Source organism: Ipomoea nil, unplaced genomic scaffold (assembly GCF_001879475.1).
Source record: "Ipomoea nil cultivar Tokyo-kokei standard unplaced genomic scaffold, Asagao_1.1 scaffold0188, whole genome shotgun sequence".
Classification (NCBI taxonomy): Eukaryota; Viridiplantae; Streptophyta; class Magnoliopsida; order Solanales; family Convolvulaceae; genus Ipomoea; species Ipomoea nil.
Genome location: NW_017616616.1, coordinates 3,058,019 through 3,129,184, shown reverse-complemented (window position 1 = coordinate 3,129,184; position 71,166 = coordinate 3,058,019). Strand labels below are relative to the sequence as shown.

At 34.8% G+C, this 71,166-nt stretch overlaps 7 protein-coding genes across 13 annotated transcripts; 4 read left to right on the top strand and 3 right to left on the bottom strand.

Annotated features, from left to right (window-relative positions):
• The first annotated feature begins 10,890 nt into the window (after positions 1–10,890).
• Positions 10,891–13,624, top strand: LOC109183320 (F-box protein At5g51370-like). Its single transcript, XM_019333409.1, has 2 exons — positions 10,891–12,461; positions 12,936–13,624. The coding sequence occupies exons 1-2, from the start codon at positions 11,188–11,190 to the stop codon at positions 13,201–13,203; spliced, it is 1,542 nt and encodes a 513-aa protein (XP_019188954.1). The 5' UTR covers positions 10,891–11,187; the 3' UTR covers positions 13,204–13,624.
• Positions 13,625–15,190: 1,566 nt separating this feature from the next.
• LOC109183328 (protein transport protein Sec61 subunit beta-like) lies at positions 15,191–15,806 on the top strand. The gene has a single exon (XM_019333415.1). The coding sequence runs from the start codon at positions 15,193–15,195 to the stop codon at positions 15,448–15,450; it is 258 nt and encodes an 85-aa protein (XP_019188960.1). The 5' UTR covers positions 15,191–15,192; the 3' UTR covers positions 15,451–15,806.
• Positions 15,807–16,919: 1,113 nt separating this feature from the next.
• LOC109183311 (CCR4-NOT transcription complex subunit 1-like) lies at positions 16,920–36,168 on the bottom strand. The gene is made up of 51 exons (XM_019333402.1): positions 35,942–36,168; positions 34,789–35,086; positions 34,450–34,636; positions 34,014–34,356; positions 33,801–33,914; positions 33,540–33,668; positions 33,242–33,433; positions 32,959–33,153; positions 32,605–32,742; positions 32,380–32,499; positions 32,061–32,290; positions 31,276–31,379; positions 30,520–30,614; positions 30,192–30,431; positions 28,804–29,004; positions 28,636–28,714; positions 28,439–28,509; positions 28,141–28,286; positions 27,868–27,976; positions 27,639–27,785; positions 27,478–27,525; positions 27,272–27,400; positions 26,924–27,163; positions 26,683–26,820; positions 26,511–26,596; positions 26,321–26,429; positions 26,091–26,186; positions 25,843–25,995; positions 25,332–25,505; positions 25,016–25,251; positions 24,789–24,912; positions 24,554–24,679; positions 24,354–24,398; positions 24,115–24,192; positions 23,924–24,040; positions 23,507–23,633; positions 23,336–23,436; positions 23,108–23,245; positions 22,959–23,039; positions 20,088–20,234; positions 19,857–19,985; positions 19,688–19,735; positions 19,450–19,596; positions 19,317–19,378; positions 18,594–18,750; positions 18,314–18,505; positions 18,108–18,212; positions 17,837–17,971; positions 17,469–17,726; positions 17,264–17,365; positions 16,920–17,173 (listed from the first exon to the last, which is right to left on the bottom strand). Exons 1-51 carry the CDS (start codon positions 36,038–36,040, stop codon positions 17,060–17,062), a joined length of 7,179 nt encoding a protein of 2,392 aa, XP_019188947.1. The 5' UTR covers positions 36,041–36,168; the 3' UTR covers positions 16,920–17,059.
• A 2,243-nt stretch (positions 36,169–38,411) lies between these two features.
• LOC109183301 (GATA transcription factor 4-like) lies at positions 38,412–39,921 on the bottom strand. Its single transcript, XM_019333395.1, has 2 exons — positions 39,464–39,921; positions 38,412–39,133 (listed from the first exon to the last, which is right to left on the bottom strand). The coding sequence occupies exons 1-2, from the start codon at positions 39,677–39,679 to the stop codon at positions 38,603–38,605; spliced, it is 747 nt and encodes a 248-aa protein (XP_019188940.1). The 5' UTR covers positions 39,680–39,921; the 3' UTR covers positions 38,412–38,602.
• A 2,095-nt stretch (positions 39,922–42,016) lies between these two features.
• On the bottom strand, positions 42,017–47,798 carry LOC109183292 (T-complex protein 1 subunit alpha). Its single transcript, XM_019333390.1, has 17 exons — positions 47,549–47,798; positions 47,385–47,449; positions 46,956–47,045; positions 46,771–46,857; positions 46,617–46,676; positions 46,446–46,496; positions 46,002–46,097; positions 45,247–45,312; positions 44,905–45,122; positions 44,211–44,307; positions 43,948–44,034; positions 43,437–43,571; positions 43,214–43,318; positions 42,848–42,976; positions 42,656–42,759; positions 42,431–42,521; positions 42,017–42,342 (listed from the first exon to the last, which is right to left on the bottom strand). The coding sequence occupies exons 1-17, from the start codon at positions 47,619–47,621 to the stop codon at positions 42,259–42,261; spliced, it is 1,638 nt and encodes a 545-aa protein (XP_019188935.1). The 5' UTR covers positions 47,622–47,798; the 3' UTR covers positions 42,017–42,258.
• A 2,926-nt stretch (positions 47,799–50,724) lies between these two features.
• Positions 50,725–54,895, top strand: LOC109183231 (probable plastid-lipid-associated protein 11). 7 transcript variants are annotated; one of them, XR_002054507.1, is made up of 6 exons: positions 50,725–51,311; positions 52,289–52,354; positions 52,703–52,849; positions 53,379–53,440; positions 54,032–54,073; positions 54,548–54,895. XR_002054507.1 is itself a non-coding variant. In XM_019333386.1 (4 exons), exons 1-3 carry the CDS (start codon positions 50,839–50,841, stop codon positions 52,800–52,802), a joined length of 639 nt encoding a protein of 212 aa, XP_019188931.1. In that variant the 5' UTR covers positions 50,725–50,838; the 3' UTR covers positions 52,803–52,849; positions 54,548–54,803. The 7 variants fall into 7 exon arrangements, 4 of the variants coding, with proteins under 4 accessions (XP_019188931.1, XP_019188929.1, XP_019188928.1 ...); XR_002054508.1 differs by lacking the exon at positions 54,032–54,073; XM_019333386.1 differs by lacking the exons at positions 53,379–53,440; positions 54,032–54,073 and having other exon boundaries at positions 54,548–54,803.
• Positions 54,896–68,787: 13,892 nt separating this feature from the next.
• Positions 68,788–70,027, top strand: LOC109186822. The gene is made up of 2 exons (XM_019336980.1): positions 68,788–68,995; positions 69,604–70,027. The coding sequence occupies exons 1-2, from the start codon at positions 68,898–68,900 to the stop codon at positions 69,896–69,898; spliced, it is 393 nt and encodes a 130-aa protein (XP_019192525.1). The 5' UTR covers positions 68,788–68,897; the 3' UTR covers positions 69,899–70,027.
• Positions 70,028–71,166: the final 1,139 nt, after the last annotated feature.

Sequence of the window (71,166 nt, the reverse complement as noted above, 5' to 3'; positions counted from 1 at the left end):
GGTGAACTGGTGATTAGAAGCCCTTGTTCTCCCGGGATTATTTGGGAGAAATCAAGTAAATCGTAAACCCTAGTTTTATAATTTATATATCTTCATTTACAATGAGTCTGTGATGAATATTTGGTGATATATTCATATATTATGCTATTTGTTGGTGGAAGCCTTTTACAAACTGATTTTTAAGTGTTGATTTTGTGAAATCTGGATTTTATGCCATGCAAATTTGTAATCTAACAATCCGAGTTAAAGGCTAAAATGTGAAATCTCCAGTGTGGGAATTTCCATTTATTGGTGGAAGCCCTTAACTCAAATCCAGATAATGATGATCTGGACTGAGTTCCTGAATCTGGATTTGTTTGTATTATTGTATATGTTATTATGTCTATCAGTTTATGGATGTATGACCCTTAATTGGTAATTGTTAAATCTGGAAAAATGATGACACAAACTACTATGTCCATGTGTCTGATTCTGGATATCTTTGTATGTTTAATTGTTTATTATGTAATTTATGTGGTCTCAGTTCTCTCAGTTCTCTGTGACTATCTGAATATCTGATTTTGTTCAATATGTGGAAGTGTAATATGTAATACTTCTATGTATGATTGTATGGTGGAAGCTTTAATATGATTGTATGATTTGTAATCTCCCTAAAATGTGGATACTGATGCCCATCTTTATAGATGGAAAGCATCAGTGCAACTGGACACCCTCCAACCTCAACTGATGAGGAGCATGGAGTAGAAGCTCAAGGTACTGAGAGAAATCCTCAGACAAATCCTATGCCTTCTCCTCCTGTTGTTCCTACAAAGAAGAGGAAAGAGGTGGAGTCTAGATCTATAGTATGGGATCATTTTGAAAAGATCCGTGCTCCACCTGCTGAAGGTGAAACTGAGGGACCAGTAGTTGAGGGCAAATGCCTTTATTGTGCCAAAATTTATAAATGTGAAAGTAAAAAGCATGGCACTTCCTCTTTGAAAAACCATATGAAGGCCTGCCTAAAAAATCCTCATTGTAAGGACATAAGGCAGTCTCTTCTCACCTTTAATGCCTCTGGAACAGAAGCTTCTGAGGGGGTTTTGGGGACTTGGGTTTTCAACCAAGAGGCTATTAGGAGGGCATTGTGTGAGATGATCATTGTTGATGAACTTCCCTTTAGGATTGTTGAGGGAAATGGCTTTAGGAAATTCATTTTAGTTGCTTGTCCTAGGTTTCAAATCCCTTCTAGGTGGACCATTTCTAGAGACATTTATCAGATTTACCTAGATGAGATAATAACCCTAAAAGAGTTGTTTAAGGTGAGCACCCAAAGGGTCAGCTTGACCACTGATACATGGACCTCTGTCCAAAGGATCAATTACATGTGCATTACTGCACATTTCATTGATGATCAGTGGAAGCTAAACAAAAAAGATCATTTCCTTTGTCCCAATTTCTTCTCATAAGGGAGAGTACATAGCCAAAGCCCTTGAGAGTTGTCTTCTTGATTGGGGGATTAAAAATGTCTTCACTGTTACTGTTGATAATGCCTCTTCAAATGACACAGCTTTGGGGTTTTTCAAGAACAAACTTCTGTCTTGGGGTGGGTCTTCTGTTAGGGTTCAATATATGCACATGAGGTGCATAGCCCATGTGTTGAACTTAGTGGTCCAGGATGGGTTGAGATATGCAGGTCCTTCTGTTAAGAAAGTTAGAGATGTTGTGAGATGGGTGAGGAGTTCTCCTGCCAGACTTAAGAAGTTTAGAGAGATTGTTGTGCTTAATGGGGTGGAAGCCAAATGTACATTACAACTTGATGTTCCAACAAGATGGAACAGCACATACATGATGCTTAACACTGCCCTTCAATACCAGAGGGCCTTTGAAGCTTATGAGAATGATGCCTCATTGAATGCTGACTTATCTGATTCTATTCCAAATTTTATGGATTGGCTTTCTGTGCAAAGCTTAGTCCATTTCCTGAAAGGCTTCTATGAGATGACTGTGAGAATATCTGGTTCTCTCTATGTCACTTCAAATACTTTCTTTTCTGAGATTTCTGACTTAGGTTGCATGTTGGATGACATGGTTAACTCTGTTTCAACCTCTGAAAAGGTAAACACTAAACTGTTAACATTTTTCTGAATGTGTTTGTATGCATCTATTAATTTTTTCTGTGTTATGTCTGTTTTATAGGAAATGGGGTCCCATATGAAACAAAAATTTGAAAAATATTGGGGAGATCCTGAAAAAATGAACTTCTTGATATTCTATGCCAATATTTTGGATCCTAGGGATAAGATTGAGTACATGCCTGCCCAATTTGCCCAGTTGTATGGTGATGAAAAAGGAAAATCATGCTTTGAAAAGGTTCAATCTTCTATGGTTCTGCTGTTTAATGATTATACAGCCACCTACCATGTGCAGTCTGCATCCCCTACTGTGCAACCTACCAAATCTGAACCTGTCCATTCTCAAACTTCAATTGGAAAACCTCAGGCTAGAATGAAAAGCCAGCTTAAAAAACAGAGAATGGAGACTGGTGGAAGCAGTAAAGAAACTGAACTCCAGATTTATCTAAGTGAAAAATTAGTGGAAGATGAAGAAAATGTGGACTTTGATGTCCTAAGATGGTGGAAGGTTAACAGTGATAGATTTCCTATACTCTCTAGAATGGCAAGGGATGTGCTGGCTGTTCCCATTTCAACTGTTGCCTCTGAGAGTGCATTCAGTACTAGTGGTAGGGTATTAGATCCCTTTAGGAGTTCCTTAACTCCTAAAATTGTTGAAGCCCTAGTATGTGCACAAGATTGGTTGAGGGCACCCAATCATCCAATCTCTGTTGAGGAAAACTTGGATGATGTTGAAAGACTAGAGAAGGGTACATTTTCTAACTTTTTAGGTTTCAACTTTAGAAATTGTTAATTGTTACCTTTATTCTAAACTATTTTTTTGTTTATCCTTTTTTTTTGTGCAGAATTGTCCACTGGAGCTGCTGGTTCTTTACCAAGTGCTGTTGGAACACTCCCAACAATTGCTGTAATACTTTTATATAACATTGCTTTCTGACTTTCTGTATAGTTTGATTGATAAATGTGTGGACTCTTTGAGGCAACTCAGGTAAGATTCCAGAATTGCTAATTGCTAAGTGGCTTGGTAACTTTTTTATAAATGTTGCTGCCCTTAGGCCTTAGCCCCTTACTCAGTTACATCTCTGGAATTCTGGTATATCACTTCCCTTCCTCTCATATTCTCCTTTCTGTTTAGTTATTATGGCTATGATGATGCTTCCACCATTTGTCTGAATTAAAAGGACTTTGGGTGTTTGGTATGTTGCTCTGAGACAAAACTCATGAAGCAATTTCCCCCCAACTCTAAAATGATATGAAAAAAAGCAATCTGAGCCTATCTTATTAATTATTATTAGTTCTCTACTTCTCTGTCTTTATTGGCTTTAAAGTTTAAATCGTTTAATGGTTTTATAATTGAGCAGGAAGATGAGGAATGGATGAATGCTGATTGCTAAAGGCTGATTGGTGAATGCTGAATGCTGACTGCTGAGTACTTTAGTAATTAGTATTTAGTACTTAGTAGTTTAGTGTTGTTGATTTTCTCATTTTGTGAACTTCATTTTTACTTTTTGAACTGCAATATGTAATTATGTAATTATGTATGTAAATGTCTACATAACTTTGGTAATTTAGTTTAGGGTTATTACAATATTACTTATTAAGTTTCAACATTTTTAAAGTTTTTTTTTTTTTGGTATGTTTTATAATCCGACTACAAACCGAAATCCGAACCCCAACCCGACCGTATCCGAACAGGTGAAATCCAAGAGGATTTCCCTCTTAATTCGAACGGATTGGGGTAGTTTTCCCCAATCCGAAATCCGATCGGATGGACGGATTGGCCATCCGATCCGTTCGAACTCGACCGATGCTCAGGCCTAATTGTGGCGAGGACATTTTTGGTCCTCCGTCTATATTTCTGCTAGATAACCGTCTGAGAGAGGGGTAATTACGTCAATTTAGGCTATCTCCTTCTATCTATTATATCTATGAATGTTTTGTTTTCTTCACGGTCATAATTCGAAGGAGTCGGAGAGTCCAAGTTGCAGTTGTACGAAGAAATTGTCGAAAAATCGAAGCCGCCAAACAGGTTACTAATCAAATAGATAGAAGGAGAATCGAAGCCGCCAAACACACATAGATATAATAGATAGAAGGAGATAGCCTAAATTGACGTAAATGCCCCTCTCTCATACGGTTATCTAACAGAAATATAGACGGAGGACCAAAAATGTCCTCGCCACAATAACTCTGTCCATAAAATGACAAATTTTTTTTATAAAAGACTAAAATTGTCCAAGCCACTATAAGTGTAGGATCAAAAATGTCATTTACTCTATAATTAGAGACCAAACTTACATTTGGTCTATGACATACTCAAGAACAAAAAGTACAATTATCACTTTAAAATAATAATAATAATAATAATAATAATAATAATAATAATAATAATAATAATAATAATAAATAAAAGTAAGGACCAAATCACTAATAAATAGTTAAATACGGAGTGCCAATCGGTGTTGCATGCATGTATGCTTATTGATTTTACATTGCACTACAAATATTTTACTATTATTTTTATCAGACAAAATTATCTTACTACTATTATTAAATTTAGGGAAAATGGCACTTTTCCCCCTAAGTTATATATTTATAGCACTTTCTCCCCCTCAATTATTTATGTAAGCACATTAGCCCCCTCAATTATTTTAAAAGTGGTGGTTTTCCCCCTAATATATAAAAATGACATTTCTACCCTTAAAGTAAACATTTTATTTATTTTACTTCTCCAACTAATTATTGCGTATATGTAGCGATTACAACGTTCGGTTCGAACTGAACCAGACACTATAGCAATCGAATTAAAAGTTTTCGGTTATGATTCAGATCTAGAACCCAATATTTGGATTTCAATTTATTAAATTTAAGAATTTAAAAAAAAAAAAAAAAAAAAAAAAAAAAAAAATCTGGATCATGAACCATGAACCGGCAGTTCCGGATCCGATTCGCGATTTTGAACCGTCTTTATTTTAAAATTTTATTTTTTATTTTAAAATAGTCTAAATTCAACAATAAATGTATTTTATTTTTTCAGTTCGGAACATGAACCAGCCACTCCGGTTCGCGATTTTAATAAACTCTAAATATCGCGTTTTGATTATAAATTGTAATTGGAATATTTTGGTTTGGTTGCTATAGTATCTGTTTGGTTTGAACCAAATTATAGTAATAATTTGTTGGAGAAGAAAAATAAATGAATTATTTATTTTAAGGGTAAATATGTCCATTTAACATTTCATGGGGAAAAAAGAGCCACTTAAATAATTCAGGGAGAAAAAGTACTATAAGTATATAACTCAGGGGGAAAAAGTGTCATTTTCCCTTAAATTTATGTTAGTATATATTAAATGTTACCATAATTATATTTAATCATTTGTCATATCTAAAATTCTTACTTTAACAATTACTATCCAAATTATCAACTATATATACTTTTAATATAATATGAGTTCTACAATTATGCTTTTTAAAAAAAAAAAAAATACTATTATTATTTAAAAAATATTTTAATATAACTAAGATTTTAATATTTGAGATTTACTTTTGTGTATTGTGCATTACTAGTGTGTGTGTATCCACACTAGTCTTTTCTATACGCGATGCACAAAAACATATGCCTAATATTTATATTTTAAAAAATAACTAACAAATTTTTACTAATTAAATTTTATATGAAATCAAATTTATTTTTTATTATAATAATCCAATATATTTTTTAAAAAGCAAAAACGGTAATAGATTACTTGACAAAGTCAAGGGGGACAAAATCCCAATATAGAGAGATAGCTTAAGTATAAAAATTCAATATATAATTTCTACAAACATTATTATTATTATTAAAAATATTTTTAAAAAATGGTGAATGTATGTGCATGGTAACAATAATGCAAAAAATAACGGAAGTTATAACGGTAAGGATTTTTTGTCCAGAAAATTATATAGTACAACAATAAAAATAAAATGTACAAAATAATTAGGACTAAAAAACATGAATATAAAGTAGGGGTATAATTTTGATTGATATTTACCGAGTATTATGTTTTTAGATTATATATGCGCTGATGTAGACCACGTACCCACGGTCAATCTGGCAAGCTTCATAGGGCATTCATGGCTACATGTGCCTCACATATATATCTAGGATTATTCTCCTTCAGCCCAAGTTGCAAACTTATTGGAATTGAATATATATATATATATATATATATGCACTTTTAATAAAGAAAAAATGATACTTGCAAATATTATTTGCATCAAATTTTATCTTCACCAGCAATTAGTTAGATAGATGCTTATACACCACATACTATTCTTTAATTATGGTTTGATTGATTTGATCATAACATTACTAAGTTTGGCGTAATGTGATTTGACTTGGATGTGATTCATGCATGTATTATACGGAGTACTAAGCATTCTTCGACACAATAAATCTCAATTGAATTAATTAATTATCAACTTGAACAACTGCTGTATATATATACATGACTACATCCAAGCTAGATTATATATATATATATGTGTGTGTAGTTTTTTTGTTTGAGTACTACTGACTCTATTATTATTATTATTATTATTATTATTATTATTATTATTATTATTATTATTATAGGTTAAAATCAGCAGTTATATCATGGACTCGGTTCACCTTGCAAGGTGGATCCGGATTCAAAATACATAATTTACATACTAAATGCTCACAATTTGAATTGTAAACATTCAGTATGAAATTGTGAACATTTAGTATGTAAAATTATGAACACTTAGTATGTAAATTGTAAACATTTAGTAGATAAATTGTGTATTTTTTATTTCCGAATCTTCCTTGCAAGGTGGACCCCGGGTCCACTGAATAATTTGCCGGTTAAAATAACATAAGATTGTAACCTAATGTCAAATAATGTTTTTGAGTATTTCAAAAAAGGTTGTATTTCAGAGGATAAAATAGGCAAATTATGCTGTGCAACCGTGTGCACCATGCATGGTGCACACAGAATTGGATCCATAATTTCTATATTATAGGTTCATAATTTCTATACTATAAATTCATGATTATTGAACTCTATATTCACAATTACAAAACTCTATGTTCATAATTTTCAAAACATATTCCCAATTATTGAACTCTATATTCACAAATCACTGAACTATATGTTCATAATTTGATAATTATACAGTTTAGAAATTATGAATCTATAGTATAGAAATTATGAATCTATAGTATAGCAATTATGAATCTATAGTATAGAAATTATGAATCTACAATTTAGAAATTATGAATCTACTGTATAGAAATTATGAATTTATAGTATAGAAATTATTAATTTATAGTATAAAAATTATGGATACAATTCTGTGTGCATCTTATATGTGCAAACGGTTGCACAGCATAACGCTCCGATAAAATATGTGTGGTTGCAGTAGGCCGGCCTAATCAACCTACTTAGGCCACAAGATTTGCAACCCATTGGCCATAAAGCCCATATTATCTTAATGGGCTGAAGCCCAAACAAAATGATGTTTAAGGTAATTGTCCAAATATAGATTGGATTGGGCCTTCACTCAATTAATGATTTTGCAATGAGTCAATGACAATAAAGTTGGCAAATTATTGTGTGGAACATGGTCCACACAATGTTATGTGGACCATAATAAAAAGTACATTTTTAATATACTAAATGTACATTATTTTTGTACTGAATGTACATTATACATTATAATGTACATTCAGTACAAAAATAATGTACATCCCCTGAATACAATGTACATTATTTTTATACTGAATGTACATTATTTTTATATGGAATGTACATTATTTTATAATAGACAAAATATGGTCCACACAATTTGTGTGGACCATGGTCCATACAATAATAATTGAATAAAGTACGGAGTAATAAACTAGGGTTATAATTTTATTTTTTTTTAAACACAAATTCTACCAAAAGTATTTATATACAATATTATATGGTGCTTTACAACCTTACATAATAATAGGTCAAAAACATAAAAGTAACTCCAGGTGTCAAGTGGGTGGATTCATGATTTTCATACCTAAAAGTAAAAAATTTGATTTCTGTCAGTCAAGCTTAGTCGAGCTTATCGTATTAGGTTTTTCTAGTACAGTTTACCTATCATATGTTGTTGCAGACTATTACACAAGAATAATGTTTACATAGTGTACACATTTGAATAGCAACTTAGGTTTCTTTGCAACATTTTAAAAAAAAAAAACATATAAGTATCAACTACTTTTTCTTATTTTCTTTTAAATTTTGGTTTCTTAAGTGTTGATTGGTACATGTAGAATCACACATAATATGTTTGATTGCACCAAGTATTGTGAATGTTAATCCAAATAACATTATACGATTATACGTACATAATACAAGTGATGCCAGTGTCAACAATACAGTAAATTTTCTTTCCCCCTTAAGTAACATACTTTTGTTGGTATATTGCCATTACATTCAAGATATTGAATGATATTACATTTTATACGTAATGTCATGTTCCTTTATTCGTTACAAATACTGTTATTATTTTGTCTTGTTTGGTTGCATTTATTATGGCCACATTTGGTTCGCGAAAAATATTTCAGGATAAATAAAAATGAAATTCTATGAAAAAAAAATTACCGAGAAAATTAATTACATTGTTTGGTTGGTTGAAAATAAATTACTGGAAATATCGATTCCATTATTTTGTTAAGTTTGGAATTGTAAGGAATAATAAGTATAAAGACAATTATATCCCTACATAATAATAACAACAACAATAATAATGATAATTAAGAAAAGTTGATGAGGGCATAGTTGTCCTACTTATTTTTCATGGGAAAAAAATGCCAAGGGGAACCATGGAAAATGTTTTCCATGAACCAAACAAAAAAAAATCTAGTTTTTCTCAAATTCAAGAAAAACATTTTCCTTGGAGAACATTTTCTATGAACCAAACATGCTCTAAGGGGATGTTTGGTTCATAGAAAATGTTTTCCAAAGGAAAATGTTTTCCAAAGGAAAATGTTTACCTTAAAATTGAGGAAAATGTTATTTTTTGGTGTTTGGTTCATGGAATTCATTTTTCATTGGAAAATGAATTCCTCAAATTTGAGGAAAACAAAATCCTTGGTTGGACCAAGGATTTTGTTTTCCGTGAAAGATGAGAAGAAAAAGTGATATGACTTGACTATTTTACCCTTGTTTTCTTTCTTAATTATATCACTCTTATTAATTTGTAGGGACATATAGGTATATATACTCGTTATTCCTTACAATTCCAAATCTAACCAAACAATAGAATTAGTATTCCTAGTAATTCTTTTTCCATCAACCAAATAATGAAATTCATCTTCCTAGTAATTGTTATTTTTTCATGGAATTTCAATTCCACTTCCCTTAAAATATTTTCCGCGAACCAAACGAGCCCTAAATATTCATGATAGTACCTTATAACAACTCTTACAAGTATCTATAAAATGTATATGTTTACACAACCAAGAAATAGAAGTTGTGCACAGCTAATGGTTTTCATGTTCAATTTATTTGGTAACCATAATATTACAAGTTCGACTCTTATTAGTAGTAGTCTATTTGTATTTTTAATTTGAGTTGATAAACTATAGTGGAAAAAAACGCGGGGCTGATACTCTAACAAACAAAAAAATAGACAAGAGAAATTAAAAAATAATAATAATAAAGTTTCCAAGCGCCTAGCTATGTGTAACTTTCCAACTTTTTTTTTTTGTTTTTTTTTTTTTTTATTTCGTTCTCCTGCAAAAAACAAACTCCTGCAGGAGTGAAAACCCCCAAAAAATTCATCAGTTAAAAGCCATCCTATTTTTTTTCACGATTTCAAAAATTGCCAAAAATCCATTGATATGGATGCTCTTACATATTATCGAATGCATTCTATAATTTAGCGTGATGCACTTTATAGTTGTGCGCAATGCACTTTACATTTTGAGTTATTTATAAAATTGTCACCATTTTTCTTCGTTCTCGTGCTATTATTGCTTTAGAGTTGTTGATCTTTCCAACTGAATTGTTAAAATGAGTTTTCATTTCTCTTCTAGGTACCTGTTCTCATTTGAACATTTTCTTTTGTATATGCATGTGTGAAATAAAAACATGTCCTCTCCGCTTCTAATTAATAAGGTTTGGTTGCAAATACTATCAAACTGGTTTGAGTATTAAAAACCATACATCTCACATCAACCTCATAAAAATTAATGAAGTGATACAATGATACATAAACTTAAAAAGTTTTCCCACCTGTCATATTAATAGTTTCAAGTTTAATATTTTTATTTTATTTTTTAAAATTCTGAGCACCTATCATTATACTTTTGTTGAACTGTTAATGTAAAGCTCTCTATGACAACATAAAAAACCTCTCATATTACATTTGAACTTATGCACAATGCATAGAATGATGCATTTTCTTTTGGAGACAATCATGGAGCCTTTATGCAAAAGGGTTTTTGTTATTTTGTATGGATTAGTAGTGAAATTTCATTTCTCAAAAAAAAAAAAAAAAACAGTGAAATTTCATTATTAAGTATTTGACAATTGACATAAACTGATAAACAACATGATTTCCTCTAATGTAGTCATTACTATATATACTGCGTAGTAATTATGTCACCATGCCCACGTGGCGCTATTCCATTGGGCCCCATGAACACAGTCGGTGGACCCTGGTGCAGGTAACAACAAAGAAATTATACGCACACAAAATGGGGACGAACGATGGAGAAAAAGAAAAAGAAAAATAAAAGGATTTATTCGTTCCCAGAAATCTCATCTCATCTCATCTGCTCCAAAAATCTAGAGAGAGAAAGTAGGCTTATCTCTCCGCGAACTGCGAACCTCTTTTCGGTTGTGTTTCTCTCACTATATGTATAGCCGGGTGGTGTATGTATGTAAACCCTAATTAGGAAGGGGAGATTTTGTGAGAGTGGTGAGAGGGAGGGGGGGCAGGCGATGGTGCAGAGGAGGAAGCGTGGAAATCGAGGTGAAAATCGAAGGCTCGGAAACCCTAACTTGAAGCAAAACGTTGACTCGCGGCGGGAATGCGCATGGCTCCTGAGGAAGACAGCGGGAACTCGAAGGCTAACCATCACAAAACGCCGCCGCCGCCGGCGACTCAGCAGCAGCAGCAGGTGAAGAAGCGGCGGCCGAGCTGGTCGGACGGCCAGCTGTGGTTGAATAAGGGGGATGCTCAGCAAGCTCTCAGGAATGTGGTTAATAAACTGCGGTTACAGTCTCTGTCCAACTCTACGACTCCGCCGTCCGAGCCCGACTCGGATATCCAGACACTCGACGATCCGGATCCGAACCGGCAGTGCTCCGACCCGGATTGTACTTCTCTCCTTTCGGATGCGCTGTTGTTGAATGTGCTCTCGAGGCTTCCCGAGTCACAGCACATTTCCAATTCATTGGTTTGTAAGCGGTGGTGTAAGCTCAGTGGGAAGCTGGTTCAATCGATTAAGCTGTTGGATTGGGAATTTCTCGAGTCAGGGAGGCTTGTTTTCAGATTTCCGAATTTAATCGATATAGATATTCTTCGAGCTTGTGTGAAACTGGGGCGGAATTCCGGGATTTTGATATCACACAGGCTAGTATCAGTTCACTTAGATTCAAGTTCTGCTAACGGCGGGTTTGTGAGGAGAGAGGATATTTTGGATTGGGAAGTAGTCGATGGAGGAGTCAAGATTCTGGTAGAGGGCTGCGCCAATCTAAGGAGAATGGTTTTGATTAATACCAGCGAGGGGAGCTTGAAATGTGTGGCTGATAAATGCAAGACCTTACAGGAACTGGAATTGCATTGCTGTGACGATTTCTCTCTGAGAGGGATTTCAGGGTGCAAGAATTTGCAGATACTGAAGCTGGTTGGTAGCTTAGATGGGTTTTACAGCTCCATGGTTTCAGATATTGGCCTGACAATTCTGGCTCAGGGTTGCAGGCGTCTCTTGAAGCTTGAGCTGGTTGGATGCGAGGGAAGCTATGATGGGATCAAAGCTATAGGACAGTGCTGTTTTATGTTGGAGGAGTTGACACTTTATGATCACAGGATGGATGATGGGTGGTTGTCGGCATTGTCATATTGTAGCAATTTGAAAACATTGAAGCTTCAGTCTTGCAAAAACATGGATTCGAGTCCTGGTCCTGATGAGCATTTGGGTTCTTGTCCTTCTCTTGAAGAGTTGCACTTGCAGCGTTGTCAATTGCGGGATAAGCAAGGTCTTAGAGCATTGTTTCTAGTATGTGTGTCTGCCCGAGAGCTTGTAATTGAGGATTGTTGGGGATTAGACAACAATGCATTTGCCTCGGCCTCTATATTGCGGTACGAGTGACACTCTATTCTGTAACTTATTCTTTATGTGCAGTATGAATAACACTAAGGTTTGCCAATGCATAAAACTCTAACCAATGACCCATTGTAGAGTGATTAATCTTTACTAACCTGCAACACAACTGTCATGCAAGTATGCAACTATGCAAGAATTAGACCATTTAACCTCTGATGTAGTTAAACTTTTGGGGTCATATGATTAGCTTCTGTCACCCTAAATTCTAACTGAATGTAACTTCTGCAACTTATGTGGGTTACCTTTGAGCTTTATCCAATCATTGTAAAGTGGATTGTGGGCTACTACTCAATCTTTTTCTTTTGTTTTAGTGGGTAAAATAACAATTAATTCGTGAGTTTCGTATGCATTGAAGAAATATACGAAATTGTTATGCCTTGCTGTGATAACATTTGTCTTTGAGTTGACTTCCGCGATTTGACATAGCACTGTCTAATTTTCGATTGCAGGGGTTTAAGAGTCCTGTCGTTACATGGATGTTCACTACTCACAACTGAAGGATTGGATTCAGTGATTGAATCTTGGCGGGAGCTTCAACGGCTTAGAGTAGTCTCGTGTAAAAACATAAAGGATAGTGAAATAACACCAGCCCTAGCAATGCTATTTTCTACTCTCAAAGAGTTGAAGTGGCGACCTGACTCTCAGTCTCTGCTCTCATCGGGTCTTGAAGGGACCGGCATCAGACAAAAAGGCGGTAGATCTTTCCGGTGGAAATAATACTGAAGACCGGACGCAAAGAAACAGCAATAATCCTAGTATCCTAAACAGATTTTTCATGCATACCTTGATGAAAGCAGTTTTTATTTGAGCATACACTGACAGAATTGAGACTAGTTGGCATTTGTTGCAGAGCATCTGATCTTAATTACTGAGTATGCATGGTACTATGAAAATCTTAGGTAATCAACAAAAGATGTTTTAGGGATGGATGGTAGGTGATTACATTTTTAATGAGTATTTGTATATTGGGTAGCTTTTGTACCAATTACCAAATCAAAGAGTTAACTCTGCTAATGTATCCTAGTTATTTAGCTAGCTATTTTCTATTCATCCACATCATTTTACACACTAGTTGGATACATATACTGGAACTACGAATAAATGAATGCATGTTATACAATTTCTCCCTTTATTTCTTTGCCTTTATGTTTTCTGTGTTCTCATAATCTTCTTTAAGTTCAATGGATTGTTGGATTATACATTTATCTCTCTCTCACACACACACACACATATATAGGGTTATGTTCAAGTGAGTCCTTATTTTTAATAGGTATTAATTTCATTTGTCTATGAGTCTATCATTTCATTTGGAGTTAATTCCATTATTAGTCCTAGATTTATAGGTGACAATCTATTTCCAGTTTTTTTTATCAGAACATCTCTTTTTGGTTCTAGTATTATTGTGACATGACCAATTTTGGTCTTCTATCAAAAAAATTGTTAAAATTTTGTTAAATACAAAATCTGGTCCTCTATTAAGGATCTGGCTATTGTCTTTTGTCATTTTGATCATTCTTGCTGAACCGGAGAAGGTGACTAAACCACTCTGCATATTATTTGAATGAAAAAGTAATTCCTATTAATTTTATTTTTTAAAAGACATTTTAAATTATAAATGTTATATTTGATATGATTTTTAAATATGTAAAAATTGTAAAAAATAAATTATACGGAGTAAATAGTTTGGATTAATTATTAATTAATAGAATAAAAGCAAATCAAATTTATTTCATAGTTGGTAGTAGTAGTAGATATTTTGGTTTAAAGTGGCGATGTGGTGATCCGACTCAGGTCGCTAGATACGTGGCGAGAAATGGTTGGTTAATGCTATGTGTCTAAAGCCAACTACGTGGGTACAAATAGAAGAGTCAAACTAAGGGTTCACGACGGTGTAAGATTTTGATTTTTCAATCCAGCGATCGGATCAGAAGAAGTCTAATTCGACGAGAGATCTAATCGAATTTCTTTTGATTTAAGGTCAGATTTCTCTTTCTCTAAGCTGCTTCTATATCCTTGAATTTGTATCTGTTTCTCAATTTCTCGATGCGTTCATGTATGTTTGTAAATATACGGAATGAGTATACATGCTTGTAATTCTGTTTGCCTGCGTTATTTCTTCGGTTTTGATTAGGGGATGGTTTATCTATAATCAACCATTTTCGTTGATTCATTTGTTTTGTTTTACATTTCCGTGGGATTGAAATCATCAAATGATAAGTGAGTTGGTGAATGCGATTTATACTAGATTAGTTTATTTTGTGGGAATTTAGTAATTCCGATCTTTTGTTTATGTATGCTTGTGATGGAATTTTGTTTGAAGAATGCTGAGGGAGTTAGTTGCATACAACTCTGATGGGGCATTGGAATCTTGAGACTTGAGAGAGAAAGGATGCCCTTTCAGAGTTGGGGATCTGATGTTAGTTCTTTAATTAATTATGATAAAGAGGAATAAGTCTAAAGTGAATGGGTTGAATAAGGGATCATAACAGTTTGCTGACAGATAAAGTTGTTTTAGCACTGTAAAATTTACATACACTTTGAGAACGAGAAGGATAGTTGCAGTGAGATGTGGTTGCAATGGTAGGTAGGTAGGTAGGTAGATATATGTATATATATATATATAGGTGCAATGGGGGGGTATATTTGAATGAATGTAGATGAAAATGAGTTTTTATGGCGTTGAAATGGTGGTGGGTGGGTGCAGAAATGGCGTTGGGAGGTGGTCCACAAAGAGGAACTGCCGCAGCTGCAGCTGCCAACATGCGTCGCAGGAGGACTGGAGGAGGTGCGAGTGGTGCTGCTGGAGGAGGAGGTGCCAGTGGTACTATGCTCCAATTTTACACTGATGATGCTCCTGGATTGAAGATTTCTCCCAATGTTGTGCTTGTCATGAGCATTGGCTTCATAGCATTTGTTGCTATTCTTCATGTCATGGGTAAATTGTACTTCCGTAGAGAAGCCTAGAAAATACTCAGCTTTTTTAACAACAAACGCCCTTCTCCTCCCCTCTCTGCTTTTTGTTTTTGCTTCTATTCAATCTTATCTGATGTTATTATAGAGTGACTACTTTTCATCTTCCAACAGCTACATTTGTTTTGGGACTCAAAATCATGTTACCTTAGTGTTGCTATTCTGTCATGAATTTTTAGACATTCATCCTCTGTTGGTTGGTTGGTTGGTTCATGGGATACAAGTACGTAGTGTTGAGGGTATTGAACCACTGCTAAATGGGATGTGCTACATTTGTTTTGGGACTCAAAATCATGTTACCTCATGTTCTGTAACGAATTTCTGTCATGAATTTTTGGACATTCATCCTCTGTTGGTTGGTTGGTTCATGGGATACAAGTACGAGGGTATTAAACCACTGCTAAATGTCCAATTTTCTGTTGAGTTCAGTTAACTTTTCAAGTTAATAACAATTCAGTTTTTTTTTTTTTTTTTTTTTTTTTTTTTTTTTTTTTTTTTTTTTAATTAAATTAAATTAAACGATAAATGAAACTTTTATTATAAAGGTAAGTATAGATTTCCTGTTTGGTAAATGGCTATTAGTTGATAGTTGTTGGCTAATTAGGTTAATTAGAGGATATAACTAGTTGATAACATTAGCAGATTGTGTTTGAGCTGTTAGCTGTTTGGTATAATGTCTTTGGAGCAGCTTTTTAAATTTTAGTATTTTGGAGTTACAAAAAGCTAATTAACTAAACAATTATATTGATTTTTTTTAACCAAATCAAACAATTAATAGTGATCAAATTAGTCAAATTGGCTAATAGGCTAACTATTTTACCAAACAACCTTAGTAAATAGCGGTTGGTTGATAGTTGTTAGTTGATTGTGTTATTGACTTTGTGAAAAATGTTTGGTAAATTAGTTGTTAGCTAATTGTATATGCAAATTGACTTTTTTAAAAAGCTAATCAAAATAGTTGCTTTGAGTAGCTTTTTGAATTTTAACCTTTTGAAACAATGAGTTATTACAAAAAGCTAATTAACCAAACACTTACATTGGTTGTTTAATCAAGCCAAATAACTAATAGTGGTCAAAGAAGTCAAAATTGACTGGTAGGCTAACTATTTTACCAAACAGGTCTTTTGAGAGAGATCAAATCAATCACTTTATTAAGTAACATATTGGTAATAAAAATAATCTCTCAAAGATCTTAGATTGGTCACATTCTCCAATCAATCAATCAGTTTCACCGGTGTTTTTTTGCTCGAAATATGGTAAAAACCTTGTCAGAGGATCGCCGAAACTCAAGTGACTTATAATTATAGGTCATCAACTGGTTTTTGGGTCTCAATGCTCTAAAATAATATATTTTAGGGTATAATTGCAATATTTAAAAGTTTAAGGACCTAATTGACTCTTTTCCTTTCTCTTTATAATATTTTAAAAATTATTTATAGAAAAAAAAAAGAATTAATTCGAACTATAAAATGTGACAGTAATTGAGATATTGAGGGGGGAAAGTGTGTATTGTAAATTGAGGAGTAACAAAATCCACATTGAAAAGGAGTTGAGTCAGTCATTGTGAAGTGAAGATGATAAAATGGAGATGTGAGGGATGATATTATGAGGCAACAGTAGTAATTCTTAGCACGGATGATAGTGCTGATCTCAGGAGGTTCTCAATATCAGGTGAACACCTGGTGAACGACCTTTCCCAGAAGTTGTAATTCTTATTCTGTTAAACAAAACAAAACAAAACAAAATAAAATTCATTTTCTTCTTATCATCAAACAAATAATGTACAACAGAAGCGTGCGTGCGTTACCATTGTGAGCTCAAGGAAAGTGGCCACCAGTCCCCATGGATGAGGTGGTTTGGCAACAAGACGTTCTAATATCACTCTTATTATCTGTTCTTGTATCATTTCCTGCATGTCCACCACAACACACATCATTAATTAATAATAAATTAAGCAAGCAGGACATGTATCATGTATGTAACAACTAACAACATAGTCATAGGGATCGCACCTGGTTTGAGTTTGCAAAAAGATAGAGAATGGTTAAGGAGAAGTAATGTGTGTGGTTGTTTGGATAGCGCAATTGATTTGCAATTGCATTCAACATCACGTAACGCCCCTCCTTGTCCAACTCCATGCTTAAAGTCTGGAAGATATCAAAAGCAGCACTCACTAATGTTGAATGATTCGGACCACTATTTCCCAGCACCAGCAGCACTTGTGAATTATTATTAGATGCTGCTGTTCTTGTCTGCAGCTGTTGTACAGCCTATGAATGAAAACACCCAAATTATTGACACCAGCAGGCAGAAGGAAAAATGGTATTGTGCACTCACTACAAATCTCTTTTTTGAATCGTATGTAGAAATTAAGACGTACCAAGATCCCAACATAGAGCACAAGGGAGTTGATAAGAGGCACGTTATAATGAGTCCCAGCCCGGGTAGCTTCACTAGGAGAGAGTAAGAGTGTTTGCTTCAACTCCCTAAGAAACAGAGACCCCTGTTGTCTTGTCTGTAGAAGAAGAATCAATGCAAGACAACAATGAAATTCCTTTTTTTTTTTTTTTTTCCAAATATTGCTACTTATCTACTGCCTGCCTGCATCCAGCTTGAAAAGAAAAGAAATTATTAATGTTTTTATGATTTACCTTAAGGTATTCATCCACATCATTCTTAAGCTGTCTTGCTTTAAGAGCAGCATCAACCTCAGACAGAATGCGTGGGGATAGTTTGATCTCAGGTAGTAGATCAATCTAAAGACAAACAAAAGGAGTTGCTTCTTCAGAACTCAACTCAACTCAGACAAGATTATATTATGGAAATTGTAGTAAGGTATTTCTGTTGAGTATATCACCTTTACGTCGGGAACTGAAAGATTAGGCAGCTTTATATTGCGAGGACATGCACTAAGAACCATGTTTCTCATCTGTACACAGATCGGAGGTATCACGTCACAGAAGCTGAAGTGATAGTCACAGAGGAACTCTGGGAAGTCATGAAGAAGAATTAACAACACCCTGAGTGTCCCTTCATATAGAAGACAGACCTAGCATAGAATTTAGCATAAGTTGAAGGAAAGAAGGCAACAACGTAACATGAAAAACACTTTAAAACATCTATCCAACTATACAAACCGGTGCTTCTCCTAGTCCAGCATTTCTAAGGAATGGCTCCATAAACTGGAGCAAGTCAACCAACAATCGATGGAAATAAGGCCACTCGTTCTGAGCATTTCCGGTGAGTAATTTTGGCATGAAACATCTATGAGTAACAAGCTCAAGCCACACAAAGCTGAAAGCAACCCCTCAAATTAGCAATGCAAAAAAATGCCAGCAGCCAATCATGCTCTATGGTTGCACATGCAAACAAAAATCCTTCCACTGGAAGAATGCATTTAATTTAATTTAAAGTATATTGAACAGCTATCTAGAGAATGAAAACTATCCTGAAAGAATTGCTTTTCTTTCTTAAGTGAAGCACAAATAGGGTAAGGCAAGTACATATATCAAGTTATTAACCATCAAATGATGTTGATCTTCCAGTCACAACCAATAAATACATTTGAAAAAGTAAAGATATTAAAAGATTCAGGTACATTTGTGATAATTGTATTTTATGGTTCCAAAATATATAAATAGTATTGTACTCAACCTCTATCCTTAGAAGCACAATAAAGAACAAAGCAAGAAAATATGAAGACTACTCCTTGGATAAAAATGAACAAACAGAAGTGCCTTTTCTATACAAAACAGACGTGACTTAGAATTCAAGTTCAGGATTGTAAAAGCATTAGGATATCTGCCACAGGCCAAAAACACAAACACACACACACACACAAAAAAGCATTTAAATAAAACCTGAACCCTGGCACTTTAAGTGGTTGAAGAGCATGGAAGGCACTTGCAAACACAGACAAGATCTGAAAAAGATGAAGAAAAAGGTCAACGAATCAACAACAGCATCAAATAAGTGCACGTGAAATAAGCCTACCTGAAAGTTTGCACCATCAAATATGGGATCTGATGAACACAAATCAATTATCCAATTTATAAAAAGCCTAAAGTAGGGTCTTGGATCAAAGGAATCTGACTTCTCATCTGAATCTCTCTGAATGAATTTCACAGTTACTGCGAGGACCTGTCGTTTGGTAACCAATAAATTTACATAGATAAAGACAAAACAAGAGAAACTTGAAGTGCTTAACAAAACTAGGGTATAGAATTCATACCCTAGACAATAGGGAAATTTTACTTGTTCCCTGATCAACTGGATAAAACTATAAAAGGAATAAAGTGAATCAACACTACAAAAACGAACAGGTTATGAGAGAGAGAGAGAGAACTACATTCACTAACAATGCCAAAAGTCAGCCAATTAGCTAGGAAAACAATGCTAACCTTCACAACTGAGTACACCAACTTGGCATAGAGATCAATAGCTAGGAATGACAGAGTTTTTGCTTCAGATGCTTGGGAAAGACTCAAACTTATCACCTCAGATGATAAACAGTGTAACACGGAAATTTCCTGTAATTAACAGCATTGTTGGTTCACGTAAACTTTGATTTTCGTACTGACAAAAAGAAGGCAGCCTTATATTATTAAATCCAAATATGAGGGGAGAGTGACCATGAGCTTCTGGAAAAAGCAATCTGAGACATCATCCCCTTTTAATAGGCCACTACGGTGTAGTCGTGAAACATAGAGAGCAGAAGCAGCATCCTTTGCTCCAGGACTTCCACATATCTGATACCATTCAACAAACAGCATGGAGACCTATGAGGGAAAACCAAGATAATGCATTAGACTCAAGAGTAACACCTTTGTATGGTTCAAAGAATCAAGGGGAAAATTTTAAACGAAAAAGTACTAAAAATGGTTATTGTAAATAAATACGACCATATGGTAAGTTTATAATATATCATATATGCGCCTGTTTGTGGTCCACAGTTTCAACTTTCTGGTGCATAAGATTTATGAGTACAACAAATCAGTAGTTCACTTTTCAAAATCTCTGGTTTCATAACTATTTGACTTCAATCACCAGTACTAACCATTTTTCCTTAAAATTGGTCAGAAAAAAAAAAAAAAGAAAAAAAAGGAAGCATCCCAAGATAAAGTAAAAGTTGTTTTGCCTGAAGGGATAATCATAGCATTATTGAGTTATTTGCACCCACATATAATGGGTTTCCTTTCCATCCTTACATTTTTCATTAACAGGGTTAGGGCAAGATAGGCAGTTTTATAAAATACAGGGCATTATCTATTAATGAACCCACACATCATCTTTATACATGAACATAGTGCTCAGCCAAGTTATCAATGAGTGTAAAGTATGCAATTAGATGTTTTATGCTAAGGAAATTGTTCCATACATCCTCATAGAAGAAGCATTTTCTGGTTTAAAAGATGACAGCAGCTCAGTAGCAACAGAAAAAAGTATAACAGAATGAAAAATGATTTGCACCACGTTGTATTTTTGTTCACAGCACTTTTTGGCATGTATAACATAATCATTCTTGTCTTTGCCCTCCTCCATCCCTTCTTTTAACCAAAATAACAAATAACAATATAAAGATTAATTTTTTTTTTTTTTGACAGATGCAATAGAGGATCATTTAGGAAATAATTTGTGGCATTAGAAGTGGATATGGAATTACTTTATTTTATTTATTTTTTGCATCAAAGCATGATATGATTAAGGAAATATCTTTATTATTAGAATTGATTTATTATCCTTACTATTAGAATTGATTTATTTCCTATAGAGATAGGAAATAATTATGGTAAGGAGCTTTAATGATTCTCCTTTCCTTTTTATGTTTTAGTTAGTCTTCCTTTCCTTTTTATGTTTTACTAGTCTTTGTAACCCTCTTATATAAAGGGGATTTTCATTCTAATAAAATAACAAGGAAGAAAGAAGTTAAGTTAAAGTCAAGAGGTGGGAAAACTCTCAAAACGTTCCTATTATCTTTGTTCCTTAAATTTATCTCTCAACATAGACATCCCCAATAACCCTAATCGCCCTTTGACGCGTGCTTTCACCCGAAAACATAACAAACAGACGTTATGCCATGGAACCGTGTTCACCATTCATGGTGAACACGGTTCCAACGGTGTTAGTACACCGTTATCTTTTTTTTTTTTTTTTTTTCTTAATTAATTGTGTGACTTTTCTTCTTTATTTTCACATTTTGCGGTTTCACTTTAATTTGAGGTGAACAAAGATTTCGAACATTCATAAATTATGAATTCATGCCTGCACATTCACTTTGGAACCATGCCTACACATTCCTGTCCGAAATCACGGACATTCATAAATTATGAATCCATGCCTGCACATTCACTTTGGAACCATGCCTACACATTCACTTTGGAACCATGAGATTATGAATTTTCTGTTATAAGATTATGAATTTTCTGTTATGAGATTATGAATTTTCAGTTATGAGATTATAAATTTTCTGTTATGCGATTATGAATTTTCTGTTATGAGATTATGAATTTTCTGTTATGAGATTATGAATTTTCATTACATTCATAATTTCGGACATTCATAAATTATGAATTCATGCCTGCACATTCACTTTGGAACCATGCCTACATATTCCCGTCCGAAATCACGGACATTCATAAATTATGAATCCATGCCTGCACATTCACTTTGGAACCATGAGATTATGAATTTTCTGTTATAAGATTATGAATTTTCTGTTATGAGATTATGAATTTTCAGTTGTGAGATTATGAATTTTCTGTTATGCGATTATGAATTTTCTGTTATGAGATTATGAATTTTCTGTTATGAGATTATGAATTTTCATAAAATTCATAATCTCATAACAGAAAATTCATAATTTGATCAAACGCGCGCCGTTAACTCCACATCCGCGATTTTTTTTTTTTTGTCTAAAAACGACGTCGTTTTGCCTTGTGTTCACCATTCTCGGTGAACACGATTCCATGGCATAATTTGCGCATAACAAAGCACCAAAATGCATAAACTATGACCTGCCTTTTTTTTTTTTCCCCCCTACTTGTAGCAAAGTCAAATTAGACAGTTGAAATCAGTAGCTTAAAGAAAAATTTTGTATGGAGTACACCAAAACTATAAAATACCATCAGAAGGCAAGCCTATGAAGGGAAAAAGACAAGCATATTGGCAATTTGGCATAAAATGCCACAACTGTCCACTGTTGATCAGATGACTACATCTTTACCAGTACAGAAAAATGAGGGCATATAATTCCTCTCAAATGGAAAACAGAACTCACATTCAAGCATGGAATTCTAACAAGTAGAAACCAGAAAGTTCTTCAAGACAAAAATATTTAATGTAACATGCACACATAAGTACTATGTGAAACGGATGCAAAATGTAAATATCATGTCAACCTCAGAAGAAAACGCAAGGAAACAGATGCACGTGGAGGAATACTGATGAAAGTCTTGTCTAATTCACTATATGCTGGAGAGATTCCTGGCTCATTAAAAAAATACCTGTTCATGGAATCCAGCAGGGCCTGGCTCAACACATTCAAATGAGCTCTTATCTCCACCGCTTGGAGGGAGCATAGCAGCCTGTCCCAGCATAAATATTAGACAACTTAAAAAAGCTAAGCAAAGGTAGAAATAGTTGTTTCAAAAACCTTTTTTTCCTTAGATTGTTTGAAATTATCCTCCTTCCAGCAAGAAGCACCAGACGAAGCCATAACATTAGCAGAAGGATTCTTGGCTATCTCAACTAGCTGTTTCAATGACTCGTGAGAACCAGGTCTTGCAGCAAGCTGAAGAAGTAAGAAATTCAAAACACAATACACTGAAGACTAGGGAAAAAAACAATGTTATAACAGAGAAGATAAGAGGTAAAAACATACCTTTCCCAATGCATCCACAAGATCTTGCAGCTCCAATACAGCTTTTGAATCAATCTTCAGCAATGTTTGTATAAGAGAAATCGAAAACACAGTTGCAGACTCTGCATATCACAAACAAATAATCAGTAATGTTAATTGCAACCAATAAAAATCAAACTTTCCAATACATACTATTTCTTTCAGCATTAATAAGTTCCGCCATATGAATATTATACTCTGCAAGGCTCAGTAGTTCACTCTGTATAAGATGAACAGTTATGTCTTTGTTGAACTTCTGCTCCTCATCAGAGTAAATCACCTGCAAAAAGATTTAGGAGTCTACTAGTTTACAATGATTCAGGGCTATACTCTAACAATACTCATAGAGCAATAGACCTTCCTGCAAAATCCATACCCGTATCTCTCAGGATTAATACATAAATGACTAAAGAGCTTTAAGGAATGGATGGGAAAGAGTAAAAATAAAAATAGAGGCACAAAAACAACTTGAAGGTATGAAGGTATAAGGATATAGTACAAAATATCAAATTTATCAACCTATTGGATTAAACACAATAAACAATCAAAATTTCTGTAACTGCAACATACCCAACTAGTCAGCTCCTTAACAACAACCTTGCTGATGTCACAGATAGAACACAGCATAGCAAGATGAACACTAACATGTCCAATGTTTGATGCATTTTCATATAATCCTTTGAAAACCTAGATTAGCAAACAAAACTCAGAATACTAGTATCACAAAATCAATTTCTTTCCTTGTAAGGAGAATAACACACCTTTCGAGCCACAGCCAAGGCTGCCTCATCTTGACTTTTACATCTGAGGATTATTGCTGGAACTTCAGCAATAGCACCCTATAAACAATACATTATAAGACATCAGAAACTCAATAGGTTCTAAGAAGAGAATTCAGCACCAAATTTTAAAAATAAAAAAGCAGAGTGAATGATTATAACAAATAGCAACATCCTAGTTTATTATTCATTAATCCATCAAAGAGGCAGAAAAAGGATACCTGAATTTCTGTTTCCTTAACTCCACAACTCACCAGATTTTCAAGCTGAAATATATTAGAAATGATCAAATTAAATAAAAGAGAAAAGGTAAAAGCAATTTTACTGTTCTTGCTTTTCTTTAAAGTATACCAAGTTTGTGCATGTGCAGTGTTACAGGAAACACATGTAAGAAAAGAAAATAGTAGAAAGCTTACTGAACCTTCTCCAAAATAATCCGGTACTTGTCCAGTGCATCGCCTGTGGTCAATGATGGCTCTGAAACACTACTTTGAAGATCCTCAGAGGATAGTGTAGGATTTTGTGGCTGTATGGAACACCCTGTCCCCTGCAAGAAATAACTATAGTTTACATATAAGAACTCATAACACACACACACACACACACATACACCTGAGCAGCGCAAAAATAATAATAATAATAATAACCTAACACACCTTTACAACATTACATGGCTTGATTGGCCGCAATAAGACTGAAGAAAATGGAGTCACTATACTGTCATTTTCAAAATTGTAAGAACTAGCACCATCACCCATCCCAATTGGAGGTAAAGAGGCACTAAAATATAAACACAAAAAGGAAATTAGAAAAAAAAAAAAATTACTTTTGGGATAACAACCATCAAATAAAAATCTTCTAAATCAAATATAAGCAGACTAACCTATGAAGCTGAGATGAACTAGTATCTATCTCTTCTGATGCAATATCCAAGTAATTTAGAACAGCAGCAGTTCCTGCCTTAAAAAGGCCAGAAGAGTAAATAGCAGCAGTGCTCATTTGTGCAGATCCTGCTACATAAGCCTCGGACAGAATCCTGTTATTTGATGAGGCAGGACCTAGGGACAAAGCATTTGAGCTCTGGATTGATTGATTTTTCCAAGGTAAGCGAACAAAATCCTGGAAATAAGTTGAATAAAATTTACAGCTAATCAATCATTGAAATCATACTTTGAAGTTAAGACAATTGTGGCATGTACCTCATAAACTCGCTGTTGAGAGTAGGATAAGTGACCAGATTTAATGCGAAGGGCTTCAGGTAAAACTCCCTTGCACTGTTCTGTACAGATATATGAATCAATGTGTTTGTGCCCCTCCCTATGTGTCATACTGGCAAGCTCAATATTAATGGCTTCATCAATAGTTTGTATAGCCTGCAAAAAGCATAACAAATTATATTTTAGATCATTCCTTATATGGCAAAAAAATCCTGGGAGCCCAGATACAGCTAGTAAAGAGGGAATCTAGTGTCATGGGCATGAATAATGTGAGACAAACCAATGAAATAATGATGTGTGACTTATACAACAAAATTTTTGAGTAGTCTTTTACTTTTATACATGCATTATCATGTGTAGACAGATTGTAACACCTAATTACAGAACTTATATCAGAAAAAATATTAAAGTAGAATTTTACAGATTGATCATAGGGGAGAACATAAGACTCATACATGACATCATATACAGGAAACTGTATTAGAAAACAAACCTTCTTTATTGCAGTTTGTTCAATCAATGCACAGCCAAGCTCAAGATTGTCATTAGTCACAAGTTGTACAGCATGTTCAAGGAACTCATTTGCAATGTCTATTCCCTCAAGTGTATTTCTAAGTTGACTTGATATGGAAACAAATAAAGGTTCCTGATAGTGATGGGAAAAGAATTCATGTGGTTAACAAATATCAAATTACGGATAGAACCTGTTAGACAGCATAATATCCCAAAGTCTGTCTCTACCTTGAAATGCACATGAATTAGACTTCCGGCTAAACTGGCAACCATAAAATGTGATACGTTACGTATCTGGGTCTCATCAGATTCCATGGAATAGTCCTGAAAGTGCATTATTTTTATATTGGAAAGAGGGAAAGCTTGTAGTGTTACTAAAGGAGAAACTATACATGCTTTTGTTTGGGGGAGGTGGAAGCTTTATAATTACAAAAGTGATAGGTTTATAATTACAAGACCTTCAACACAAGTTCCTTTGTTGTTTGAGTGGCAGTAAAAACACTGCGCTGCATAGTAATGCTCATGACTATGTCCTTGATTGTTTTTTCCATGGCAATGGGAAGTACACTTTAGGCACAAATAATAAATACATACAGTTAGTAAAAAGCACTATTATAAGAGAAATCAGTAAGCATAGGAGCCTTGAACCTTTGAAAATGTGAGTGCAGACCAAAATCATGGAGTTTTGGATTGATAATAACTTGCTCCTCAATATTAGATGCAGCTATTGGAAGCTGCAGTGAAATTAATGTTCATTGATGTTATATACAATATTACCAAACAAGTAATACAGAAATTACTGACTAAATTGCCTAAATACCTGGCTAACAACAGAAAGTGGTGTTTCCACTTGTAGAAGACCTTGAGCAGAAGGTAGTATATGCTGATCAGATACTAGAGCTGTTAACTTCCCTTCATCTGTCAATGTCCTAGATGGAAGATGGAGAGAAGCAGCATACTGGATAGGGATCCACCATATGCTAAGTCGTGGTACTAATGGCAATAGCTAAATCCAACTGAGTTTCTTTTTTTTTTTTTTTACAATAAACAAAAACATATACCTGAGGTACTATATGTGAATGATGACCAGGATGTGATGTACTTGCAACATCAACTGATAGTTCACCCTCATTCAGATTGGACACAATTCCCAATTTGATATCACCAAAAAACTGTGGTTGAGAAGATCCAGCATCCTTGTTTGAGAAATCTGGATTTCCTTCAAATTCCCTAACCCGGTCTTTCAGAAGAGAAGTTGGATTTATGTCCTTCAAATCCACACCAAGGTTCTTGAACAGCACCTGAAAAGACAAGGAAATGAAGAGAAACACAGGTATCAAACACTTAAGTAGACATTGTAGAGTATGCTACATCAGAAAAACAAAAATGCTAGACAGACATCTACATGCCTCAATATCAAATCTGAGGTTCATTTTTAAATTTGGCAATGCATGAATCTCAACAAGTAGTCCAAGAATGGCCATGGTCCATGCATTAGGAGGTTGGTATGCTAGACTGTTTTGACATGATTCCAATATCTGCAGAATGCAACATAGACATAAATATCATAAAACACATGATAAATAGCAAACATCAGCAAGTAAAATGCAGAAACCTTCGAGGTGAAGGGAATAACTGCAATCATCAACCCTTTTTCATAAGCCTGCAAAATGCACACGACTTATTAACAAATACCTAGTAACCCTCCAGAATGAAGAAGCAACCAAAAAGCAAAGGTAACAAAGACTTCAAGAGCTATAATCATAGGAGAATGACCTCTATAATCAAAGACTTAGGATCAATCTCACGAGCCAGTAAAACATGATCCCTGCCAATGGTAATCTTTCCTAGCCAGCTTCCCAAATTTTTCAGCAATGAACGCTCTTCTGAACTTGACTTTATAAGACCTGATTGTAACAGAACCTGAAAAGAAAAGCCAAATATTTCACCGCAAAATGTTTAGAGTTTGTAATAGATAAACCATGCAAAGCTGTGGAATGGAAACCTTGCAATTTTCATAGGTTGCTCGGACAACCTCCTTGAATAATGCCTTCAAATTTACTTTATCTAGGAGCTTCACATATAATGCATGATAATTTGGTTCAATGCTTGCTCTGTCAATAAAATGCCAGCAGGGACCATTATAATTTTGAACAGACAATCAAACAAAGTAAGATTCAAATGAGACTCTTTCAAATTGGTAAAACTGTGATTAATATTATACAGTATCACATTACATTATACAGAAAAGAATTAAACCAATTGGGGACCTCTTAACCTTCTCATCACAATATACTGAGCAAACCAGGGGTAGTGCTCCTCTTTTAAAAGTTCCACAATCTCTTTTGCTTTAACTTCAATATTTTCATCTGATAGGTTATTCATGATAAATGATATTTTATCCTGGACCTCTGATGCTGGAGCCTGTGAAGAGAATAATGAATACAAATAATAGTTTGGCCAGTATATAAGAAAATTGAAAAAGAATGTTTGGACAAATCACAATTTAGAAAATGCAATATATTCATGTACTTCGTAATAATAAACCAAAGTGAAATTCATAAACAAGTAGTGACCTCTATAGGTGTTTGTCTTCTCTCTGCAGCAGCAACTAGTGTTTTAATATTTAAAGCAGCACCAAACCCTCCTTTAACAAAGAATTTGATTCAAGACCATTAGCCAAACACTATATTTCAGTAATGAATTAACAAGGCCACATTAAAAAATAGATTGCATGTAAACTAGTAGTGACAGTAAAATAGTCATGCCATACTTGTTGAGTTTGCCCAAGCAGGATGACCAATGCCAAGGGAGGAAGTTTTTGCTGCTGAAGAACTGAGTGTACTATGTAGCTGAGCATTTTAACAAGGACAAAATCACAACTCCAATGAACTAATATGTAAACCAAAAAACCACATCATCATATAGCTAAACCACAGACCTCTGGAATACAAGTAGCATCACTTGAAGGGACAATAACAGCTTGATCTATGGAGGATAAGGCTTGGTTCGCTTGGCAATGAAGAGTTAACAATTTCCTTGTGTCTAAAGTACTCTGCTCTCTCTGAGGAAGCTGAATGTGGGAGGTCACTTGCATTTCCGGATATGAGATTCCACATGCAGTTAAAGGAAGTGTAGAGCCCTGCAGCCGAAGTTTTAAAGAAAGCTTTCATTCATGCAAACAGTAACAGATATGGCCTAAGATAAAAATTGATCTGCCATTCTATTTATGCAAAATTCAAATTGTTTTTGTTGGATTTTTAGCAATTATAACAAGTAAAAATATAGTAAGAATTTTATTTTCCTTCCTAAAAAATTGCATATAGGCATACAGACTCAAGCATGGTGATGATATGAAATTAACTTGAAGAGAAAACATTAAGTAGGATTTGTATTAACTTGTAGGTGCAGATATGGCATAGCTTTTGAGTAAAATTGGTCAATTACAAAATGAGAGACAAGAATTCAAGAGTATGTAAGGATAACTTAGTATTCCTGGTCTAAAACGATGTCTTTCCTATTTACGGTAAGTGCTAACAACCGTAGCCTAGAACACAGAGGATCACCCAATACAAAATAGAAAACATGTCTTTCCTATTTTGTATCCAGTGGACCTTATGCAGTGGGAAAGACAACTCTTCTTCCTCATCCATCTCAACAAATAAACCTTCCTTCTCATAACCAGTTCATTCTTTCTTGTTGGCCAGTTGCTTCTTATTAACATGAAAGGAACACAAGCATCTTATTGCATTACCCACTGACAATACTAATGATGATACAAAATCACTGAAAGGGGAAAAATATTAAGCAGGATTTATATTAAGTTGAAAGCGTAAAGCCTTTGAGTACAGTTGGTCAATTACAAAATGAGGTGTGCCAGCAAACAGTAAAGATACATTAGCCATTACTGACCACCACAAAGTGTCAAGATGAGAATGACCATGAAATCATGACGGAAAATTAGTTATAGAAACAGAAGAGATCTTTAGTTGACAATTTAATATTTTGCCATCCCAATTTTTAAATAAGATTTATCAACACCCCATGAATGTCATAAACTTGATCAAAGTAAACGGCATTACTTCCAGTAAGGAATACAGCAAATGAGGGTGTGACAGCACCAAACAAATATTATGTCATCATGCATGACATCCCACTAATAGACCCATAATATTGAATGAGTCTTGCACTAAATTTTGTATAAGATATTCACATGGCAATGAGATTTTGGGGTCATCACAAGTCATGACATTCTTATAGAAGACTACTGTTTCATGTATTTAGAAAATATCTAGGAAAGATGGGTAAATTAAATGACACATTAGTTACCTCAATGCTTGATTGTGAAGACTGGATGGACCCGGGAAATTGAGTAGGAATATAATTTTTGCCTTCATCCAATTCAGAATTCACCATGGAAACCCTTGCAAGTTCATGTTCAATGAATTGAATAAGCTCTGGCTTAGCTACACGGAGATGAGATATTTGTGATATGTGATGGCAGAATTCTGGCAACTCGATCAAACAGTCCTCAAACTGTTCCAGAGCAAGAGTTCCAAACCCAAACATCTGCAAGAAGAAATACCATCATCAAAACCAAGTTTGAACAAGCATTTAAATTGTCTCAATAAGAAAGGAAGGTTGGGGTAAAGTGTACAATTGTATCTGCAGGTTCTTGTAAAGCATCCAAGACAGCTTTCAGAGTAATTTTAAGATTAATATGAGTCACAAGATGATGCTTGATAAGGGATCCTGGAAAAGTAATTTTTAAACATTAAGTCAGCACAATATTTTTATTTATTTTTGGTTTAATGGTGGCACAGCATGACAGCAGGGTACTTGAACAAATTATTTGTTTGATTTGTGGAAAATAATTTAGTGAAGAACAAGGTGTAATGACAGAATAATAAAACCTATCAGCTCACCATTTTTAACAATATTTACTTGTGATAAAAGTGCAAGAATAATGCATAGATGAACAAAAAAGGAAAAGGGATCAAGGAAAAAAAACCTCATGAGATTTAATGAATTAATTATTAATGTTTATAACTCAAGATATATAAACCACCATCGGTTCTGTAAAGCAACCAAGAATAATAATAACAACAACAACAACAAGTGATTAGAACAAGCCATAGTTTGCCCATGTATGAAGCATGTTTATCATCCACACGTCCCCTTTTCTCAATAGAAAGTTACCTCATGGAAAATCAAGTAGAATTTGTAAGTGATGTTGCTTACCATTTCACTTAGTTCTTTTTACTACTTTCCTAACAGACTGACACCAAACCAACATTTGGGACCTTAATGAATTTTTTAAAAATTAGAATGAGAATGAAATAATAAATACATAGACTTTAGACCTAGACCTTCCTAACTGTTATGAAACATAAGGAAAGAAGGAAATGATTACCAAAGATAATTGCAGCTGTTTTCAACTGATTCTCTGGATACTTGGGAAAAAATTTATATTCCTCAAAAAGATTTGCAATCATAACCCCAAATATTGACTTTTCCCTGCAAGTTGAAGTCCAAATAACTAAGCAGTAGCCACTTCAGATCAAATAACCCAAAAAGAACTAATAGTGTATGTCACATTCAAAGCAACTTTCTTCCCCTATATAACACCATGAGACATCATCAGGGTCAATAAGCAGTTAACTAGACACTGCTCCAAGTAAGAATTTGTTTTGACATGCAAGTTCCAGATGTGTATTTCATTGTAATGACATTCAGATATGCAAAAGCAGCAAACTAACAATCAACATAATTAAATCCCTTGTCAAAGGTAAGAGCATTAGTACCACACAAAAATGCAGGTTCAAAAGAATAGTAATTTCTCAAATTCCAAAAACAGGAGAGGAATCAGATTTTTTAAAAACTTTTGCAGAAAGAAAGAAAATACAAAGACACAGAGGCATAACACCATGAACAGACAATAAAAATAGAAAATAAAAAAAAAAATAATAATAAAAAAAAAAAAAAAAAAAAAAAGAAGAAATGAGATGTACACTATTCATCAGTTGTCTGAATTATCTGTGCAAATACTCCATAACACCTTATTGTGCAACACCAAGGGTAATTAAATGTTATAGATACTCCGCAACACCTTATTGTGCAACACCAGTGGTAATTATATGTTATAAAAAGCCAAAAAGAGGAAGGAAAGTTTCCAAAAGCATAAAAAGAAAGGCTGACCTTTTTTCAGAAGATTCTTTGAAACGTCCAAGAATTTGAATCATTGACTCAATTGTCAGCTGCTGAGTAAACAGTAGCTTGAAATAAGAATTTGCTGATGCTTCAATATCATTGGAATCAGCAGAAATATTCTCAAGGCTTGAGTTAGAATTCATGCAAGTCAGGTTCAGCTTCTCCAATTCCTCAGACAAGTGAAAGGATGAAACTGACCCTGTACATGATTGAAGGACCTGGGCATGATAAGATTTGTGAATTAGATGAGTACTGCTGGAAAGGGGATATGAAAACTAATTATTAGTCAATCTGCTAAAGCCAATACCTTTATAAACATTGAAACAGTTTCCAAATAACTATTCAAAAGAGCATTAGGTGGGGGAAAGTGGTTAGTAGAATCATCTTGAACACTAAAAAGCACCTCCTTTATGAACTTAAGGCATTCCTGAAAGTAGCAAGAAAAGTTTCAGCCAAAGAATTCCGGTTCTGTAAAGAAAAAAATGCAGAAACCAGAGGACATGAAAACTAAGGACAGTTCAACAGAAGCTACCTCATAGAAATTATCTTTATATGTTTTTAAGTTGGTACTCAACCATTTCCCAAGATCAATGAATTCTTTGTGAGAAGCAAGGGCAGCAAGTCTAATACCAAAAGAATAAGGAATCATATTCAGCACTGGTGAAAGAATCTGTAACAAGAAAAAAATAGGTTACACAGTATTTTATTCTCCCTTTCAAGAAGTTAGCGGGAGGGTAAGAAAGAGGAGCTGAAAGGAGAAGTAGAGTAGATGTCTTCAATTTATATTTAAGAGCAATGTGTCAATACTGTAAAGTGTCTTAGTTTATTGATTTTATTATTTTAGCAGTACAAGCATATAAACATAACAAAATTTGAAAAGTCAAACCTTCAGTTCTTGGCAGGAATCCAAAACTTTATTAATGTTGTTGGGATCATCCTCCATGGCATCCATAACCCCCCTCAACAAAATGCTTGGATTAACATTCCACAAATAAAGAATCACGCGTGTCCCTAGTGTACTTTTTAGCATTGTAGGGAAAACAATAGAAGAGATTTCATGCTGAAGGAGATTATATGCCGTCTGCATTTGATTTAAAAAGCATTGTTTATCAATATTGATCAATAAAATAATAAAATAAAATTACTAGCCATGTAACATTATGATGTACATTGATGTGGGCCAAGCCAAGAAGCAGGACTTCAGGGCAGTGTTTAAGGGGGTACTCAAGAATACATCGAATAAGGCTTGCATGACCACTCTCAGCCAATTGGCAGAACACTTCCAAAAGATCAAGACACAACCAAGCATGATTTGCACGTCCAGGTTGAAGCTTATGATCTTTCACAGCATCAACATATGCCTGCAAGTAAACAATGGCATTTCAGATCAATCAAAGAGGACGAGACCATTAATTATATTTATTTATATTAATAAAATAAAAATAAAACCCTCCAGAAGCAGTATACCAGTTGCCTCCCAGAATGAGCAAAAGTAAACAATTCTGGTGGCGCCAAAACAGCATATCTAAGAAATGAAAGCTGGCCCTCAGCATTTTTCCAGACAGAGCCACAAATGGCGTGTAGAGGGAAAGGATCCTACCATGCCGGAAATGTAAATTATGTCACGCAATATGTTTCAAAAGTAATTGTTAGCACATGAAGCAAGCATATTTATTCCTATAAGAAATTGTTCACATCCCAAAATGAACATCTGTAAGAAAAACATACCTGACAAGCACGTCTATACATAGACATGAGAACAGAGAAAGATGCTTCATTAGGAACATAAAAGCCCTCATGATCTAGATTTCCTATGATGATTCCCCAATTTAGTCCAGGAGCCTGTGAACTATCAGTTAGAGGTAGCAGAAAGGGACATACAGCCTACAATTGCTACAAATGCAACAGTGACAATAAAGATATAACAGAAGGGAACTCAACTAGCTGGTTGATAGCATCAATGAGGGCATCAGTATTCCAAGAACTTAGTGGTGGTAGATCAGATAGACTGCTACTTCCAAGAGCAGTTTGAAATGACAAGAATATATTGTGATTGTCCTCGAGGCCTGAGTATGTATAAACAGTCATTCCAAGTATCCTTGCAATGGTAATTTCTGTCAGTGGCAGGAAAAGAGATAAAATTTCCTTGCATTGCAAGACACTCGCAGTGGATCCATAACCCAATTCCTTCATTATATCAGCCATGCTCATCTCCTTCTCCATCTCTGCTAGAAGAGCATCAAAATCATCTTCACTGCCTTCATTTAAAAGATCAAAATTCATGCTGCAGCAATAATAAACAAGAGTGAACAAAAAACAAAAAAAAAAAAAAACATAATTTAAATGTGACAGTTTGGAAATTTCTGCAATGAACAACCATGAAAAGTCAGCTTCATGAATTTTATCTGAAAGAAGTGAAGCTCCATCTTTTGATAGAAAAGGAGACAGCATGTTCATAACCAAATCCACACTCTTCAAAAGCATGTTCTGAACAATCTTCACAGAGTCCACAGACATGCGAGTTGACAATAATTCCCCAAGCTGAATGATGAAGAATTTTTTCCCTGCAAAAAATAGCAAGTCAGCAACAAGAAAAGAAATGCCTAACTAAAATATACAACATAACAAAGTTTATCTGGCATTTTAAACTTAAGAGTTAAAGGAAAATATTATCTTAGCAGAACTTCCATCACTTCTGAAGTTGGTAGTTGCATACCACACATTTTGATATCAACGTCTTCTACATATGACAAAGCATGACCAATGCCAATTTTCTCATATACTGTCAACTGTAATGCAGTACACAGGTTCTCCAGAAACTCCACACAAATAGCATCACCTCTGACTGACTTGAAGAAAACTGTGCTAAAATTAGGTTTATCCAACAAGTATTTAAAAATTGAAGCAAAAACTGGTTCCAACTGTAAATTCTTCAAGTCTTTCCCATAGATATTCAGGTGATCAAAGCAGATTCCAAGCACCAATACGCTCCCCTCAGTTCCATATGCAGCACACTGCAGTTATACAGCATTATATATGGTAAGCAATTCATTTAAAACATGAATAACAAATTGTAAATATCTCTATATTTAAACAAAAGTTTTGCAAATTTTAAAATAAATGTCACTAATTATTTTTTTATGGTCCCAAATTGATATAACAGTTAAATTCCACAGTTCTGCATTAATTCTTTAGATGAATTTAATTTAGTTTGGTGCAGGAAACCTGAAGATATGTAGCTTATTATGAGAACAAAAATACTATACAACACGGAAGAAATGGTTCACCTTACAAGAAACTCAAGGAAAGGTGTCAAGACTATAAGTGAAGGCAAAAAAAAAAAAAGCTCAATTCATAAGATCCATGCATTGTATAGTATTCTATGGCGTTTTAGAGTGATGATATAAAAAAATTCTGCATATGTGCCATGAAGGTGAAGAAACAAAACAAATGGCAACTTCAGAAGAACCTAATTTACATTTCTGTTTGCTTCAATTCATTGGCGTAAAAGGGAAAATAAAGCAAACTAAGTCTCTGATTCAGCTAAACCCACTGCGTCTAACTTTACTACTCCACTCCATTTTTTAATTCCAAATAGAAATGGAATTACATAGAAATAGTCCACTGTTAGAGTAAAAACGAATCAATCAACACTCTCAAGCTGGAACGATACGCTTCTTAACCACTCAACAGGACTCCATCCCAGCACCATAACTGCATTTCTTTCAAATGCAACAAGTAAACTCACCGATTCAGCTACTACAGAACAACCGGACAGAACGATCGCAAGCAATACAGCAATATAAGCATGCATAAATATAGATGAAATGCGTGTAGTAAAGATGTGAAGTACGGCGGGTTCATACTACCTGGAGGAGCTCTTGCAATACAGAGTCGGAGTTGGAATGGTTTAAGTTCTGAAGCAAATACCGAATATGATTCGAGGAGGTCGAAACAAGTTGGACCATGGCGAAGAGTACGAGCGTTCAGTAGCGAAAGCTAGGGTTCTTTCTGAGCAAGAAACCAATGAGCAGAGCAGAAAATAACGGTGTAGGATTTTTTTTCTGGCGATGATCATATTCGCAGCGACATAAGCGGGAACGTAACCGCTCAAGGCACCGCTGCACAGCTCATCATTTATAAGTAATCCCGCTTTTTAGGCTTTTTTTACTACCTGGTTTCTTAGCTTTGTCCAACTATATCTAGATTTTATAAATTTTCACAAGATAATATTTACTGTGTCATCGAAATAAATTTTAAATGAGATTTTTCATCCATTAAACTAATATTATGGGAGTTTTACATTTTTCTTACCCCAAAAGGTTGAATCCACAACTCTAATGGTCCCACACTCCGACCCGACAGAGCATGTGAGAGAATGTAAATCACGGTGACATTTATCTTACTTTTTACTAGGGGTGTAAATGAGCCGAGTCGCTTGCGAGCAGATCGAGCTCGGTCAAAATCGAGCTCGAGCCGAACTCGAGTAGCTCGTTTACTTATCGAGCTCGAGTCGAGCTCACATATCCTATGCTCGTGGTTCGACGAGCCGCCCGCAAGCCTTATAATAATAATAATAATTAAAATTTTACTCCCTTACTCTACTCCAGTACTCCCGCAGTCCCTCCCTCATTCCCCCAAGCCCTAACTCTGTAGTCTGGAAGACTGTCGACGACGATGACACGGAGACAAGATACGGCAATATATACCTTTTTATTTTTAATTGAAACATGAATTTAAAATCAATTAGGTCAAATTTGATGTCAAAATCGAGCTCGAATAATTGAGCTGTTCGAAAATTGTCGAGCTCGAGCTCGAGCATAAATTGTTGAGCTTAATCGAGCTCTAAATTGTTGAGCTCGATCGAGCTCAATCCTGGATTGGTTCGAGTTCGGCTCGACTCGTTTACACCCCTACTTTTTACCCTCCAATGCTATGACATATTTTTATTTTTTAAAAAAAAAAATTAAATAAGTCACTGAATTTATTATTTTTATGGAATTAAATCACTGTACTTATGCCAAGACCTTGTGGTCTAATGGCACTCAGGTTGTACTCCCATATGGGAGGTTGTAATTTTGAGCCTCAGTGGAGGTGTTACATTGTAGTAGAGTCAGTGGCATTCAAAAAAAAAAACACTATACTTAAAATAAAACATTAAACAATCAAAATATGTGTAATTAAGATCTTTTTCTAATTTATCCTAGTATAATAATCTAATCATATTGTTTACACGATATGATATGTAAGAGTTTCACTTTCTCCTCTTCTCCCAAAGTTTCACTTTCTCCTACCATTGAAGAGCATAACTTCCATTGAAGATCAAGTCGTTTGAACGCGAAGGCCCTTCAAGAAGAACAAGCTATATATACAAGCCCTTCTTTGAAGATCAAGCCATTTGAATTCCGAAGGCCCTTCAGTGGTGGAGTGTTTAAGGCATTCAATTGAAGAATCAGAGGACCATTCAGAGACTTGTACCCACACTGCATTTGATACTTAATGTAACCAGAATTTTGAATATTACTCCATTTGTCCCACTTTACCTGTCTTACTTTCCTTTTTAGTTTGTTCCAAAATAGTGTCTATCTTTCTAAAATTGAACATAACTATCAATCTACATTTTCCAATTTATCCTTTTGACTTTTCAAATTTCTAGAGGTAAGTACAATTGTACTTTGTACAAACAATATCTACTTTTGAGGGATAAAATTGGAAAGTTAATAACATTTGTTATGTTGTATTAAAACTCGTGCAAAAAGCAAGTAAAACAATCAATTAGGAACGGAGCGAGTAATATATTTCATTCAATTTTCAAAAAAAAAATAAAATTGAATGTCTCAATTGTATATATTTTATTTGTTTAATAGTTCAAGTGTTCACATTTTAAGTTCAATTACTTAATTATATAAAATTATAAATTCACTAACCAATTTGACTTTCTTTTCTTTTATTTTTTCCAAAGAAAAAATAGAAATTTATTTTTTATTTCCTTTCATTTTTTTTTCTTTCAATATAATTAATACATGTAATGTAATGAGAGTTATACACATACACTTAACTTTTGAGTTTTAGGAGGATAAGCTTGAAGGACTCAATTAATTTAACCACTTTTATATTGTTATAATTAAAATTAATTTATTGTGGTTTCAATTCACTTTTTGATCTAATGGCTATAAGTTCATATTTACATTGCATTCCCAAGTATTATTCTTATTACATGTGAACATGTGGTACATATTTTTAAATTTTACTTCATGATGTTACCTTGACCAAATCTTACGCCTATTAAATTTTCGTTAATGTATATTAAATGCCAATTTGATTTATTATTCAAAAAGAGAAAGGCAAAAAGGGGGGAGGATTTATTAAATTTGTTGCAGATATTTTCAGCACAAAAGATATAAATAATTAATTAAAAAGTTTGAGTACTCAGCGGAAATTTTCTGAGAATCGAAAAAAGAAAAAAGCGAAAATAAAGAAAAGCGAGCATGGGATATGGCGATAACACGTGCGGGGGGAGCTAGCTGGCGTCAGCAGACCTGAAAGTGACGACCGTACATCTCCTGTTGCTGCTGCTGCTGTTGCTGTTGCTGTTGACGGAAGAGCTCCTTCTGGCGGCGGAGCTCCATGACTTTCCGGTGAGAGTTGGAGTGCTGAGTGAGCACGAAGGTGGGGCTAGCGGCGGGGCGGTACTCCGGGACGAGGCGGCCGGACTTGAAACGGACGCCGCAGGCGTTGCAAAGCGTCTTGGGGCCCAGCGGTCCGGTCCGCCACTGCGGCGTCTTCTCGGAGGCGCAGTGCGTGCATCTGCGCGGCACGTCCTCGGAACTCTCTCGCTTCTTATTGTTGGAGATCTCGTGAGTAACCGTCTCCTGCGGCGGCGGCGGCGGCTGCATTGCGGCGGTCCATCCTGTAGCGGCGGATCGGGATCGCTTGCTCCTGGACCGGCCTTGAAACGCCGCGCTGCTCGCCGTCAGATTCATCGTCGAGTTCGCCGCAATGTCGCTGAACGAATCCTCCACAAACGTCGATAGCCATTCCAGCTCCGCCGCATCTTCACTCTTCACTCCATCCACACAACAAAACAAGGGCTAATTAGTAATTTCCTACTCCACTCTTTCTTACTTAGACTTATAAGTCTAAGATAGAGGGAGTAATAACAAATTAATTGCTGAAAATTATGAAATTTCTGACCATCAGAATGTAATATTAAATCAAATTAAAAGTAAAAAGTCAGATACCAAAAATGATCGAAACAAGGCTTTCTACCTAATTTAAGATTACTTTCAGATGGTCAGAAATTTCATAATTTTATCTTAGCTCCATCAACAGAAAAAGCAGGGGCAAATTAGTAATTTACTAATACCAAACTCTTGTACTTAACTACTTACTGGGACGCAAAGGTCGTGGGTGAAGTCGGCGGAGGAGTGGGGGTTGAAGAAGTAGTTGTCGGCAGGGGAGGAGGTGGTCTCGGCGGAGTGAGGGAGGAGGTGGTGGTTCGATGAGTCGTCTACGGCGGAGGAAGAGAAAATGTCGGCGTTGGAGAAGTCGAGAAGATCATCAATGCGAAACAGTTCCGGCGCCGACACTCCTCCGTAGATATCCATTATCCGCTCCCTCCAAATCCTCAGCGTTCTCGGATCTCTCCGGCGAGTAACGCAAAGCTTGAAGGGGAGATGGAGAGATGAATGGCAGCGGCGTGGGGGGCGGGGGAGGTAATATAGTAATGTACGAGTGCCTAGAAGCTATAGCCCACTGGTAGAGTGGACACTGAATCACACGTAGTATAAAATATATATATAACGGAGAGTGTAACATTAAAATGTATTGTGAAAACGAGCCAATGCTTAACAAGATTGTGTGTTTTTTAATGGTATAGCCAGCTTGTATTAATTCTAGGCTTTCTTTTTTTTAGGTTTATCTTTTCCATCCCCCTTATCTCACTATAATCCTCATACAAAAAAATCACGAGTTTAATCTTCGTCAAAATTTTGTCGGTTAGGCCCGTAGCACATGATCTTTCTAGTATAGTTTACGTATATATTTTGTGTAAGTTTATATGATCTTCCTAGTGTGGGTTCCCCTTATCACTCAAAATTGTGCAATTTACCCCTCATGTGTGATTTACATGGTATTCTCACTGCGGATTCCTTCGTCTGTTCAATAATACAAGTTTCACTTGTCGATCACTCAAAAACATGAATTTGGTCTGGGTCAGGTCTCAAGATTCAATATAAGGAAACAATGTAACTAGCTAGCTTATCTTTCTTTCAAGAATATAAAACTAATTTAGATTCGGTTTGAGTTAGACGTTAATACAAGAACAACTATCTTGTCTATATGCGTGGGCCTCTTGGAATACTAATAAGTACTCCGTAATTAATAAATCAGAATCTTCTTTTATATTGTATTGATGATCACTGCTCTCGCTCATGTAATGTCATGTGACATTGTGATCATTCATAAACAAATTACTTACAATATAACTTCAATTAGCATTGGATGCCTTAAAATCCATAAACATTTTTTGTCCGTTACTATCTAAACTCACCTTGTGACTATAACTGGCAAATGACCATAAAGAGATAAATAAGCTTAACTTGTATATAATTGACTGATTTAAACTAAGAAGGCCACCGTATGTACGTAATTTCAGTATGATGGTCCATATATATATGTGTGTGTATAGTGTATTGCAGAGTCAGCCCCAGCCCCATAGCCAATATGCTAAATTTGATAGTTCACATGAGAATGGGAAGGCATGGTTGTCCATGTTTGAGCCAAAATGGGTGAAAGTAGAGACAGGTTAAAATTGTGAAAAAGATAAAAGGGACAAGGCATGCAAGCTTATGTAATCTCCAGCTGGCTGAAACCGAGTTCATTAAAATAGTACGGTGTACTGTGTATCTTTTCAATCCACAGGATAAATTCACCTTCAATTCATATAGTGGATGGACATTATTGAATTGTAGTATATTACGGAGTATAACTTTTTTCCTTTTAAATCATAATTAATGAATTTATGAGATCGGGAGTTTTGAGCGTCTATAATACGTCGCATTGTTTCTTCGAGTTTTAAAAAATTCAAAATTTCTTTATTGAATACAATAATAGTTGGACAGTTACCTAACGGACATAGTCATATATAGCGGTGTCATTTTGGCACTTCAGTTACTTGAAGTCCAATATTAATTCAGATTTTTAGTTGAGATGAAACACATGCTTCAATCCAACCTCCACCATACCTAATGTTATTATTCATTCAACTTAAGAGGTGGATTTGATGCATTTCCGGTCTTTTATCTTTTAAGTCAAAAAGGGGTGGAAGATAGACATTATGGAGGCACGTGATGGATGAGGACTGGTGAAACTGCATACTGATCCCAAAGCAAAATAGGCGGCACGTGCAAGGCCATGTGAGGCATACGATGATGCGATAAAAAAAAATTCTCTCCCGGGATCGATCAAATCTTTGAGTGCTCAACACAAGAAGGGCGGATGGGTCTGCTGAAATTGGGCCAAAAGAAAAAGAAAAAAAAGAAAAAAAGAAAGCAGTTTTATATTGAAACCCACGTGAGAATGCAGCTTAATTAGCAAGCAGATGCACATGCGAAGCCACCATGTTTATGTGCTTAAGCTTTGACCTCAACCCAGCTTCCCAAGATTCTTAATTACCTAACGACGTTACAGCTTGCACAGTTTGACACACAGGTGAATATGTATGTATAATGTATGCAGCTTTCAATGAAGCTTCATCCACACACATGCCCCAAATATTATACTATTCTGCACCACCACAACACCCGCCCAGCTGCAGCACTAGCAGGTTTATTATTATAGTATATAGCATGGCAGCTTTAATGGGTAAATCAGAAGCTTGCAACTATGATTGAGTTTACATTGGAGAAAATGTGTGAATGCAATGTATAATGGTCTGAAGAGACTGAAGGAAACGGCTTAGAAATTGCGAATACTTGGTTTTTCATACAAATAAAGTTAAGAGTACTTCAAAATTTGCTGACAGTGGATTAAAGTCTTTGTATCACAATCACACAAGTTCAGAATAAAACAAGCAGGCAGCCTGGGAAACATCATTTCACGGCTCACAAATCAAATGGATGGCAATGTTACATCTCCCCTACGAATCATCAACTTACTCGTTCAGAAACTGTGAAAATATATAACCCTATTCCTCATTCTGACTTTCATCTTTGAAGAGCTTTATCATGTCGTCGATTCGAAGAATTGTGATAGCAGCTTCAGTTGCAAACTGGGACAGCATTTGTTGCAAGGGTTATTAGTAAATGAAACCCAACTTTTGTGTGTTATGTTATTAATTAATGATGATGAGAGCTTACTTGGATTATCTTCACTTTACTCATAGCAGGCTCAATTACTCCAGCTTCCAAGTTGTTACGTACGATTCCCTTCACTAGGTCTAGTCCCATGCTACAATAACAAAGTGAAACCAAGGTCAACTTGGAAAATATAATGAAGGGAATTTGTTGACTGATTGATAGACCATGTCACCATGGCATACAAATACAAAAGAAAACAACAGTAACAAAGCAACAACATAATACCTCGACCAATGTTTCTTATCTGCCTGTGTTTGTGCATAATGGTGATGTGCACGTAATTGAGAAACCAACTCGGTCGAATCCTTAGCAGCATTGACAGCAAGTACCTGCACCAGAAAGATTCCCCAGGCTAGTAAGTTAGGAATCAACAAAGATACAAATGGGCAATAATTTTAAGGTTGTACACCCTTGAACCTTTGGAATGATCAATAAGGATTCGGCAAATTCAGCAATTGCCAGTTGCTCCCGAGATCCAAGTGTAGTTGCAAGGTACTCCAGGTAAACTGATAAGGCAGACTCAACAGCACCTCCACCAGCAACAACCTGTTTAGCCGTAGTTAGCAACCAATCCAGATTACATACTACTCATATCTAAACCATCAAGAATGAAAGAAATTGAAGTTCTTTACCCAATTTCAGATTACATTACAAGAAAAACTCAAAACAAGCTGCCCATAAATTTAAGCACAGTAATTGTCTGCCTTTAACCCGGCAGGGTGCATGATATTTAATCTTCAACAAAAGATTATCATAAGTTAGACAGCAAGAGAAGGGGTTTACAGTTGTGGATTCTAATGTTCTCTTAACAATGCATAAAGAGTCATGCAGGGCCCTCTCCATCTCATCAAGCATAAAGTCATTTGCTCCCCTAAGTATCACTGAAACCTGACAGAGAGAAAATTAAAGTCAAGGGGTATGGCCTGTAACTATCATAATCAAGAAATGGATATTCAAAGATGCATCTAAATGGGGGAACCAAATGAAAGGTAAGATAACAGCATACCGCACTAGTGGTTTTAGTCCCTTTAATCATAATAACATCGTCATCAGCAATGCGCTCCTCAACAACCTCTTCTGCCTGTCCAAGGAGTGACGCTTCAAATGTTTCTTCTCCTTCCATATCTGCAAATGTTGAGACCTGCACCATGGAAATGGATGAGGAAGCACAAAATAAATAACCCAAGGCCAAATCAGTAATGCTCCATCAATTGACAACATGTCATGCCCTCATCTGTTATTTCAATATATTCCTTTTCATTTCCTCAGCCCATCTAAAAATTTGAAATACAAGGCAATAAAGAAAAAATGAATTAATAACAAATACAAATCAGTCCCTTGAAAGAGTCAGATGAGTTTTGAGGTGATAGGTACTTAAAAAAGTTTAGTTGGTTTATGCCACAAACCTCCTTATTTTGGTTCAAGCTCTAATCATCATTCATCAGCAGGCTTAAAAAAATTTTAAAAACAAAACAAAAGCAGATTTAAAAAGTATGACATAAATATACACAGCATACCACAGTTGCACCAGTAGCCTTGGCAACATGACGCAAATCTTCCTTACGAACCCGTCTAACTGCAATTGCACCAGCTTCCACAAAGTACTGAAAGAATATAAAAGGCAAATTAGCTTAAACACGCTCAAAGAAAAAGAAAGCTGAAAATTATTAGTTTGTGAGTGTACTTACAAAAATAAAGACATAAAATGCATACATAAAAGATGCATAAAGACATTCAAAATAGAAAGCAACTAAAGCAAATGATAAATGAAACATCTTGCCTTGAGTGCCATGTCATCAATTCCTTTGGAAGTCAATATAACATTGGCTCCAGCTTTTAGAAGCTTCTCAATGCGTTCTTTTGTCATATCAGCTTCTCTGTAACAAAGAAGTTCCATTACTGCTGCAAGCTATGACAGTAACAAGGAGGCTTACGGACACAGTGCAACAATTTAAGTATAGAAAACACAATGCAGCTTTGCAACATTGCAACCCTATATTCCCATGAACCTTGAAGACTAAATTTTGATATACCCATCCTCTGCGACAAACCCTCCACAGAATCTCTCTAGGATAGTCAGTGTAGTCAGATTTATAGGTGAAGGACGTACATACTTAGAGAACCCAATAATTTCTTCCGATGAAATTTCTAGAACTGTTTATTGAATATGTACTGTTACTATGTACCATAAAATCTTTGGATGCCTGGAAAAAGCAGCCTCACGAAAAAAATATGCTGATTGAGCACTGCAGTACTACTCAGAATTTGGTAAGTACGAATAAAATTGCAACACACTGAGCACGTAAAAATGGAGAAGCCTTCTAAAATTAAGCTTCTGACACCTAAATTGAATTCCGTGAAGCTCACCAAAAGTGGAGGGCTGTTACAACTAAATTAAGGTCAGTAACATTTCCCTGTTTTACTTAAGAGCATTAGGTACAGCATAACAGCAAGAATCTAGTGAAATAAATCACCTTTGACGAATCTTCTCAAGCTCCCTAGGATCGGTGACTAAAACTTGAACACCCAACTGCATTTTTGTCTTTTGAAGATTGAAGTCGAGGCAAGCAATCCGTGCAGGAGAAACTCTCAGTGGCATCCCTTGGGCTGCCCTACCAGTGTTTAGAGCATATCCTTTCAAAAGATAGCTATCTCTTGCACTTTTCCCATGGGCTTTGAGTATATTAATGCCCTGTGGAGACAAAGAGCTTGAGAAACTAAGTGCTTAAAATGATAGTTTAAACAATGTAGACAGGCATTAAAAATCCTTGGAGCAACCTCTCTGAAGCCAGACATAGTCTTCATAAGGAACTAACCTTAATGGGATATTTAATTTCACCTCGGGCATTAGTCATCTTAACCGCTTGTACTGCTTCAACAACCTAAAGATAAATCAGATCAAGTTATTCACGGTAAAGCATGTCATTTAGAAAAAGGAAAAAATAACAATAATACACACAAACAAACATCTAAAAGATGGAATTTATACCATCTATGTTTCTACGTACGTAAAAACATTGACAAGAAAAGCCACATGATAAAATATAGAAAAACATGCACAATGCAAAAGGCAAAGAAGGAAGAATTAGGAATGCATTCTGGTGGTAGTTGAAAACAGGATATGGTAGCCACAGATATTATTAATTTCCTTGAAAAGGAATTAACAAAAGCTCAAACTTACAAACTTACTGAAGCTTGGTAAGTGCCAACTAGAAGTAAGAACTCCTTTATTAAGGTTAGCAGTCACCTTTATTCATATTATATGGTCATACATGACACAGCATAAACAATATTCCTGATTAACATTATAAAACAGCTGGAAGCAAAATAGAGTATTGGGGCATGTTTCATGATTTTCAGATGGGGGAAAGAAAAAGAAAAAAGACAAAAAAAAAAAAAAAAAAAAAAAAAAAAAAAAAAAAAGGACAAATAAGGATTCACACTACATATTAACAAAAGTGTCACAACTATGCAGATATTGTCCTTTACATCATAGATACAAGGTCTGCACAAAAGGAAGCAAATTACAATTCTAAACATGATTCCACGACTAAATGACCAATTAGCATACCAGGTTTGCAAAGAAATCACTGTCACCAGAAATCAACTTTGATGACATGCTTGTCTTGGCACAATTTATGAGGGAATCCTTTCCAAGTTTTTCAACCTATCAAGATAACAAAAAGTGTTGTCAGATGACTGAGATCAAAGAATCCTTTAGATATTTTCAAACTAAATAGATAACTTGTGAACATCATAAAAAAGTACCATGTATTGTCTAGAGCAACTTCCAAAGAATGTTGATCTAGGAGTAATATATTCTTCTAGACTTTTACCCAATAATATATTATAAAGAAGCCCTTTCCAATGTTTAACAAAGAAAGCCAACAGGAAAGTGCCAACCTTTTAGCTTCTCGAATTGACAGTTTGCCATTTAAATAACTTGATTCAAGAACTATCTAGAAAGAACAGAATACTGAGACAAACATTCAGCAAAATGACCAAGAGACATTACCTTCACAGCCAGTTTCTCTTCAACATACTTACAAGCTTCTCTCATTGCAAGCTAGCAAGTGGAAAAACAATTGAAAGAAACCATAAGAATCAAGATTTTGTCAGTGAAATAGGACCTCATTGTTTGAAATGGGATTGGCAAGGGAAATAAACACTAGAACTTAATACGCACTCTGTATCCACTGATTATTGAAGTGGGGTGAATTTTGTTCCGCACCAAGTCATTTGCTCTCTGTGAAAACAAAAATGAGATACTTTACTATGATTTATGAGTACAGCAATGTAGTCAAAATTTTCCTCAAACATTGCGTGTTTTAAATGAATACCTTGAGCAACTCTGCAGCTATGATGACTACAGAAGTAGTTCCATCACCAACTTCCCGGTCTTGAAGCTCCGCCAACTCAACAAGAACCTACAATTTTGAGACACTATTATTATCAAATACAGCTTGCCTATAATGCTTATCCTATCCATTAAAAAAATAATAATAACAATACTCTATAATGTGACCTTGGCTGCTGGATGCTCAACTTCTAACATCTTCAGAATAGTAGCACCATCATTTGTGATTGTTACATCACCAATATCATCAACAAGCATCTGGCAGGTGAAATAACCACCAACGAATCAGTTTACATAAAGAATGACTTTGAACTACACCAAGAAAATCATTCTAAGATGTATGTGAAAAGAATCTCAGGCAGGACAGAATTTAATTCAAGTGAGCTTCACATTGAAACCATGTTAAAAACAATGAGTTAACTGGCACATATGGCAATCTGGAGACAAATAATATTCCTTAAAACTAGTTTAAGTCTCTGTCAGTAATTGTGCTAAAAACCTACTCCTGTGACTATAAACAAACAATTAAACAACTACGGAGTATGTGCACAGAACAAACGCAAATGCTCAGACTGAAAATAGGGGGAGCGAAGCAACCTTATCGAGCCCGACGGGACCAAGTGACGACTTAACGATGTTTGCCACTGCTTGGCATGCCATTACTGCAAATTCACAAAGCAAATGAATAAACCAAATGCAGAAAGATTTACATGAAAGCTCAAAATCTCGCTCATACACATAAATACGGGGACGGCGGTTACCATTTTGGGTTCGGACATCCTGGCCGGACTGCCGTTCGCCGGAAATATCGAGAGTTTGGCCCGCAAGCGCCATCCGTGTGAAGATCGAGAGAGTGAGTGTTGGTGGAGACGGTTCTGGAAGGATGGAAAAACCCTGGATCGACCTTTGAAAGAAATAAGCGCTGTGTATACTGAAAACCTCGGCAGAGCAACTGAGGTTTTTGAAGCGATGGGTTTTGAAGCTAACACTATTTCATTTTGGCCCGACCCGACGAACCCGGGTTATATAGTTGATCGGAAGTACAAACCTATTGGGTGTAGTGACAAGAAAAAAAAAAAAGGTATAAATACAGTATATTACTAAAGTAATATAATAGGGAAAATAGTTAAATAAGTATCTAAAGTAAATTAAATAATATAATTGAGTCTCTTAACTACAAGTTTAGTTTCGTTGAGTGACTTTAAATCAGTAAAAAGTATAATTGAACCCTAATTTTATCGATTTAGTGTTGACTTTGACTAGGCTTTCACTTATGTTATTTTTTTTTTAATGTGGTGTTTACTTGAAAGTTGAAACTCAATGTGACAGTTACGTAACATCTAATTTTTTAAAATTATGTTTAGTCATTGCCACATCACAAAAATAGCATAAGCAGGAGACTAGTCATCAATCATCACTAAATCAATGGTAACCTATTGAACATATAAATTAGGGCTCAATTGTATTATTTTTTGCCAGGTTAAGAGTCTCAATGAAGCTTTTTTTTTTTCTTTGTTTGTAGTTAAGGAGCTCAATTGTACTAATAAGTTCACTTATGTAGATTATTTAACTTTTTTTTTTTCTTATATCATGTTTTTCACATATATAATAAAACATACTATATTACTTAGATAATACTTCGGCTCAATATATCAAGCTGGTTAAAAACAACCCAGTAAATAGAAGTTGGCAAAGCTATAAATAAAGTGTCATAATATACAGTCTACACCCATTTTTGGTTAAGGGGAAATGGTCAAATAATTCATTAAACTTTACACGATAAAGTAATTAAACCATTGAACTTTTAAAATGTGTAATTAAACACTCCAACTCAAAAAAGCGTTGTTCGCACAGGTGGGCGGTGACATGCCCATGTCATGGCTTGTGCGTCTGTCCCTGTTACATGTTTTCTTTTATATGTATTATATCATATTTTCATATTTGTGAAACGGGATTTGAACCCTAGGTAGTAGAGAGACTTTTCCTTTATTTTCCAAAGAAAATATTATACTGCAAATAGAGATATACATTATTGTTAATTTTACTTTTGTGAAGATTGCATTGGATATTATATTTCAAACAGCTTGGTTGAATCATTCATTTTGAAGATAAGTCTATTCATTACTTTTTTCTTTAAAGCTTTAATGATAACGTATTTTATACGTGTTTTTGTTTTCTTTACCATTAATATGTGTGAGTAATCCTATTTATAAATTGGTTGAGAAGTGCTTGTTATTCAATGTTTATTTGATGATTATTGCATAAAAGGAAAAAAAAAAAAAAACAATATAGGGTTCCTAATGTGTAGAAAATTACGCGTATTCTTTGTTAATCTCAAATTTCATCCTATGACCAATTGAGCTGCCCATACCGACAAATTACATGTATTATTGTATTGATGTGTGGTGCACAACATTATTAACATTATTATCGGTATGAAATTCAATCGCAACGAGAGTTTGATTGACATTCTCATAGTCATTGTTTGCAACCCAACCATTATTCCTCTATGAAAGTAATAAAGTTAGGACTTAGAGCTTGTAGGGGAATTGATGCATCATGAAAAGTGAGGCAATTCCCATCTACATGGCAAGTTTGCTTGATCATGAAAGTGGCTTGTAAACTCGAGTTGGTGGTGCAATCCTTCGAACTCAATTGTAGTATTTTCCTCTCAATCTCTTAGAATTGCATGCTCCTTCACCCATAATAAGAGTAAATTTCAATTTTGGTCTACTGACTATTGAACTTGTGTTAATTGTAACACTTGACTTTCAAAAATGTTAATTTAGTACATTAAATATGCAATTCTTATTAATTTTGGTCACGCTGGCCAAATTACCGGCCAAATGTGATCGAAAAATCTTAAGTTCTCTCTTCCTAATAAAATATATTGATTTCTACTTTCCCATTCGTACAATAATTATGCGTTAAAATTCTATTATAATATTATAAAACAGTGTAATACAATTCTTATTGTAATCAATCATTCTGTACTATATATAATAACAAAATCCTGAAATTTTAACTTCCCATCCAATTCCTAAAAAAATCTCTTCCTACTAAAATATATTGATTTCTACTTTCCCATTCGTACAATAATTTTGCGTTAAAATTTTATTCTAATATTATAAAATAGTGTAATACAATTCATATTGAAATCAATCAATCTATCTATACTATATATTTAATAACAAAATCCTGAAATTTTAACTTGACAATCCTATTGAAATCAATCAATCTATCTGTACTATATATTTAATAACAAAATCCTGAAATTTTAACTTAACAATTGAACTGAATTGGAAGGGGTAAATTCGTCTTTTCGTGTTTGAGAAAGCGATTGTTGACCAAAATCACCCCCCTCCCCCGGCGCTGCTGCTACTGCTACTGTCTCTCGAGCTGCATGTGGCCAATTTCTTTGATTTCTTGTTGCCTTTGTTGAGACCTAGAAGCGCTCTTCTCATTTTGCGGCTCCGAATCTCGCAGGCATTGCATAGCGAATGATCATGACCTAGGTCTGAGCCTCCATTTTCTTGCATTTTTCGATGATGCACTGCATTTCTTATTGGAAGGTTCATTTTTATTTTATTTTATTTTATCACGTTCAGCTTGTTTCAATTTTTACTGCAATTCGATAGAGTAATTCCAAAAGGGATTGGAAACATCCGGAAGGGATTGAGTTCCTTTCTTTGGCCAGAAACATGTAGCTCGTCGGAGAAGAAAGGAAACAAAGGTAAAATGTGATTGGATATAACATGAAATGATGACTTTGCCCTTTCCATTTAAGATTAATTGTTGATTTAAAATTTTTGGATTACATTTGATTGGTAATTTGACCGGCATGATTAAATTGATAAAAATTACTAGTCAAGATACTAAATTAATATTTTTGAAAGTCAAATGTTACAATTAAGACAAGTTGAATAGTTACTGGACCAATATTGTGGCCTAAGTCCCCCGTCATAGATGCCAAACGGATGAAACACATAACGGCCACTTGTTTTCCCAAAGTCCAAAGACCAGAGCCCAACTATCTCAGATCCGAAAAAGCATGGCTACATGCCTCTCCCTTCCCGCCACTCCAACCTCCTTCGCTCCCTACAACTCGAAGTCCGCCAGGTCCCCCACCGCGACTCGCTTCTCCCTAACGGATCGATCCCTAACCGCCAAGGACAACCTCCTCCGTCTCATCTCCGACCAGGACCGTGGCCTGAGGACTCAATCCGACTCCCAAAAGCTCTCCCAGATAGTCTCCGCGATTGACGACGTCGCCGCTGCCGGCCGAGACACCGTTACCACCGGCAGCTCCCTCTCCGCCACGTGGCGGTTGCTTTGGACTACCGAGAAGGAGCAGCTCTTCATCATTAAGAACGCGCCGCTTTTTGGTACTCGAGCGGGTGATGTTCTGCAGGTCATCGATGTCGAGAACATGACTCTCAATAATGTCATCACTTTCCCTCCTGACGGCGTCTTTTTTGTTCGGTCCAACATCGAAGTTGCTTCCTCGCAGCGAGTTAATTTCAGGTAGATATCCCTGCCGTAGTTGTATACTGTATTGCACATGTATTGTCTATGAATACCAATTTTGTCCAATTGTCCTATTAGCTTTTGGTATGCTTTTTGAATTCAAATAATTTCTAATGCTGCTTTCCATATAACTGCATCAGACATGAATTAAAGCTATCAATTGTTCGTAGTACTAAAAGGATATTGTTAGTGTACATTACAGTTCATTTTTCCCTGTCTGAATTAATACGTTGTAATGCTAGTATGAATTACATTGTGACACGGAGGGATGCAATCAAACAAGAATATGACAGAACCATATAATTGAATGGTTGGAGGTTTAGCATCATGCTGATTCATGCTTGGTGATTTTCATTCTTCTGACCTACACCATAAACTGGACAGCATTGTCTCTACCTGCTAAAGTATACCAACAACCAAGAGTTTCCAACTCAAGTTGTCAATCCTTCTGCTTTTGTTGAAGGTGGTGCTTCTGATATCCAGACAACCAGTCAAGTGGCAAAGATCATAAATTCATAATTACTTGTTTTGCACAGTTATTGACTCAAGGATCGTGGATGGATATGGCTAGTGATTCACAAAGAATACTGATTGTGGCCAAGATCAAATTTATGTGGAGGGCATGATGTATTGCACTCTCAGATATCCTACTGGTCTCCCACTCTATAGTTGTTGTGTACTACTACCCTCACACAAACTGAATTTCTTAGTTTAACTTGATGCAATTATTGAAGAGAATAAAAAAAAAGTTGTGCACTGTGTATCAATTCATCTAGTCGGAAGAAGAAGCTGCGGCCACAACTCTCCTTTTTTGTTTGATTTAAAAGCTGAAGCAACTCTTGGGATATATTAAATTCATAACATAAAGTATTCAACACTGCTTTTGGATATAGCTAGTCACTAACCAGTAACCAAGATGTTCAATCTGTACAATGTGGTGGTTTGCTAACTACTTTGTTCAATGGCTTTTGGAGGTTCACAAGTGCAGTTCTGCGTGGAAAGGGTTGGGAGTTCCCTTTGCCACCATTTGGGCAAGGATGGTAAGTGTTTGATCTTGATTCTTGATGATTTCTATGATTGAATGTTGCCTGTTGAATTTTTCTAAGTTGAACGTCATAAAAAGGTGAAGAAAATTGGTTTTCAAACTCTGCTGAATATAGTTTAATTTTGTTTACTAACTTAAAGAGTTTGTTTCAACTTTCTTCTACACTGCTAAAAATCTCTTCATAAGTACTGATTGAGATACATTCTTGTTTAACATTGTCACTGTATTTCGGTTTTAATTTTCTTGTTTAACAGTCTTTCTCTGGAATTATGTTGTTTTCTACTTTCTCAACTATTTTGGTTGTATCCTATTGATTGTCTGAAATGATTTTTTTGTTTTATAGGTTTGACACAGTGTACCTTGACGATGAAATTCGGGTTGTGAAAGATATTAGGGGAGACTACTTGGTTGTTGAACGTGCACCTTATAATTGGAAAGAGTGATAGCTGGGGCTTGTCTAGTTCTCTTCATTTTGTAGATAAGTTTTCTTGTAAGTTCTTTTTTGTTGAATAGAAAGAAAATGATATGGAAAACACATCCAATAAACAAATATGAGAGCAGAAATAGTGCTAACAGAATTACAGTTAGCTGCTGCTTACATGGTCTCCTGTACATGCAGTATGTAATGAAGATACTGTATTGCCAGGTAGGGTGTGTGGATTGGATCAATTTTCTTCAGATGCTCTTCCTTCCCTTCCCCATCCTTTTCTTTGTTCTGGGGAGACTTGATGTTATTAGAATAATACCTTTTCATCTGGATCTAACAAGTAGGGAGGGTTAGAGTTCCATATAAAATTCATTTAGGGAATCATTCATTCATTCTAATTTTTGAAATCTGAATAATCACATTTCTTCCACTCCTCTACCCCACATGTGGAGGTCTAACCTGGGAGTAATTGATTTCCATGTCTGACATGTAGAACTAAGAGCTTTAGTAGTTTTCCTTGGTACAAGGACTCTCATATTTTCTTCTTATTTTTTAAAACTAAAATCTATTTCTTTTCAATAAAATGCTACAGTTTTCAGAGGCACAACACTGGAGAAAAAAGACTGTTCAAAAGCCATGATCTACTATTTTGATGTATGAAATTTTCTGTCAGATGCCTTCTATTTTTACTTTAAATGATTTCATTGCTGGTCTTTTGTGGCTGTTAATTATTGACTGCATGCTAAGACCTTTTTGTCAGATAATTTTTTTATGCTTGCAGGCCCAATTTTTTGAAGGGTGGTGTTGGTTAACTGGGGTTCTTTAATATAAGCTCTGTAGTTTTAAATGCTTTTAATATGAAATACATCTCATTTCTTATGTTCTATCTGTCCAAATTCATGAGCATTTGCATAAAAAAGATTCTGTTATGCCCTATAGTTTGTATATCCTTTGTCTCAATCTTTATACATCCTTGGATATGCATTTTTCTATTCTCAGTTTGTATTTGACCATTAGTAATACTAATAGCGCGATTCTGCTCAAAGTATTGATAATTGTCATTGAAGTATTTTCATCTACATAGATACTATTTAAGTTCTCTGCTGTACATTCATTTGCAACAGTGGCTCTTGAGTATGATTCTGATGTGCATTTTATCAATACTCTTTTTCTTAATATATTTAGTGTACTTTTGGTAAGGCTTTAAGCGGTTAATAATTGTGTTTCTTAACATAAAATTTTCAGGACAAAACCACCATCTTCCACAAGTGGAACCAGTTCAATTTGGTATCTATGGAAGTTTTAAATTTACAAATAAAAGTTTAGATTTTCTACCACTGTTGTGAATTGTAGTCTACTTTAGAGCCATTGACTGTCAGTCTCTGCTCTCTACTTTCTGACTCCCACTAACAAATTAACAATGAAAATAGAAAGGGCTGAAATCAGCTTTTTTTGGGCATGGACTGAAATTTAGCTCTTATTGGGCATTCTTTCTCATTAAAAGAAAACATTTCATCTCAGCCTAAACCAAAGTTTTATCTGACCATGGTTAAGATAGCTTTTACTGTATCCTCCATAGGTAAATGAAGATGATTTGAGTTGTCTCCACCTTCTATATATGACTCCACTGAGCTGAATATTTGACAAAGAAATGCTTAATAAACATTCTCTGCATCATGTAGTATATGTTTGCATTATTAAATACATTCTTATCCTTAATGCTATGCTTGCCTTTTTCCTGTGTACTTTATCTGTGCCCAGCAACCCAGGAAAAAGGTCGGAAAGCAAACAGTCATTAAAGGTTCAATAACTGTACCAGCCATCTGTCATTTATTGCCAGTGGGAAGGCACTCCAGGTACTATCTAATTATTTCCTTCTTTGAGGACGCCCACAAAGGAGTCCAAAGAGTGAAAATGTTAAAGACTGGGAGTTGCCTTGCTGGAAAATTTGTCACAACAATTGTACATGTTGTCTGTGACGTGTTCAAACGTGCTCCAGAGCTTTTGCTTCCACTTCTATTGCTGCATTGTACTGTTCTTATCACTTTGGTAACTGGGGAAATTCTATCATATATATATGATACCTAAAAGGCTAAAATTTTACTAGTATAAGATACTATGGCCCTGTTTGATAAATTGCTGTTAGCTGATTGGGTTAATTAGAAGGTATAACTAATTGATAAAATTAGCTGATTGTAGAAAGGTGTTTGGTAAATTAGCTGTTAGCTGTTTGGTATAATTTCTTTTCTCAAAAAACTAATTGAAAAAGTTGCTTTGAGTAACTTTTTGAATTTTAACATTTTGGAGTACAAAAAACTAATTAACCAAACACTGATATTGATTTTTAAACAAAGTCAAACAACTAATAGTGATCAAATAAGTCAAAATTGGCCTATAGGCTAGCTATTTTGGGATTATATATTCTTATTATAAGGTTCTTGCTAATACTATCTTTTGGGATTATGCTGTGTCAATTTATTGTTATTGTCACTTGTTAAAAACTACAACATTGACCTAGCTAGTTAGTACATTTGTTTGTCCATATTACCCTGTCTTGCATTAATTGTACCTTGCTAGTTGATTGCTCCTGTTTTATCTATATGGTTACCTTGATTCAGTTCTTAATAATTGCTTGTAGATTGCTTCCAGGCATCCTTGCTAGTTTCATTTCTATGTTTATCTCAAATTTGACTTACCAATACTTCTACTTGTAGTTTGTTTTCGGGCATCAAGATTTGTCATTAGGACCTTTTGTTCACTTTGTGGAGGGTTAATGTAATTGATCATTTGTACTTGAAATAGTTACCACGGTGATGGTTAAATTAAAGTATTAGTTGTGGAAGCGGTTTATCGCTTGTATTAAAATTTTACACCTCCATCTAAAAAATCTACTAGTTGGAGTTATTAAAATGGTGCACCATTTTGAGTGATTTTCCAAAAGTAACCTAAAAGAAAAGGGGACTTCTCTAGTGACTGTACCAAAGATATTGAAGTTTTGTTGCAATGTGAGTGAAAGAGGTTGAGCCCCTCATCACCATATATATATGGCAGGTGTGAGTCACATGCATCTAAAAGAATGGTCCCATTCTTGAGTCTTGACTAGGAAATTTCATGGAAGGATATGATAGCTTAAGGCCAAGTGTTGTTGGGTCCTAAGTCCCAACTATAGTACAACTTTCACAGTCCATATGCATAATTGTCTTTAAACCTTAATTGTCATGCATTCTCCATGAGAGCATTTGTGCATTGGCGGACTTTTCTTTAAGCACCAACAACCACCATTAAATGTTACCAATTGATGGAAATAATGATAAATAAATTGTATGTTGTAGGGCTGTTATTTTTTGGCGAATGGTTCTCTTCAAGTTTATCGTGTTTTTGAATGTGCTAGATGTTCCTTCCATTCCTCTTCAGAGAATTTTATGGGCTAGTTCCAATTACTGGTAACTAGAGAGTATTGTTTTTAGGTGTCCCTTTCGTCTTTGTTAAAATAATGATAAATAAATGGTACAATGTTTTTTTTTTTTTTTTTTTTTTTTTTTTTTTTTTTTTTTGACAATAGGTTCACCCCAAGTTCATTCTGACTTGAAGGTGTTGTATCTCTCTCTTCTTCCTCTTCACTCTTCAGAGAATTTTATAGGAGGATTACATGAGTTTCTCTTGGCGTATACTGATTCCAACTACTTGTAACTACAGTTTTGATTTTAGGTGTTCATTCGTCTTGATTGAAATATTGATAAATAAATTGTACATTGTAGAGTTAATTAATGTTTTGGCAAAAAGTTGTCTCCAAGTTCATTGTGATTTGAGGGTGTTGGATGTTCATCCCCTTCCTCTTTGGAGAATTTTACAGGAAGATGACATAGTTTTCTTATGGCCTATACTTGTTTCAATTACTTGTAATTAAAGTATTGTTTTTAGGTGTCCTATTCATCTCGGTCTAAAAAAATAAATGATCAAAAAGTCCTTTCAAACAATTATACAGAAACCAATCGTAAAAAGACCAACCATAGTACATAGCACCATGTACTTTCTTGGTACTACATAACTTCACCCCTACTATATTATTACAATATAATTTTAGTTATTTGTATATACATTATATCGGAAAGAATTATATTCCAATCTCAGAATTAATTGCATAATGTTGACAGTAGCATGTAATGCACCATAAGATCATATCAAACGTCCCCACCAATGACCCAAGATTTGGTGGTGTATAATCAGCCACGTGGATGGTTGGCCGGACTGTACGTACGCAGTTGTGTACTAACCGAACTGTATTATCACATAGGGAAAAATCAGAAAGGGGTGTGTGCCCCTGCTTTTCTTGTGCCTCAGTGGGTACGTGATGGATGACGAAAACGACAGGGAAACCAGAGAGAAAAATATAATGGAGGAAGAATATGACAAAGAAGTTGTATTTAAAACTCATTTTCAGAAGCATGAGTTCAGCCTTAACCAGAGATAAGGGTTTGATCATTGGTTTTAGGAATGGAGTAACTTTAAATCTCCAGGCCAGCTGTCTTACCTAAAAGAGGTGCCTACAATCCAGCAAGGGAATTAGTCACTGTGTTCGGAAACCCTGAGTATACCCAAAAAGAAAAAAGAAGCATGAGTTCAAACCTTGCCAGAAGTCAACCGGGAGATAGGCCGGATTCTCAGAGTTTGAGGCGGGTTCATGAGGTGCATGCATAATAAACTTGCTTTCAGTGGCATAATGAATATTTGATTATTGTCACGAATATTGAAAAATTAGATCAACTTAATTTATTTATTTCTATATAAACTTAGAACAGATACATAAAGTTTAGTGAGGACAAAGTGGTTGATGTGATGTGTGTAAGAATGATTAATAGGAAAACAACGTGTAACCGAATTGTTTAATTTTGATGAGTGGACAAACTGCGCTGCGATGTTGCGGCAATGTATTGGTAAAATGGGATTCATTATTATTGTGGGCATATTTCACATCAATCTTTTAGCTTCAATTCCATCAATTATTGCCCCTAAGCTACCTAAACTACATACGATTCTCTCGATCTTCACTCATATGCCAAATGACTTTTGCTTCCATCCCATCATCCCTAGCCTCTAATGGAATCTCCTATTCTCTTATCTCGTATCTCAATATTGCTTTTATTGAGTGATGACTTCGATCAGAATAAAGAACGAGAAAGAAAATTAAGAATAAAGCTAAGACAGATTATCAAGAGAGTATGGAGATCATATAAGAAGAAAGAATCCCTCCACAATTATATCGGGTCAAGATATGAGAGTCTAGGATGAAGGACTTCTCATTTTTTGGATGAGTATATATAAGAAAAAATAATACTAAAGAGAAGTGTTGAAAATTAATTACCAACCTCCTTATTGAGTAATAAGTAGCTGGCTCGAGCTCAGGCCAAGCAAGACAAAATACTTAAAAGAAATTGAAGCATGTGTTCCATCTCAACTAAAAGCTTAAGCTTATAGTTGGATTGCACATTAATGGCTCAACAGGAAACACTTAGGATGTCTGATCAACTAATCTAAATATCTCCATATATTCTCATCACCAACCTTAATTTCAAGGAGAACAACCTTAAATATGTTTACATGTGTTTATAGTATATTTTGTACGGCTAAATATTATCTTAACTTATAAATAAAACATATAGTACATGTAATATATATATTACTATACATGTACTAAATATAACTACCAAGATATAATACAATTTAATTTCCAGAATTATGGGCGTATTATCATTCTCCTTCAACAACTACTTTATCTATGGCCGGCGGAGGAAGGAGGTGGCCGGCGGTGGCGGCTCTGATCTGATTGGGATCATAGAAGGAAGGTCCGGTCCCACTGCACGGATGCGTTTTAAATTCACGGAGGAAACACCAAAAATTATGTGTTGGGTTTCTAACTTTGTACTACTTTTGGGAAACCAACAAACCACCACGTACTATACTGTTGCTTCCTCTTCGTAGCTAGAGATCCAAAAGATGACGACCTCCTATCTTCTTCAACTTGCAACTCTTCCGATGTATATATCATGGATTTAATTAACTCAGGATGATCTGAATTACTAAATTCAGATAAAAGCGTAAATAGTAAAGGACATAATGATGTCGGTCGCGGGGACCGAATATTATATTAAATGCCGTAAATAGGCTATTACAATGATTCGTTAGGACAAAGGTAGTAGAGTTAGTGAACGTGTCTTAATTGGACAAAGGGAAGCTTTTTATACAAGCCACGGGCCTCCTAACTGCACTCCTGAATCGGAAGAAACGGTTATATATCCCCGCTTTGACCGTGCCCGGTCTGGAGACCGGGCAACGCGGCCGAGCTCCTACCGAGGCGGCCGGCTCGGGCACGTAGCATCGCCCCGGGACCCCGTTCTTGCTCCGTGCTCTCGGGTCAACTTATAATATATCAATCAATATATATATATATATATTTTTAAAATACTCATGTTTCTTTACAAGATAGTATATATGTTTTATATTTTCTCAATCATTTTCAGCACACAAAACCTAAGCCTCCGAAGTTTGAACCTATAACTATTTATTTAGAATGATAATCGGAACCATTCTGTCCGGAAGGGGCGGGGCACAGCATTGATCATCGTAACATCATTGTTGTGTGTCGGGGCCAATTACTATTTGTGTCAGCAATAATGTATATTATATTAATGCCAACCATTATATTGTACGTTTAATTCTATTGTAACTAAATTTAATAAAGTTGTAATTTTCCTTTCAAAAAAAAAAAAAAAAATTATATGCCAACATGCCCTGTTTACAAACTAAGACTAATCGTTATATATAGTTGCGATCAAGCTCAAAAAATTCAGGACATGGGCAACAATAATCACTTTATTAATTTATATATTTGTGGTGTCAGAATCACACATTTACCATTACGTAAAAAATTATAGTTAATAACTAATATGTAACATTGTTTTCTTATAATTGGATAGTAGTTTGTGTAATGATAGAATTGTGAACTCATACCTTCAAACCTATACTCCCATGCATGTGATCGAATGCTACCTTAATTGATGAGCGTTACATACACTTGACTCAACTACACTTAGTTATCAAGGGGGCCGGGGTTACTCAAGCCAAGTATTAAGGTACTACTTGTACAAAGACATTACAATTCTTATATTTCATTCTACTCGATTACTTTTAATAACAATTCAAGCATTATAATGGATATAACTCTACTCCAGGCAACCTTCCAATTTTTATATAAAAACTCGTCTTACTCGTAATTCGTAATAACGTAACCATGATAAAAAAAAAAAATCTTTTAGGTGAAAAAATAAAGATGAATATATGCACAAGAACCTACAAAATTATATTAAATATATGTATGTACCAAGAAAATCTTATTATTATTATCATGATAGAACATTAGAACCTAAACCATATCTCCTTAAAGTCATGCCTTAATCACAAGATAAGAGCCTCAAAATATAGAGTTGACATATATTAATTAGTAGGTAGGTTAGGTTAGGTTGAAGGTTATTAGCTATGTAGGTTGTATCGGCAAATTGCATGAACAAGGAATTTATCTTACTTGGATGCCACTCTTTTTATTTGGTCTTTCAATTCTCCATTAAGGATTATATATATAGCCACCCTTGTGGCCCCAATTTTTTTTTCTTTTAAATGCATAATATTTTTAATTGATCACTATTTTTGCTTGAGATGATTATATATAGTATATATAATGCCTGTTGAGAGATCGGTTTTACATTAGAAAAGTAAATATATAAAAAGAAACTCATTTATATTGTCATTGATGGGAGTGTTTAGACTAACTAATTGGTTAAATACATGCATGTTTTTAGGCTCAATTAGTATGACAATATTATGACCCTGTTTGATAAAATAGTCAGCCTATTAGTCAATTTTGATTTATTTAATCATTATTAGCTGTTTGACTTGGTTAAACAATTAATATGAATGTTTAATTAATTAATTTTTTGTAGTATTTTATTGTTTTAAAATACTAAAATTCAAAAAGTTGCTCAATGTAACTTTTTCGATCAATTTTTTAAGAAAGTCATTTTGTATGTAATCAGCTAACACATAATAGTTAATTTACAAAACATTTTTCTACAATCAACTAATCAAACTCACTAACCCAAATCAACTAACAGCCATTTACCAAACACCCCATGCATCTTATTTTCAGATTTTTAAAATTTAGAAGTCATCCAATTTTGTTTGAAAGTTGCTAGGGTTTTATGAATGTATTTCTGTAACCTTTAAGCACTTCTTGCTATAATGATTATGGAAATGGAAAGAAATGTATAGTAGTTTGGTTAGCATTATATATTATATTGGAGATGGTGGTTGGCTCTAAGATGGATAACTTTAGACGCACGCCATTTTTTTTTTTTTCTTATGAGAAACGCAAAGCAATTAAGCAAAGTTGAGTCATTATTATATATTGTCTAAAACTCATCAAACTGATGATTATTGCAATATACAGGTAGGAGTGTATATATCATTAACAAGTTTTAACTAAGATCTAACAAAGTTAGGATCTCAGTTTTAGTACTTATCACATATTCTCACCATTTAACATCTTCTTTCTTTTATTATTATTTTAAGATTTAAGATTAATCCACCCGAAATTTTAAGATTGAGAAAATTATTAATATATCTTTCTCTTTTTTTTTTTTTTAATTCTTTAATTTATTTTTTGGGAAATCAAATAATGAATAAAGAAATTGAGTTGAAGTATCATCATGGGTGTTATATATGGTTCAAATTTTGTAAAACAAAGTAAATGTGTAATGATGAAAACCATGAAAATCGTCGGACATAGTAACTAATCTCCTCGCTGAATTGTAGGCACCTCTTTTGGATGGGACAGCTGGCTTATCCTCACTGAATTATAGACACCTCTTTTGGATGGGACAGCTGACCTAGGGATTTAAGGCTACTCCATTCCTAAAGCCAAGGATCGAACCTTGACCTTTGGTTAAGGATGGATGAGTCACTTCTATTCAACCACATCCTCTAGTTTACAACCATGTTATATATAGTTATACACGGAACTTCATGAATTCTAAATTGTGGAGAAATCAATTCGATGCTCGTAGGTAGGTGAAAACCTAGAAAGGAAGAAAAAATGGAAAGAGAAAAAGTGGATTTAGCTGAGATTTTGCCTGATCTCCCCGCCCATGCTTTACAAAACAAATTAAAGTCTTGCCATCTTTTTTTATTCAATATGTACGGAAGAGCTAGCTACAATATAACGCTACATTGAATTCTAACTATTTAATTATATATATATTTTAGGTATTGGATTTATTAATATCGGACAATTCTCAACCGTTCATGAAATTTTTTGATTAGTTAATTATTTGATTGCGAAGTTTGCTAGCTAATTGAACAAAAAATTTAATGATTTTTTGGTTTGGACTAATTGGTTGAGTGTGATATGCAATGGTGATGTGGATTGGACTCATCATCCCGCCAAAGAGTCATATTGCCTCGCATAAGGGTGTAAGTTATGTGAAGAACTAAAAGAAATTAAAATATCATTGCGAATTAAAAAAATTAATCGAGATTTTTTAATGAAAATTATCCGACTCAGCTCAAAGAGTCATTTTGCCTCGCATTAGAGTGTAAGTTATGTGAAGAACTAACTAAAAGGAAAAGTCATGCAAATTAGATAAATTAACTGAGATTCGGTATGCAATTAGCTTAACTCAAAGGGTATAAGTTATGTGAAGATTAGATAAATTGATCGGGATTATTCGTTTTGCCTCATATTGTGATCGGTGTAAATTACGTGAATAATATAAAAGATTAATTAGTATAGATTAGATAACGTAATCGAAATTCTTTATGTAAGTCATCAAACACAGCTCAAAGAGTCATTTTGTCTCGCATTGGGATGTAAAAATTACAATGAAGAATTAAAAATAAAAGAAAAATCGTCACAAATTAGTTAAATTAATCAAAATTCTTTATGCAAGTTGTGTCGTATCATGGTGAATATCAACGATATTACGTTTGCATATAAGTATATTACCTTCCCCTTTGTCCCTATAACTACCATCACAAAAGTGCAAATTAAAAGCTCTATTATTCCACCGGCACCACCATCTTGAGATGGCCCTTTTTGCTTCACCTTATCATATATATATTTTCACCAAACATCAAACCATCTACTTAATTATTATATTAGCTACAATATTCCTTTAGGAATCTCTCATATTTTAATTTTTAATTTTTACTACTGACATCGCACTTCATATTCTATAGCGTGACAACACTAGATAAGGAGATCGAACATATCAAGTACTGTAATTGATGGAATATCAAATTTTGCCCTAACTCAATTCATCAGTCCAGACAAATGATTACTATCAGGCATTCAGGCCCAACGCAACGACCTGTACCCTGCAGCCTAAGTATATAAGCAAGCATGTCCATCTGACAATATTTATAACTACCATTACCACGTCAAGTATGGAACCGTTGCTGCCAACTATCACACAAGAGACAAAACGTAATATTGATTCCGCTGATTTTATAATTGTATTCTCGAGAGGATATTAGTATAAATACTTTGACAATATTAGTATAATTTTTGTACTTAAAATTAGTACCTCGAATTGATTAATTAAAGGTAGAGCTAGGGTTTGGGTTTCCCCTACATATATATATGTGAAATCTAGGTAGCTTTTTCTTCCAAAGGATAGGGGAAAGGTACAAATCATATAAAGAAGATTGTCGTTCCTACCATTGGCATGACAGAACATGTTCTTTGTTCCCCCATGTTGTCTCCCCTTCATTAATAAACTTCACTTATGCCCCCCTCCTATTTAGCCACCTAAATCTTAGACCCCTTTTATTTTCTAAATTATACATGCAACCGCTATGTATTCATTTTTGTTAAAACAAAATTAATATAATCATTGTCAAGAGTTTAAAAGATTTAAAAAAAAAAAAAAAATTACTGGGAGAGGATTATGCCCTAGAGAAAAGAAATTACTTTACTATTATCAAAATTTTCTCGATTGGAGGATCGGAGGACCCTACACGTCATCCCATAGCACTTGGGATCGGAGTAGAGAAGGAGGGACATTGAGCATCTTCACTCCCAAATCAAATGAGAGAGAGAGCCTTGCAAGAACATCTACATCATTGCTTTGCTCTCTGAGAACGTGCACTAACTCAACATCTCAAGACTTTCTTAGTTCACCCTGCCATATTTCAATCAAATCCGACCAATATAGCACTAAAATTAATATGAAAAATTAGAGGAATGAAAATATATAAAAAGTTGTAATGCTAAATGTACTTTCAATTATATAAATTAGTTGAACACATGACCTTCTATTTGGGAGAGCTTTTTCGTGTCAATAGACGACAAGGTTATTGGCTAGACTATAGGAAATATTAAAGATGGAAAGATTTGAGTCATTGAGATTATGGATGGCAGGATGGGAAGTTTAATTGGTGTGGAAGGGCTAATGCGATCCGTGATGGCATGGCAAAATTAATGGTTAATGGAAACCCCATTATTTTGTGACATAATTATGGTGTTATGGACTCCATCTCTAAAGAAGATTACCTAAGGATCGGAACAACATCGTTTTATATATACAGCTAGCTGTACTTTATTTAGGATTATTCTTAATATAATAATATTCTCGATGATCTCTTTCTCCACCAGAAACGATTTGTGACATATATCCACCCCTCCTCTCAATACTATTTGAAGATTGTTTTATTTATTTATTTATTTATTTTAGTAATGAGAAAAATTCGTAATTACTATTTAAAAATATGTATGAAGTAAATTCTATTCATGTGTAATAGCATGTAAATCACATATGAGAGGTAATTAAGTTGCATTGTGAAGACTTTGTACGACAGGTTCAATCGAGAGTGTGTTGACAAGATTTGAACTTCAACATTGTATTTTTTATATATATATATGCGTGAAGTGTGTGTGTCTATATATATATATATATATATGAAAAGTTATGGTTCCGATTGGTATCGTTACTGTTTGTATTTGGTACAAGTTATTATAAATTTTGAAAAAGACTTTACATTTATATCAATACAAATCTAAACCTTTTCTCATTCACTTTGGAGTTATACCAGGTTTGAGAGGCATCGGTGGAGTTGTGGCGATCGTCACTTTAAAAATTTTCTATATATGTATGTGTATGTGTGTATGTATGTATGTATATATATCATGTCTCATTAGTCAAACATGAAAATAATTTGTTAGATGATTCTTAATATAATCGTTGTTGACATAAATTGCATAATTGGAAAATATGGGTTTTGCATGAAATCAAAAGTACATGAATGTAAAACTTCATTTTAGCTTAAAAAGTTTTCATCTATTCTCGGAGGTTTTGAGAGTCGAATTCAACATTCTACCATTGAAATGTGGTGTTAATTGCTACATAAATATAAAAGAATAAAGTTGTACTTTTGCTACTAATTATAACTTTTGGTATATTAGTAAGAGTTTGATATTGATAAAAAGACATGTTGTACAATTGAGATTGACAAGTAATGAGAGTGGATTATTGGAAACGTGACGCTGATTTAAATAAAGTTCCGCATTCGCTTCATAATCATGACACCATCCAAGTTTTCGTTTACATATGTACTTTTGGAAAATAATGAGTTTGGAGATTTTTGTCCACTAGTTAAGTGAACAATTTTGGATAACCAATGAATAAAAGTTGTATTGCCATGTCATTTGGTAAATAATTTCGGTGTAAATTGTTGATCTAGAATTAAGAAGAAAAAAGACAATATATGGGAATATGATAATTTTAATGGGTAAAATCAAGTTTTTTTTTTTTTAATATGGAAATTACAATAATTTAAATTAGTACTATACAAAGGCTTTTTACCTTTATGTCTCTTAAGTCTTCGTCAATTGTACGTACAATGTGTATCGATATATATAAAACTAAATACAACGAAAATAACGTGTAGGAAATAGGAGTGGTACGTGGTTGTCTATGATGTGAACACCTACATTACAGCTCTTTCACCACCACCACAACAACAATAATAATATAATTATTATTTTAAAAACAACAACAACAACAACAACAACAACAATAATAATAATAATAATAATAATAATTATTATTATTATTATTATTATTATTATTATTTATTACATTATATCAAGTTTCAAGCTCTACCGACTCGACCACTTATTTTGAGGTTTAACCAAACTTTTTTATTAACTTTATACGGGTGGCGGATGGTAGAGCGACCATCACCCCTCTCTCCCTTCATAGTATTCTCATGGAGGACCATGTTGGTGTTCCTCATGCAAGACTTATGCTAGGTGTGATGTCGACATGTATCAATTTTAGAGTTTCTTGCTCGCATATACTTAGCTCACTGGTTCAGTAGACACTGTTTGGGAGAAGAGACTAAGGTTCGAATCTTGATAACGGTAGTGTGGAGATTATGTTTGAAATGGACAGATCTTTGATTTATATTTTCTCAAATGCTCTGTGGGGTGGCGGAGCTGTTGCTACTTATACCACCCTGGTCAAATACAATTTACGAGATTGTATTAATAAATTTTTTAATTAATTAAAACATTAAAAAAAAAATTAAAAAAACCAGGCGAAGGGCTGCCTTCTCACCGGAGAAGGAGACCCACTAGGCTACCTTCTCACCTGAGAAGGCAACCCACTGGGTTGCCTTCTCACCGGAGAAGGCGAGGGAGTGTTTTTTTTTAATAATGTTTGTATTTTTAAATAAAAATAATTAATAAATATTTTTTGAAAAATATAATGTTTGTCTAATTTAATGAAGGTGGTGCAAATATCATTTTTTTATTTACACCACCTAATATCAATTGGGGTGGTGCAAATAGAATTCCCCATTTGTATTAGTCACGAATTTTAATTACTGTAATTTGCAATAAAACATGATTTATTAGCAATTAATAATGGACATTAATGGTGAAACGTATTAATTCTATTTATTATCATTAATGAAAGTTCTGACTTTAAGACTATAAATTGACAGAAATTTTAGAATCCAAACGTATAATCTTGAATTTAAACTTCAGTAATATCAATTTTAGTAATATTACTCCGTATATTACATGTAACCATCGTGATTTCCGTATTACATGATTTAATTGAATTTCCTGTTTTTTTTTTTTTTTTTTGGGAAAATTTCCTTTAATTTCTCCTTTTTGACTAATTGCAATTTGACCCTACAATCATCTTGTAATTAATCTATTTGCCATTTTCTACTTTTCTTTTGCAATTTCCACCCTTGTTGCCAGGCTCCATGGACCAGTCCAAAGGTGAGACGTAGCTGAAATTAGACAGAAAATGACAAAAGTAGGACATAGCAGATGGAGAAAAATCAATCCTATACCATCCACATGTAGGGACACAACAGTCATTTTCGCTCTACAGTTTTAACTTTTAAGGTTCATGTCCGGCCCCCAAGGACCAAGATGAACTACTTTAGTATCCTAAATTATTTATTCAAGCATACAATATTTAAAATTAATTATTGATAACAATTATCTTATTTACATATTTTAATTTCTCTCTTTATATTTCATGTCAATTTAATTTACATTAATACCGTTAAAAAATTACTCAAATTTGAACTAAATAACACCCACAATATCAGCTAACGACCTTGTCGTTTAGTGACACGAAGTGACTCTCGTAGGTTAAAAGAGTAGTTATGAACCGATAATACATTGTAACAGAGATAGTAGTACTAAAAAAATACCAATAATATCATTAAAAAAAATATGTGGTTTAATTGGTGTTTATTTGTTTATTATGCACCGGTTTTTGTGGGCTGAATTTCGTATGATGCAAGAAAATCTGATCAATAAATTAGTATAATATTGTAATTAATTAGTTGAAATAGTGATTTATGCTTGTCCCCATTTCCTAACTAATATGTGAAAGGACCTCTATTTATTATTATTGTCATCATAATCTGGCATGAGTCACACGCACAGAGTTTGATACTTATTTAATTTGATTACACAAAATATTTGTTTACCGATTAACGTATTGTTTTAAATGGTTGGATTAAACGGACCTATATTACTTAGATACACATGTTATTGATGGCATGCTTTAGCAAATTTCGATGATATACCATTTTATGTATGCAAAGAATATTGATTAAAACACTTATAGGTGTAGATGAGAAAACGTAGATATATTTATTTCGATTTAATCAGAAATCTTACCTAACACAAATATAATTACTCGTCCAGGCCAAATTCTTTTTCCTCGGGCACCTATATACTAGCCTGACATGATAGTGAAAGAGTAAATTATGGTGACTCAATGGTAGTCGCCGGCCCATTAGGTAAGATTACCAATGCTCGGTGCCCATTACATTGGGTGAAACTCCCATATTGCTGAATATGATTACTCTCAATGTGTTATTTTAGTTGACTGGTCGAGAAAACTCCAATGATATGCATGGAGTAAACTTCTGCTTCTATTTTATAGCTTGTAAATTGTAAATAACACAGGAAGAATCTGTACGACAAGTCGACAAGTTCGACTGATAGGATATTGACAAAAATTGAACTAACAATTATCTCACTATTAAAATTAGCATAATAGTATTTAATCTTGATTCATGTGAGATGTGTAATACATTTTAGCGTAATAACTTTTCTAAAAAGTATTTATTTATTCCAACCCAAAAAGCAACAATAAAACTAATACCACCCCACCCCACCCCCCTCGTATCACCATCAACTGAAAACTACTGCAAGCAGCCTCTGATCTGCCAATACTTCCTCAACCCACCATATATAATTAATAATAATTATAATATTTAAAAATTATATATTCATTAAAAAAAATAAAAGAGAAAAAAAAAAGTGGATAATAACTAGATTAATTAGATAATCCTATGATGTACGTGTGTGTATATATGTCCTCCGACGGCCTCTATATAAATGGGCTGATGTGAGATGGATACATTATAGTCAATGCAATAACTCTTCACTTTCAATTCACATCTCTCTCTCTCTCTCTCTCTCTCTCTCTCTCTCTACCTCTCGCTCTCAGATCAGAATTCAAGAATGGTGGATCTCCAAACAGTGTGTTCCATGTGCGGCGACGTTGGCTTCCCCGACAAACTTTTTCGCTGCTCCAAGTGCCACCACCGCTTCCAGCACTCGTACGCCGCCGCTCTCTACCCCCCCCCCCCCACCCCCACCCCTCCACGTGTCTGCATGTATATATATGTGTGTGTGTGTGTGTATACTATGTTGTTTTGTTTTGTTTTGTGTATTTGTGTTTCTGGGTAGATGGAAAGATGGGTTCTTTTGGGTTGCATGCCGGTGAATTTGGTGGTTTGGGGAGTGAGATTGTGTGTGGGCGGCGGAGCACGGTGGCGCAGCCTTGTTGGGGCTTTTTGGGACAGCCAAACAAGGCCTTAACCACCGCCACCACCACCTAAGTTGTCCATTCACTCCAAAGGAAACATCCTTAGCCTAACAACCACCGGCCCCCTCATTCACAATTCTTGATCATATCATCATTAATTACATCTGTTTTATGTTTTCTTGCCCACAATCTACTACCTGACCAGAACTAATTGAACTATCCCTGCAGATTTAAATTTTTAATTTTTATCCATAATTTATAGTTCAGAACTAATTGAGTTACTCGTGCTGGGGTTATAATTTTTCATTATTTTATGCCCCGATCTTGATTTCAATTTGTACGAATTTGAGATTTAATCACACATTAAATAATTTAAGGATGTTTTTTTTTTTTTTAAAGGTATTGTAGCAGTAACTACAGCGAATTCTCGGAGCCGATACAAGTCTGCGATTGGTGCCAGAGCGAGCAACGGAGCTCGCGGCACGGCGGGTCGTCCAGGAAATCGGCGGCGGCGGCCGGCGGCGATTCGGGGACCAAACGATCGGAGTACTCCGGCGACAAGATCAAACAGCACGATCACGACGGATGCCCGGAGCGGCCGGCGGCGGCGGCGCCCTCCAAGAATCCCGGCGGCGCCCCGTCGCCTCGCCCCACCCCTCGCCGCTACAAGCTCCTCAAAGACGTCATGTGCTGAAATCTCATGAAGAAAGAAAGAAAGAAAGAATCATCGAAAGCTAATTAAGCCTTTAATTTCATCATAAAGTGTAAGTGTTTGTGATGATGATATGATGAGTGTTCTAAATTTAGCCTTTTTCTGCTTTAATTTTCCTCATTTCCCTCTAGTTTCTCTCTCTATCTCTATCTCTATAAATATATATCCTGAATAATTACTATGTAAATATATATATATAAAACATATATGTATCTATGTATGATCGAATATATATAATAAAGATGTTTTCTTAGCTTGAACCCTTCTTGTTCTATATTTACAGTACTGCTGCATGCTGATACATATATACTTTATGTAACATCATCAAATCCTCTTCCTTAATTAGTGTCTTTGTTTGTCTCCCATCACTTAATTACATTAAATTAATCAACTTTGACATGCATGAAACATATCATTAAAACCCCACTAGGATTAATTAAGGTTAGATTAGGACCACTCAGCAGGCATTTGTTTACATTAAAAAGATCATATCATATATAAATTGAGTTAGTAGTTTGAGTGTCCTTATAGAGTAGGGTTATTGTAGCTTGGAATTAGTGGATGAGATTGAAGGCATATGTGAAGTACAAATGCATGTACACTACACACTTATCATCTCAAACTACAAATCTCACCTAACAATATGGACAGGGACACAGGGTAAACCTTACTCCTGTGTAATAGTTAGCAAATCAGCAAATCATACCGGAAATTAAAGGTAAAATGTACTAGGAAGATTCAATTCATGTGATTGGCTCGACCAGAAGGTGTAGTTGATATCTTGGCTCGACCAGAAGGTGTAGTTGATATCTTTTTGACTTTTCTTGATTTAATAAGTCTGACGGTGGTGACACTTTAAAGGAGATATGTCTTGCTTTGAAGACATGTGGGAGATTATCGGTTAGGGTATTCTCTCACTTGATTTATACTTTGTTGAGTTGAATTGAATGCAGTGTGGCGAGGCCAAGGGGTTCATGGTACCTAATGCTACAACCATAACTCTTTTCCAGATTCATTGAAGCTAAGGTATTAATGAGACCCCACCACCCTTCAATTATTGTTTTCTTAATGAGGGAATTTCTTCCTATAAATACTAATGTGTTTATACAACCGTACTCGAAGTTATTGGTAAGTATACAGTTAAAAGATCGACAGATCGACTCTTATAAGAATGATATACTATACGTACCTATGTGTTGTGAGTTGTTTAGTTCATAATCTTGTGACTTAGTTTGGTAGTTGTGTAGTGT

Bases quoted from the DNA above. Each gene is read 5' to 3' on its own strand.
- LOC109183320 (XM_019333409.1), top strand. From the start codon at position 11,188: ATGCGCATGGCTCCTGAGGAAGACAGCGGGAACTCGAAGGCTAACCAT. The intron at 12,462-12,935 runs GTACGAGTGACA...TTTCGATTGCAG, and splicing joins GCCTCGGCCTCTATATTGCG to GGGTTTAAGAGTCCTGTCGT.
- LOC109183311 (XM_019333402.1), bottom strand. From the start codon at position 36,040: ATGGTCCAACTTGTTTCGACCTCCTCGAATCATATTCGGTATTTGCTT. The intron at 33,434-33,539 runs GTATACTGCTTC...GTTTACTTGCAG, and splicing joins CTCATTCTGGGAGGCAACTG to GCATATGTTGATGCTGTGAA. The intron at 25,252-25,331 runs GTACATGCCACA...ACTTATTTCCAG, and splicing joins CTCAACAGCGAGTTTATGAG to GATTTTGTTCGCTTACCTTG.
- LOC109183231 (XM_019333386.1), top strand. From the start codon at position 50,839: ATGGCTACATGCCTCTCCCTTCCCGCCACTCCAACCTCCTTCGCTCCC. The intron at 51,312-52,288 runs GTAGATATCCCT...TGGCTTTTGGAG, and splicing joins TCGCAGCGAGTTAATTTCAG to GTTCACAAGTGCAGTTCTGC. The intron at 52,355-52,702 runs GTAAGTGTTTGA...TTTGTTTTATAG, and splicing joins CCACCATTTGGGCAAGGATG to GTTTGACACAGTGTACCTTG.
- LOC109186822 (XM_019336980.1), top strand. From the start codon at position 68,898: ATGGTGGATCTCCAAACAGTGTGTTCCATGTGCGGCGACGTTGGCTTC. The intron at 68,996-69,603 runs GTACGCCGCCGC...TTTTTTTTAAAG, and splicing joins CACCACCGCTTCCAGCACTC to GTATTGTAGCAGTAACTACA.
- LOC109183292 (XM_019333390.1), bottom strand. From the start codon at position 47,621: ATGGCGCTTGCGGGCCAAACTCTCGATATTTCCGGCGAACGGCAGTCC. The intron at 43,572-43,947 runs GTATGCTGTGTA...TCCATGGTGCAG, and splicing joins AGGCTACTGGTGCAACTGTG to GTCTCAACATTTGCAGATAT. The intron at 42,343-42,430 runs GTAAGCTCTCAT...ATGCTGTCCCAG, and splicing joins GTAAAGTGAAGATAATCCAA to TTTGCAACTGAAGCTGCTAT.
- LOC109183328 (XM_019333415.1), top strand. From the start codon at position 15,193: ATGGCGTTGGGAGGTGGTCCACAAAGAGGAACTGCCGCAGCTGCAGCT.
- LOC109183301 (XM_019333395.1), bottom strand. From the start codon at position 39,679: ATGGATATCTACGGAGGAGTGTCGGCGCCGGAACTGTTTCGCATTGAT. The intron at 39,134-39,463 runs GTAAGTAGTTAA...GATGGAGTGAAG, and splicing joins CCCACGACCTTTGCGTCCCA to AGTGAAGATGCGGCGGAGCT.